Consider the following 66,675-nt stretch of genomic DNA (forward strand, 5'->3'; position numbering starts at 1 on the left):
TTTGAATGAGATCCTTGCTGGGTACAGTAATCTGGGCTGTAGGTTATTGTCTTTCATCACTTTAAGTATGTCTTGCCATTCCCTCCTGGCCTGAAGAGTTTCTATTGAAAGATCAGCTGTTATCCTTATGGGAATCCCCTTGTGTGTTATTTGTTGTTTTTCCCTTGCTGCTTTTAATATTTGTTCTTTGTGTTTGACCTTTGTTAATTTAATTAATATGTGTCTTGGGGTGTTTCGCCTTGGGTTTATCCTATTAGGAACTCTCTGTGTTTCTTGGACTTGGGTGATTATTTCCTTCCCCATTTTAGGGAAGTTTTCAACTATTATCTCCTCAAGGATTTTCTCATGATCTTTCTTTCTGTCTTCTTCTTCTGGGACTCCTATAATTCGAATGTTGGAGCGTTTCATATTGTCCTGGAGGTCTCTGAGATTGTCCTCGTTTCTTTTAATTCGTATTTCTTGTTTCCTCTCTGATTCATTTATTTCTACCATTCTATCTTCTATTTCACTAATCCTATCTTCTGCCTCCGTTATTCTACTATTTGTTGCCTCCAGAGTGTTTCTGATCTCATTTATTGCATTATTCATTATATTTTGACTCTTTTTTATTTCTTCTAGGTCCTTGTTAAACCTTTCTTGCATCTTCTCAATCCTTGTCTCTAGGCTATTTATCTGTGATTCCATTTTGATTTCAAGATTTTGGATCATTTTCACTATCAATATTCGGAATTCCTTCTCAGGTAGATTCCCTACTTCTTCCTCTTTCGTTTGGTTTGGTGGGCAACTCTCCTGTTCCTTTACCTGCTGAGTATTCCTCTGTCTCTTCATCTTGGTTATATTGCTGCGTTTGGGGTGGTCTTTTTATATTCTGGTGATTTGTGGAGTTCTCTTTATTATGGAGCTTCCTCACTGTGGGTGGGGTTCTATCAGTGGCTTGTCAAGGTTTCCTGGTTAGGGAGGCTTATCTTGGAGTTCCGGTGGGTGGAGCTGGGTTTCTTCTCTCTGGAGTGCAGTGGAGTGACCAGTGATGGGTTATGAGACATCAAAGGTTTTGGAATAATTTTGAGCTGCCTGTGTATTCAAGCTCAGGGGAGTGTTCCTGTGTTGCTGGAGAATTTGAGTGATATGTCTTGTTTTGGAACTTGTTGGCCCTTGGGTGGAGCTTGGTTTCAGTGTAAGTATGAAGGCATTTGATGAGCTCCTATTGCTTAATGTTCCCTGAATTCAAGAGTTCTCTAATGTTTTCAGGTTTTGTATTTAAGCCTGTATTTGAGTGATTATCTCTGGTATTTACAAAAATCAACACTTGTGTTGAATGACACTAGAAGGGCTAGCACAAATTAAAATACGAAACAAAAACAAAAAACAAAGCAATGTGAAGAATACTGACTAGGAGCCAAAAGCCATCAAGAAAAAAGACCTGGAGTGTGGGTAGCACCTGATCTCCTCCATACTCATGTTACAGCTCCTTGCCACCAGGCTCCACCTCTTGGTAGCCTGGCATCTCACTGACTGTTCTTAAGTCAGTGAGATGTTCTCCTTAGGGCTTCCCTTTCTTCTTAGGGCTTCCCTGAAAGCTCAATTGGTAAAGAATCCGCCTGCAATGCAGGAGACCCTGGTTTGATTCCTGGGTCGGGAAGATCCCCTGGAGAAGGGATAGGCTACCCACTCCAGTATTCTTGGGCTTCTCTTGTGGCTCAGCTGGTAAAGAATCCGCCTGCAATGCAGGAGACCTGGGTTCGATCCCTGGGTTGGGAAGATCCCCTGAAGAAGGGAAAAGCTATGCACTACAGTATTCTGGCCTGGAGAATTCCATGGACTGTATAGTCCCTGGGGTCGCAAAGAGTTGTACATGACTAAGTGGCTTTCACTTTCACATTTTCACTTTCACCCCTTTTCCTCTCCCAGAAGATAAGAGGGCAGGCAATTTGTCCATTTTCAGCTAAATAATTCTACCAGTGTGAGGCTGCTACAACTTCCCTGAACTCACTAAGACTTTCTTACTAAATCAAATTGCTTTATTCAGTCATAAGGCCTACTCCCAAATTGGAAACTTACAAGTTGAAAATTTCAAACTGGATTATATATGTTACCAAACTCAGGTTCTGCCACTCACCACTCAAAAGCCAATTATTTGAGAGTGTCAATAGAAAGGAAAGGTGCTGTAATCAGAAAACTTTGCAGTCTGGGAGGAAGGTAAACTAATGCCCAGAGACCAATCCTGAAGATTCTATTCTGCCATGACAGTTTTTAAAGGAGAAAAGTGGGGAAGAATCTCAATGACTCATTCATTGAGGCAGGAGTTTGGGTTCTACATCATTCTCCACTACATACAAGCTGGCTGACTCTCTTTTCATATGTTATCTTGCCTGCATGATGTACATGCAGAATTGCTGAGGGAGGTGTTGGAGGTCATTTTTTAACTACTTCATTCTTCCTTCTTTTTGTAAAGGAAAACAGGTTACTTAGGTTCTTTCAAGGTTAGAGGGGAACAAAAATGGGCAAACAGGAAAGAGGCAAGAAAGCTGTTTTCAATTTCCCGCTGTCAAACCTCATTCTGTTTCTATGGGATTAGGAGTTGAAGGTCCATCTTCTATAATGTCTTCACGCTGACATACTGTGTATATTCTCAGAGTGGAAGATGTCAACATGGGTCTGTAGCATATCTTTGCTGACAATTTTAGTTGCCCGCTTACATATATGGACAGAGCAAGCTGCAATTATTTTGATACCCAGAAAGTTATATCGATTATTATGAGCAGTAATGTTAATCCCATTCTCTTGAGGGCAGTCTTTAGAATTGTGTTAGCTATAGATTTAGCACTATTCAAGATGGAACAGCCTATGTCATGTACTCTGGTGGCAGTTATAGTATCTGTGAAACAACTCAGGAATGTGTATCAGACACTGAGTCTGTGACTCTACTGTCCTAATCATTAGTTGATCCGTTTTATACTGGGGGGAGGTGGACTGGAGGGTTCTGCTTGCTTCCAGGTATTCTCCCAAAAGTACTCCAATTAAAATTTAGAAACTATGAAATAATCTGGAAATAAAACATTTTGGTATTTCATTAATTTTGTTTTGTTGAAAAATGTCCTAAAATTATAAAATTGCGAGAGTTTCATTAAATATCTCCATGTTATAAATTCATTTAATGGCTACAAATGAAATGATTTAGGCAAAGAAATTAATATCTTTGAGCAGTTTAGGCTTAATAACATTTTCCCCACATCTTTAGGGTTCGTGAGTTTTTGCCAATCTCCCCTGTCTGTCACACATTCTAAATAATGTATTAATACTCTGACAAGTTTTACACAATGGAGAATTTTCAAGATAAAATTAACATCTTAATCAAACAGATTTGTATGTTTATACATCCCCATGTAAAGCAGGTTTGTTATTAAGATCATTGGTGCCTCTGAACCCCAAGCAAAAATTTTTTAGTTGTTTCTGTTCCATGATTCCATGTATGAAATCAATTTTAAATTATGTATTTTTTGTGCTTCAAAGTTCACCCCAGCTATCTTTTGTTTTATATTTTATAACTTACTGCCTTTCAGAAGTTCTGCTGCAACATTTGGTTAAAATCATCAGATTTTGCCTCCCAATTCCATGGTCAGTCTTAAACTAGAGTGTTTTAAGAAGGAAAAATTACCAATTTTTTTAAGTCATGCACTTAATTACCTTAAAAAAGTAAATCCTTAATATAGTCTATAGTGGAAAATCAATATTGATTATGGGACATTTATTCTTCCTTTCCCCTGTGCTGTGCTTTGTCACTCAGTCATGTCTGACTCTTTTCCACCCCACAGACTGTAGCCCGCCAGGCTCCTCTGTTCATGGAGATTCTCCAGGCAAGAATACTGGAGTGGGTGGCCATGCCCTCCTCCAGGGGATCTTCCCAACCCAGGGATCAAACCCAGGTCTCCCACATTATGGGCAGATTCTTTACAGTCTGAGCCACCAGGGAAGCCCAAGAATACTGGAGTGGGTAGCCTATCCCTTCTCCAGGGGATCTTCTCTACCCAAGAATCAAAGCGGGGTCGCCTGCATTGCAGGCAGATTCTTTACCAGCTGAGCTACCGGGGAAGCCCCACTTCTTTTATCCTAATACGTAGTTTTCATACTTTTTGTAATGTGTCTTTAATAACCAGGAAAAAAAAACTTCTAAAAAATGTGAAGTATGATTAAGTGATTCACAAAGTTAAAAACACTTATGGAATCTTAATTTATTCATATTTGACAAATCTTAATTTATTCATATTTGGGGAAATACTGGCATATCTTTTTCATTCATTTAAACTATGTAAATATTGGCCTCTTCATAGTATTTGAGTAAGAAGCAAAGAAATGCAACTTGAAAATATTGAACATTAGCACCAGTAGGTTTAAAAGGATTTTACTTGAACTTCCATAATACTCTGTTCTAACAGACTATGTAGAATTTTGAAATGTCTCAAAGTTATTCTAAAAGTCAATTATTATTGAATTTTTCTATAGATACAGGGCTTCCCTCATAGCTCAGTTGGTAAAGAATCTGCCTGCAATGCAGGAGACCCTGTTTTGATTGTTTTGATTCCTGGGTCAGGAAGATCCCTTAGAGAAGGAATAGGCTACCTATTCCAGTATTCCCTTGTGGCTCAGCTGGTAAAGAATACACCTGCAATGAGGGAGACCTGGGTTTGGTCCCTGGGTTGGGAAGATCCCCTGGAGAAGGGAAAGGCTACTCACTCCCGTATTCTGGCCTGGAGAATCCCATGGGCTGTGTAGTCCATGGGGTCACAAAGAGTTGGACACGACTGAGAGACTTTCACTTTAACTTTTTCACTTTCATAGATATAGAAAGTAAAAAAAAGAGAGAGATGAAGCTAAAACTGCAGGGCCCACATTAATTTATTTTTCCTATTCCATTGATTTATTTTTGTTCTTAGTTTAAACCCTAAGACTTTTGAAAACTATGAAAAAATATAATCAAATAAGAGAGTCTGTACACTATAGTAGTTGAACATATGTAGTTGATTGTTTTTGAAAAGAATAAAATTTTTCTAACTTTTCTAAAATTAAATATTTATTTACACTAAAAGTTGAATGTTTCTGATAAATATGGATAACAGGATAGAGATAATTCACATGTATACTGATAAATTTAGAGAAAGAGTAAAAAGGAGAGAAACAATATTCTGTCCCAAAGTATTCTGATTCGCTAATTTTATAATTTAATGGTTGTATTTTAAATGGTTATAGATATTTTAGATGTCTGGGAATATCTTTGGACTTGTTTTCAAGTATTTCTTTCAATGAGTATCTTTAAAACCCTTTTAAAATGAAATATGTATTTTATTTTTATTCTAATTTTTTTAATTGTTCACTTAAAAAATGCACAGCATGAGAGTTGCAAGCTAAGTTTTATTTGAGGCAAAATGAGGACTGCAGCCTGGGAGACAGCACCTCAGATAACTCTGAGGAACTGCTCCAAAGAGGCAGTGGGGGAGGTCGGTATATATGTGATTTACGTGCAGTCAAGCACACATTTTCCCAGACGGTTTCTGCTAGTCTGGTGGAGCTCTCTGCTAGTCATAAGAAACAGCTGTCACCATGAACAATTTTAGTGCTTGTCTAGATAGGAGGAGATACAAGAATTGGGCTTATAAAATCAACTCCTGAAAATATGTAACTGTCTGAAGAACAACCACCGAGTGCTTCATTTCTGCTCTCCACTCTGAACTCCTTTCAAGGGGTGTTGAAAATCAGCAGTGCAGCAGCACATGATTTAATCTTTGAAGGTATTACTAGATGGAGAGTGCCAATTGAAGCTGACAGAATGTTCGTAACAGCTTTATTTACAACAACCAAATCTAGAATATCCCAAATGTTCTTCAACATTTAAAAGGGTAAATTAGTTGTACAGTATACAATGGAATCCACAGAGCAATTTAAAAAAAGAATTACTGATACACTAATGAATGGATGAGTCTCACAGACATTATGCTAAGTGATAGATACCATACACAAGAGTATATTCTGCTTAATTCCATTTTTTATGAAGTTCAAGAACAAATAAAGTCAAATAATGGTGACAGAATTCAAAAAACAGTGGTTATCCTTGAAGGAATTATGGACTGAGAAGGACACTTCTAGAGTGCTGGAGTCTTCTATGTACATCTTGTCTGGGATGTGGTTACACAGATATGGTTTTTTGTTTGTTTAGTCGCTAAGTCATGTTTGACTCTTTGTGATCCCATGGACTGTAGCTCACCAGCCTCCTCTGTCCATGGGATTTCCCAGGCAAGAATACTGGAGTGAGTTGCCATTTTCTTCTCCACTGTGTCTTCCTGACCCAGGAATTGAATTCGTGTCTCCTGCATTGGTAGGCGGATTCTTTACCATTGAGCCACCAGAGAAGCCTCAAGTAAGTTGTTTCTGACTTTTATATCCCCATGGACTGTAGCCTGCCAAACGTATGTAAAAATTCAATGAGTTGTACAGCTAAGATTGAGCTAAAACTTGTATTTAATATCAGCAGTTGTATTATTTAATACAATTACTTTTGTTACCAAACTAATATTAATGCTATCACAATATTGTCTTCTTATTATTCAGAGTAATTTGAAATTTTCATTACTGGAAGGACTGTGCTAAAAATAGGTATCTTGGGACTTCCCTGGCAGTTCACTGGCTAAAACTCACTTCTACCAATGCAGGGGTTCAATCTCTGTTTTGGAACTAATTTCCCACATGCTGTGCAGTGCAGCCAAAAAAAATTGAAAGAAAAAAAATATTGCTTAAAAATAGATATATTTTACTTTCAAATTGTCTTTAAGTTAGATAAAGTACAAAAAAAGGTGCCTTGGGTATATAAGATAAATTGATTGTATGGGGAACATTAGAATAGTTTTCTCTTTAACAACATTTTAATAAAAATAAATTCATCCCTCTATTACAATTTTAAGTCTAAGAGGAAATTATTGATAGTTTTCTTTTTGCTCAGTGAACTTTCAGTACAGTCGCTCAGTCGTGTCTGACTCTTGGCGACGCCATGAATCACAGCATGCCAGGCCTCCCTGTCCATCAACAACTCCAGGAGTTCACCCAAACTCATGTCCATTGAGTCGGTGATGCCATCCAGCCATCTCATCTTCTGTCATCCCCTACTCCTCCAGCCCCCAATCCCTCTCAGCATCAGGGTCTTTTCCAATGAGCCAACTCTTCACATGAGGTGGCCAAAGTATTGGAGTTTCAGTCTCAGCATCAGTCCTTCCAATGAACACCCAGGACTGATCTCCTTTAGGATGGACTAGTTGGATCTCCTTGCAGTCCAAGGGACTTGCAAGAGTCTTCTCCAGCACCACGGTTCAAAAGCATCAATTCTTCAGTGTTCAGCTTTCTTCACAGTCCAACTCTCACATCCATACATGACCACTGGAAAAACCATAGCCTTGCCTAGACAGACCTTTGTTGGCAAAGTAATATCTCTGCTTTTGAATATGCTATCTAGGTTGGTCATAACTTTCCTTCCAATTTCATGGCTGCAGTCACCATCTGCAGTGATTTTGGAGCCCCCCAAAATAAAGTCTGACACTGTTTCCACTGTTTCCCCATCTATTTCTCATGAAGTGATGGAACCAGATACCATGATCTTTGTTTTCTGAATGTTGAGCTTTAAGCCAACTTTTTCACTCTCCTCTTTCACTTTCATCAAGAGGCTCTTTAGTTCCTCTTCACTTTCTGCCATAAGGGTGGTGTCATCTGCATTATCTGAGGTTACTGATATTTCTCCCGGCAATCTTGATTCCAGCTTGTGCTTCTTCCAGCCCAGCCTTTCTCATGATGTACTCTGCATATAAGTTAAACAAGCAGGGTGACAATATACAGCCTTGACGTACTCCTTTTCCTATTTGGAACCAGCCTGTTGTTCCATGTCCAGTTCTAACTGTTGCTTCTTGACCCGCATATAGGTTTCTCAAGAGGCAGGTCAGGTGGTCTGGTATTCTCATCACTTTCAGAATTTTCCACAGTTTCTTGTGATCCACACAGTCAAAGGCCTTGGCATAGTCAATAAAGCAGAAGTAGATGTTTTTCTTGAACTCTCTCGCTGTGTCCATGATTTAGCAGATGTTGGCAATTTGATCTCTGGTTCCTCTGCCTTTTCTAAAACCACTTTGAACATCTGGAAGTTTACGATTCAAGTACTGTTGAAGCCTGGCTTGGAGAATTTTGAGCATTACTTTAGTAGTGTGTGAGATGAATGCAGTAGTTTGAGCATTCTTTGGCATTGCCTTTCTTTGGGATTGGAATGAAAACTGACCTTTTCCAGTCCTGTGGCCACTGCTGAGTTTTCCAAATTTGCTGGCATATTAAGTGCGGCACATTTACAGAGTTTCTGGAATTATGTAGATGCTCAACAAAGGTTATTTCCAGGTTTCCCTCACTCTGATCTCTGTACCTTTCCTATTCCCTGTTGTTCAGTTGTCCAGTCATGTCCTACTCTTTGCAACCCCATGTCCTGTAGCACATCAGGGGTCCCTAACCTCACCATCTCCTGGAGTTTGCCCAAGTTCATGTCCATTGTATCAATGATTCCCTAGTCCCTGTTATTTATTAATATGAGTTTATTTATTTTAAATTAATCCAGCAATGCTCTAAGTGGGCCCTTTGAAATCTTCTCTGTTGATGCAACCTGACTGATACTGTGGCAGACTGAATTGTCACACTATTCTAGTTCTCAAACCACCTGAGATATTGAAGTGAATGAAAGTCACTCAGTCATGTTCAACTCTTTTCAACCCCGAGGACAATACATTCTGTGGAATTGTCCAGGCCAGAATACTGGAGTGGGTAGCCTTTCCCTTCTTGAGGGGATCTTCTCAACCCAGGAATTGAACCCAGGTCTCCCACATTACAGGCGGGAGCCACAAGGGAAGCCTTGAGATATTGAAGTCAGATGAAAATGAGCTGTAACCTTATTCAGAATTCCCAAACTGTTTTTCCCAAAACTCAGTGTCTCACAAAAAAGTACTTGGGGTGCCATAGACACAAAAAGGTCTGTTTTCATTCAGTTGCTCAGTCATATTGGACTCTTTGCGACCCCATAGACTGCAGCACTCCAGGCCTCCCTGCCCTTCACTATCTCCCAGAATTTGCTCAGATTCATGTCCATTTATTTGATAATGTCATCCAACTAGCTCATCCTCTGTCATCTCCTTCTCCTGCCCTCAGTCTTTCCCAGCATCAGGGTCTTTTCCAATGAGTCAGCTCTTCGCATCAAGGTGGCCAAGGCCCTGGAGCTTCAGTTTCAGCATCAGTCATTTCAATGAGTATTCAAGGTTGATTTCCTTTAGGATTGACTGGTTTTATCTCTTTATGCCCAAGGGACTCTCAAACTTCTCCGGCACCACAATTGGAAAGCATCAGTTCTTTGGTGCTCAGCCTTCTTAATGATCCAACTCTTACATCCTTAGGTGACTACTGAAAAAACCATAACTTTGACTATATGAAAAAAATAGGGGAAAGCAGTATATTGTCGTTATCAACCAGGTTTCTTAGACTCTAATCAATAGAAATTGATCAGAGAGCAGATGAGAAATTCAGTCAAGGCTTTATTGGGACTCATGCTAGAGCACAAGGGAACAACAACAAATCCTTGTTTTCTCCCTGAAGAGGGGCAAGCTCGTTTCTTAAGTGGTTAAGGGTAAGTTCAAGTGTCAGGCTGGAAGGGTGACTTAAGTGGTCTACCCACCCTCTAGGTGGTACCATGTACAGGGTGCATGTGCGATACCCTTCTTTTGCTCCCAACACCTCAGGAGCAGCAGTTGGGTTTTTGCTCCTTTTGTATCTTGCTCCTAATTTGCCCCACTTCTCATGTACACAGTTATTTTTAATCCTTTATCTTTTCTTTGTATTCTGTTGCTGGAGATGTTTGTTCGGGTGCAAGCACTTTGGCAAATGGTCCCGGTTCCCAGCCTGTCTCACTGTGGCCTCCTCTTACAGATTTGTAGTAAAAAGAAGCATACTTAAGCTTCAGATAAGTTCTGCAGTAGATATATGCCTTTAATCCAGAATGTCCCAATTTTATTTGATCACCAACCTAGATAGCATATTCAAAAGCAGAGACATTACTTTGCCGACTAAGGTCCATCTAGGCAAGGCTATGGTTTTTCCAGTGGTCATGTATGGATGTGAGAGTTGGACTGTGAAGAAAGCTAAGCACCAAAGAATTGATGCTTTTGAACTGTGGTGTTGGAGAAGACTCTTGTGAGTCCTTTGGACTGCAAGGAGATCCAACCAGTCCATCTTAAAGGAGATTAGTCCTGGGTGTTCATTGGAAGGACTGATGCTGAGACTGAAACTCCAATACTTTGGCCACCTCATGTGAAGAGTTGACTCATTGGAAAAGACTCTGATGCTGGGAGGGATTGGGGGCGGGACGAGAAAGGGATGACAGAGGATGGGATGGCTGGATGGCGTCACCGACTCGATGGACGTGAGTTTGGGTGAACTCCAGGAGTTGGTGATGGTCAGGGAGGCCTGGCGTGCTGCCATTCATGGGGTCACAAAGAGATGGACACAGCTGAGCAACTGAACTGAACTGAACCCCATAGGGACACCCATTAGTAGTTTTAGTGAGCCAGCTGTAAGGAGCAAAGCTGAGAATACTGTTGAATGGTTTTTTTGATGACTAGCCAAAAGCCAGAAAACTAATTTCAATAACGTATCCCTCCTTGTCATTGGAAGAGAGCCCATCCCAGCCAACTCTGATCAAGAGAGGAAGCCTAAAAGCTGTGTGTGTGTTTGGAAATGGTAGGTGGGGGTGAGAGGGAGAGGTTAAAAGTAAATTCTGAAATGAAAAGTTAGACTAGAGATTTAGAGTTGAAAATGTCATCGGGGTTATGACTACTTGTGCTTTTGATTTTTTTCTAATAATTTTAATATATTGCCTACAAACAGTATTTAGTACCTTACCCATCAAGACAACTTCTCTGTATGTAACAATTATAGAACTGAATTCACTCTTTATCATTTTGTAATCCAAAAAATGGGAAATAATGAAGATAGTATAAAAGAGAAGAAATAGGATCTAAAAAGAAATTGAATGTTTACACAAATCCTATGAAATATGAAGTGTGTTAAATTTGAATTTCAGGTAAACAATGAATATTTTTGTCAATATAAGCATTCCAGATATACTAAAAATATTCATTGTTTATTTAATATTCAAATTTAACTGAATATTCTCTACTTTCTTGTTTGTTAAATCTGTCTGGCAACCTAAATGTGCTAAATATCTAAATAGCATCAAACAAAGCACACAGAGACTACAAATGATGAAAAGCATTTTTTAGCTTTCAAATACTGACACACCACAATAAAAAAAGAGACAATTTCAATTTTTTGCAAACAGATAATACAGACTAGATCTGTCTAGGAATTCAGAATTGCTAGTTTGGCAAGTATTTAGGACAGCAGTATTTAAGGAGAATAAAATGGAAAAAAAGGAAATCTTAATTAAATTTTGCAGAAACTGCTTTGGGAAATAGAGATTGAAGGTATGAGAAACAGCCACAAAGACTATTTTAAAATGCAGATTTTTTAACTCACACACTTCAAAACAGCTTTTATTTGATAAATATAACATTCCTTCATCATAAAACTAAAGATAAGACAAATGAGAAATTCTTATGCAAAGAGGAAGCATGAACTTAATTATACTTAAGTCAACGTAGGAGAATTGTACTGTCAGAGAGCTGTTTCTAAAAATAAAGTAAGCTAAATGAATATCTGTATTATGAATTAATTCAATACAAACATACTAAATTTTTTCTTTCATATTTAAATATATGAAATAATCAGATTCTTTTGAAAACAATTATGTTAATTGCATTGATTGGCATCTTATTTCATTATATTCAATACTTCTCAGATTCATATCTCTGTAGTATGTAACTAATGAGGAAAAAAATAGAAAAAGAGAATACAAGTGACACTTTGCTTTGCTTTTACTTGGAACAAGCATTTAAAAATAATTAAAATTAGATTCTTCCAGATAGTTCTTAAACAAGTGCAGGTAAGTCCTCACTCCACCATCAAACCAAATATTCTCTCTTTAATACTTCAGTTTAACGTTGCATGCAATAAATAGTCACTTTAATAACACCAAAAACTATTTTGTGTTTTTACTTTCTTCACAAATTCCTGATAGATCAAAACATTATGTTATTTCGTACTTTTCAGTAATTTCCTCAAAGTTAGTTAAAACAGTGATTTTATACTCTGATTGAAACAATGATATTTTACTGAACTTTTTAACAAATAGGAAAAAATAGTAGTAAGACTACTACTGGCAAAGGTTGTAACATATTTAAACTTTCAAACCAAATAAATCTACCAAGTGTAAATTATTGGTCTTCTTATTCTTTGAAACATCCTTGTTTCCTGGATTTATTTTTCATACCTGATTATTCAATAGATAAGGCAAATTTGCAGGCTTCCTTGGTGGCTCAGACATTTAAAAAAAAGAAGAAAAAGAAGAAGAATCCACCACAGTTAAGAAAGTTTTAATTTGCTTCAAACATTTGGAATGTGTATAGAACTAACATGCAGTGACTCCTCAATAAATTTTGCACTCGGACAATAGTCAGAAAGTTATACTACATTTAGGGAAAAGTATCACATTATAAAAAAAGTTTCTGCTACAACTCTCTCTAGGAAAGCTTCTTATAATATATGAGAAGATTAGGTAGGAAGGAGGTTCTGGGTTGTCCTGATCTTCCAAATTACCTAAATGTGACGAACTTAAGAAACCCAGAGATGCGCTCACTAGATCTTATCTGTCCTTAAAATGAAGCCTACAGAGAAGAAAACAATGAGCCACCTGTTGTGTATCATACTCCACTGTGACACTACAACACTCTCACCTTTCACCCGTAAGGTGCAAACCTTGCAACTCCCTCTCTTGATATGTCTGCTGGCCTTAAAGTGTTAACCTGCAACATTGGTTCCTGTACAGAAAATCCGTAATTTTGTAGTTCAATTTTGTAACAATTTCTGGCTTGTGACTCCTCAAAATCCATTTTGTTGAAAGGTTTCAGGAGAAAGTATCTAAGCTTGCGTCTCAGGGCCAGAGATCTTCAGTTCTGTTCAGTCAGTCATGTTCAACTCTTTGTGACCCCCAAGAACTGCAGCGTGCCAGGCCTCCCTGTCCTTCACCAGCTCCCGGAGTTTGCTCAGATTCATGTCCATCGAGTCTGTGATGCCATCCAGCTATCTCATCTTCTGTCGTCCCCTTCCTCTCCTGCCTTCAATCTTTCCCAACATCAGTGTCTTTTCCCAGTGAGTTAGTTCTTCTCATCAGGTAGCCAGAGTATTGGAGCTTCAGCTTCAGAATCAGTCCTTCCAATGAATATTCAGGACTGATTTCCTTCAGGATTAACTGGTTTGATCTCCTTGCTGTCCAAGGGACTCTCAAGAGCTCACAGTTCAAAAGCATCAATTCTTCAGCACTCTGCTTTATGGTCCAGCTCTCACATTCATACATGACTACTGGAAAAACCATAGTTTTGACTAGATGAACCTTTGTCGGCAAAGTAATGTCTGCTTTTTAATATGCTGTCTAGGTTGGTCATAGCTTTTCTTCCAAGGAGCAAGTCTCTTTTAATTTCATAGCTGCAGTCAGTATCTCCAGTGATTTTGGAGCCCAAGAAAATAAAGTCTGTCACTGTTTCCATTGTTTCCTCATCTATTTACCATGAAGTGATGGGACTGGATGCCATGATCTTAGTTTTTAGAATGCTAAATTTTAAGTCAGCTTTTTCACTCTCCTCTTTCACTTTCATCAAGAGGCTCTTTTGTTCCTCTTTGCTTTCTGTAATAAGGGTGGTGTCATCTGCATATCTGAGGTTATTGATATTTCTCCTGGCAGCCTTGATTCCAGCTTGTGCTTCATCCAGCCCAGGGTTTCTCATGATGTGCTCTGTATATAAGTTAAATAAGCAGGGTGACAATATACGGTCTTGTCATACTCCTTTCCCAATTTGGAACCAATCCATTGTTCCATGCCTGGTTGCTTCTTGATCTGCATATAGATTCCTCAGGAGGCAGGTAAGGTGATGTGGTATTCCCATCTCTTTAAGCACTTTCCACAGTTTGCTGTGATCTTAACTCCATATAAACTCATGGTCTATCTTATCCAAACCTATCTAGCAATTATGTGTGCTGTTTTATTCCAGCTGAGTTGAAAACTCTTTGAAAGCAGTTCTTTTTCATAGACCAGAGCACTGGACTTCATACTTGATAGGAGCTCATGTATGGGCTTGGTATGGACTTCCCTAGTGGCTCAGATGGTAAAGAATCTGCCTGCAATGCAGGAGACCTGGGTTCAATCCCTGGATTGGGAAGATCCCCTGCAGAATGGAATGGCAACCTACTGCAGTATTCTTGCCTGGAGAATTCCATGGACAGAGGAGCCTGGCGGGCTACAGTCCATGGGGTCCCAAAGATAGGAACATGATTGACCAACTAACACTTTCACTTTCAGGAGCTCCTTAAACATCCAGAGATTAATACTAAGGAATTAAATGCATTTTTCTTCTGTTTAGTGACATGACCTTTCTCCAGTCCAGGCCAGTTTCTGGGCCTTCCTTTTCCTCTTTGCAGCAGGATCCAAAACTCGAACCAATTTCTTTCCCCCCAAAACCCACACAAGCCCTTTGATGTTCTTTTCCCCTAAAACGGACTGTACAGTAGAACTTCTACTAACTTATCCACTTCTACTTGAAGATTTATCAGTAGACTAATTTTTTTGAAAGAAGCAAGAGGAAGGGCAGGCAAAAAGCCAGGCACTATAAAAAAGCCATTTAATTAAAGTTATTTCCTCTGGAACTGCCTTGATACAGTCCTACAAATACAAGGTGACCTAGAAAGGAAGAATTAACTACATTTCAAAAATATTGGAGCAGCATCTGTACCACTTGCCAAAATACAGCCATCAGGTACACTCATCTAATCTAGTTTTCACCCTGCCTAGGAAGAATGCCCAGGGATTCAGTCTCTTTCAAGGGTCTTCTCATAACAAGTAGGAATTAATATGCTATAAAATTGTCCACAACTATTAGAGTATAAAGGGCTTCCCTGATAGCTCAGATGGTAAAGAATCTGCCTGCAATGTGGGAGAACCGGGTTGGATCCCTGGGTCAGAAAGACCCCTGGAGAAGCAAATGGCAACCCACTCCAGTATCCTGCCTGGAAAATTCCATGGAGAGAGGAGCCTGAGGGGCTACAGTTCATGGGGTCACAAAGAGTTGGACACGACCGTGTGACTAACAATTTTCACTTTCATGAGAGTATAAAAATGCAATATATTGATACCTCTTACCCATACACAATTCACTCATCTTCAACTGAGTATACCTCAGATCAAAGTAAGTCACTACTAAAGTTCTGATGTCATTTCTTTATCCTGACATAAACATATCAGCAAATATCATTAACGTGGAGTAATATATAATTCTTCAGGATTATTGACTATGATATATTGAACTCGGCTCAGCCCCTAGCCTTCTCCAAGGTCCGCCACCTCAGAAGAAAATGATGTTTTTCCTTTAGGGTTTCTGTAGCCAAATAACAAAATCAAAGCTGAGATCAGTGCAGCACAAGCTTTACTTACAGGCCAAAGAGTGTAGAAGCCGTAGCTTAGTTCACACATCAACTTCTGACCCATATAGCAAGAGGAATTTGATTTTAAAGAGTGAAGACAAAGGGAGGAGGAATAGGGCTAATAAAGGGGAGATAGGAGACATAGGCTTTAGTCTGCCGGGGAAGGGCCAAGGCTTTCCAAGGGAGTGGGGTGGCACTCTCTTGTTACCCGTTTTTGGTCCTTGACTTCCAGTCATAACTTCTGTGGGTGTGTCATTAAAGCACTAATGTGATAAAATCAGTGCATAATGAGACCCAGTGTCTCTTGGAGCTTATCAGTTCAGTTCAGTCGCTCAGTCATGTCCAACTCTGCGACCCCATGAATCGCAGCACGCCAGGCCTCCCTGTCATCACCAATCCAGGAGTTCACTCAGACTCGTGTCCATCGAGTTAGTGATGCCATCCAGCCATCTCATCCTCTGTCGTCCCCTTCTCCTCCTGCCCCCAATCCCTCCCAGCATCAGAGCCTTTTCCAATGAGTCAACTCTTTGCATGAGGTGGCCAAAGTACTGGAGTTTCAGCTTTAGCATCATTCCTTCCAAAGAACACCCAGGGCTGATTTCCTTCAGAATGGACTGGTTGGATCTCCATGCAGTCCAAGGGACTCTCAAGAGTCTTCTCCAACACCACAGTTCAAAAGCATCAATTCTTTGGCGCTCAGCTTTCTTCACAGTCCAACTCTCACATCCATACATGACCACTGGAAAAACCATAGCCTTGACTGCCAAGAGCCAGCGTGAGGAATCCCACCCATGACAAGGTCATGTGGAGAAGCCTGATGGGCAAGGGCGAGTCAGGCCTCAGGGTTTCCCCCTGGAATTTCCTGAGCATGAACCCCCAAAACCAAAATCTGCCTGCCTTATTGTACTGTGCTTTTCCACTTTTCTGACACACTCTGGAAAAAGTTAACTCAGGGTTTTAGTCTTCTGCATTTGAAAGGGATGTTTCAGTTCAAACCCCTTCTGATAACTCTCTAGCTTTCCTAACAGGTTCCCCCGGACTTTTTACAGCTTGTGAATTGCTTACAGCCCCCAACCGCGAGAGGCACAAAGCTTAAAGCATCTTAAAGATACAGAGCCTTTTCTAAAGAGCTAAAAATCATATTGGTGACAGGTTTCACTGTTGACTCAATGATTGCTGCCAGGCCTCCATATTCTTTATCTTTTAGGCACCTGGGAAGATATTAATCAATGTAATCGGAATATGGAAAAACGTATATAGTAGTTTTGATGTTAGCAACACTAGACTTTTGAGTTAATTACTTTTCTTTTGTTATAAATCACTGTACTCCTTTTACTTGTTATAAATTGCTGTATCTCTGCTATGTAAGAATGTAACTTTATTTGGTGTTTTCTGAGAGTGGCACCAGACTTTGAGAAGATCAACACAAATAAGTCTTCTGGTTGACAAACCCTTATCATAAAAAAGGCTGTAAAATGTTAATTGGCCCTTTTGGCCGGAAGATGATATAAATCACCTAAGACTTGTGTATACAACTAGGTATGCAGAGAGAAAAGCCTGGTTTTGATAAGAGTCTGGGCTGCTAACACTGCATAATTTTGTATTAGCCATTGATCTCTATGTGCAATCAAAAAGGTATAAAAGGCCTTTCTAGACAATAGAGGCCAGGCCAGTCATTGGAAGGACTGGTTTCCCCCATGTCTTTTCCTTACTCTCTTTTCTGGCTGAATTCCCATCTGGGGTGTGGAGGCTCACCATGTATACTTACTTGCCCCAGTTTTTAAGTTCCAAGCAAGAGGGAGTCCAAGGCGGGGCACCCTCCAATATTCAAGAGAATGCCAGTGGTCTAATGTAGATGGTGCAAACTTCTTGTCCTGAAGTTTTATTAGTTCTCCACGTAAACCAAGTTATTCAGCTTCTTTTCTCCACTTAATTTTGCTACTACACTATTTCTTCCTAATCTAATCTTATATTTCTAAATAAATAAATAAATAAATAAAATTTTCCTCGCCTACGCCATCCCCACTTCGAATTACCCTGGATCCACCGGGGCTGGACCCCGGCATTGAACTAGACGGAACTTTGTTGGCAAAGTAATGTCTCTGCTTTTGAATATGCTATCTAGGTTGGTCATAAGTTTTCTTCCAAGGAGTAAGCTTGTATTTCTTACCAGTTTAGTTCCATCTAGTTCTCTCTGGCTTTAATTTTTCTCTTTCTCTATCTTCCCTTCTTATCTCTGGACTTTGGGACTAGATAAAGATTTATGTTAATTCCTAATAGAGAGCTTCCCTGGTGGCTCAGCCAGTAAAGAATCCACTTGCAAAGTGGGAGACATGGGTTCGGTCCCTGAGTTGGGAAGATCCACTGGAGAAGTGAATGGCTGCCCACTCCAGTATTCTGGCCAGGAGCATTCCATACACTGTAGTCCATGGCTAATTCAGACTTAAATTGAAGAAAGGAAGGAAAACCACTAGACCATTCAGGTATGACCTAAATCAAATCCCTTACGATTATACAGTGGAAGTGAGAAATAGATTTAAGGGAGTAGATCTGATAGACAGAGTGCCTGATGAACTATGGACGGAGGTTCATGACTTTGTACAAGAGACAGGGGTCAAGACCATCCCCAAGAAAAAGAAATGCAAAAAAGCAAAATGGCTGTCTGAGAAGCCTTTACAAATAGCTGTGAAAAGAAGAGAAGTGAAAAGCAAAGGAGAAAAGGAAAGATACACCCATTTGAATGCAGAGTTCCAAAGAATAGTAAGGAGAGATAAGAAAGCCTTCCTCAGTGATCAATGCAAAGAAATAGAGGAAAACAATAGTGTGGGATAGACTAGAGATCTCTTCAAGAAAATCAGAGATACCAAGGGAATATTTCATGCAAAGATGGGCTCGATAAAGGACCAAAATAGTCTGGACCTAACAGAAGCAGAAGATATTAAGAAGAGGTGGCAAGAATACACAGAAGCACTGTACAAAAAAAATCTTCATGACCCAGATAATCACGATGGTGTGATCATTCATCTAGAGCCAGACATCCTGGACTATAAAGTCAAGTGGGCCTTAGGAAGCATCACTACAAACAAAGCTAGTGGAGGTGATGGAATTCCAGTTAAATTATTTCAAATCCTGAAAGATGATGCTGTGAAAGTGCTGCACTCAATATGCCAGCAAATTTGGAAAACTCAGCAGTGGCCACAGGACTGGAAAATGTCAGTTTTCATTCCAATCCCAAAGAAAGACAATGCCAAAGAATGCTCAAACTACTGCACAATTGCACTCACCTCACATGCTAGTAAAGTAATGCTCAAAATTCTCCAAGGCAGGCTTCAGCAATACGTGAACCATGAACTTCCAGATGTTCAAGCTGGTTTTAGAAAAGGCAGAGGAATCAGAGATCAAATTGCCAACATCTGCTGGATCATCAAAAAAGCAAGAGCATTCCAGAAAAACATCTATTTCTGCTTTATTGACTGTGTCAAAGCCTTTGACTGTGTGGATCACAATAAACTGTGGAAAATTCTTCAAGAGATGGGAATACCAAACCGTCTGACATAATTCTTGAGAAATGTATGCAGATCAAGAAGCAACAGTAACAACTGGACGTTGAACAACAGACTGGTTCCAAATAGGAAAAGGAGTACAGCAAGGCTGTATATTGTCACCCTGCTTATTTAACTTATATGCAGAGTACATCATGAGAAATGCTGAAGCATAAGCTGGAATCAAGATTGCCGGGAGAAATACAATCAACTTATATATGCAGATGACACCACCCTTATAGCAGAAAGTGAAGAAGAACTAAAGAGCCTCTTGATGAAAGTGAAAGAGGAGAGTGAAAAAGTTGGCTTAAAGCTCAACATTCAGAAAACGAAGATCATGGCATCTGGTCCCATCACTTCATGGCAAATAGATGGGGAAACAGTAAAAACAGTGGCTGACTTTATTTTGGGGGGTTCCATAATCACTGCAGATGGTGATTGCAGCCATGAAATTAAAAGACACTTACTCCTTGGAAGGATAGTTATGATCCACCTAGACAGCATATTCAAAAGCAGAGATATTACTTTGCCAACAAAGGTCCGTCTAGTCAAGGCTATGGTTTTTTCAGTAGTCACGTATAGACTATAAAGTTGAAGTATAAAGAAAGCTGAGCGCCAAAGAATTGATGCTTTTGAACTGTGGTGCTGGAGAAGACTCTTGAGAGTCCCTTGGACTGCAAGGAGATCCAACCAGTCTATCCTAAAGGAGATCAGTCCTGAGTGTTCATTGGAAGGACTGATGTTGAAGCTGCAACTCCAATACTTTGGCCACCTGATGGGAAGACCTGACTCAGTTGAAAAGACCCTGATCCTGGGAAAGATTGAAGGCGGGAGGAGAAGGGGAGGACAGAGGATGAGATGGTTAGATGGTATCAATGACTCAATGGAGATGAGATTGAGTAGAGGCTGGGAGGTAGTGATGGACAACGAGGCCTGGCGTGCTGTGGTCCATGTGGTCTCGAAGAGTCGGACACGACTGAGCGAGTGAACTGAACTGAACTGATAGTCCATGGAGTCACAAAGAGTCAGACACAACTGAGTGACGTTCATTTTCACTTTCAGTAGAGGTGAGGATTAGTGGATTTTCAGCAAGGATCTGGTGCCAGTTCTGACAACTTAGTCACCCAAACACCTTGCTCTGAAATTGATTCAAACTCTTCAGTATTTATCAATAGGGCAGGGAGATACTGAGTCCATCACCTGCTGGGTGAAGCAAGACTTGAATGAAAAGGTTATCCAGCACTCTAGCCAGGATCTCATGTTGGTTGACATGCAAGCAGAGACAGGACAGAGCAAAGAAAAATGCCGATGAGACAGACTATTTAAATCTGGAAAAAAAGTAAGAGAATCTCCTTTCCATATCCCTCTCCATTCCCCTGAGTAGCCCTCGTGTGGTATAAAGTCACTTGTACTAATGGTCCCCTTTCATTAAGCTGGCTTATTTCTATTTCTTTCTTCCTTTTTTTTTTAATAAATGGACATATCCTTCATAAATTGAGATTACTCCAGTTAACACGAAATTGCATGAACTCTTTGAATTAGTGGCATCGTTTCTATGCAAATAATATGCTACATTATATGATCTTTAAAAACATGTTCCAAAAGCTGTTTAATAGACATTTCCTATTATTTTTGGAACTGTTCACTTATTTGTTCATATGTATATATATATATATAATGAACTTCAGCCCAAAGGGATAATGTCAAATCATTACATAGGAAAGTGAAAATGGTAAGATTGAACAGGATCTTATAAAACCAAGGGAAGACTTAGGAGAGGCTGCCATTTCATTCTGGACCTTCCGTATAAGATAAAAACACATTTTGATCATGTGCTGCCTTCTTAAAAGTAAAGTCAATAGACAGATTCTAAGGATACCAGGTAAAAATGCTATCTGTAGGAGAATAAGTGGCAACATTCCCTATGAGTAATATAAGAAAAGCAAGCATTTTGAGGAAATGACAAGCACAGAATTAACACAAATGTCAAGGACTATACTGACAAAACACTTATTTTAGATGACGTGCAATAGAAAATTAGCCAGGAGAGATCAAAGCAATGAATATCCACGTGTCCATGAGTTGTGAATTTCCATGTGTCCATGAGTTGTTATTAAAGTTAGTGCCAAAAGGTTAATGACTTAAGTCTTTCCCTACCCAGGTTAAAGCCATGTTAGTTCTTCTGCATCTCAGATGACCTTATACCTTCTTTACTAAAATACCTTTTAGGGAATTCATATTATGTCTTTCCGTTTCCTAAACAGAGTAGAACACCAAGATAAGTATCAGAACTGTTGCATAATTAACTCCTAAATCAGTCTTTCTTCCACTTTTGTGAGCTCTTTGCTTCCAAAGGAGAAAATTGATTGCTAAATATGGTGTTTGATTTTTACTGCATGTTCAACTTAAGCTTTGATAGAAAAATAATGGTCTGTCACATGGACATCTTTTGCAATGTAATTTTATCATTGTATTGACAAGTGACGTCTGACAAAAAGTGGTGAATGCCTTAATTTTAAGTTGATGACTCAACTGACTCAACCCAAATGGTCAGAAAACAATTTCATTAGTTACTAAGAATAAAATAAATAGTTATTGATTAATTAGACTGTGTTAGTGCTTTTTAAAACTCATAAAATGATTACTCTGATTTGACAGGGCTTAGGAAATCTTTCAAATACAATAACTCCTATACATTTTATTATTTTGTGAAGTTTGCATTCAGAATTATCTACATAATTTACTGATGTTGAAAACTCCTATAAACAGTACAAGTAATGAAGTTTGGGATTGATATATACAAACTACTATATAAAAAATAGGTAAACAAGGACCTACTGTATAGTCCATAGAAGCTCTTACACTTTGCTCTTATATAATGCTTACAGCTATGAAAATTTTGCTCTTTTTCTTGTTTTTCATACTCTAAAAGTTTCTTAAGGGCAGAGACTAAATTTTTTATTAAAATTGTGCTACCGATATACAGCCTGGCACCTGGGAAGCATGCAATAAAATGTCAAAGTATTTATTGAAAACTTAACATGTTAGATATTGTTCCTGGAGCTGAAGTTACCACATTGAGTCAAAAAGTCTAGGTCCTGACTTTAGGAACCTTAAATTCTAGTGGGGGAAGCAGTTCACATACAAGCAAGAAATATAAGAATTTCCACTAATGATAAATACTATGAAGAAAAATAGTATGATAGAGTCTGAAACTTCAATGAAAACAAGAGCAAGTTCTCTAGGAGAGAATCTTCCAAGAGGGATCAGCCAGTGCAAAGGCCGTAATTTAGAAGGGAGTTTGAATTTAAGAAGTAGCAAAACTAAGAAGGCCTGTGTTGCTGCAAGAATAGTGAGTATAGGACAGCAATGCCGTAGAAGACTGAAAAGATTGACAAGGACCAGTTCTTGAAAGGTCTTGAAGGGTATGGTTAAAGAAATAGAATTTATTCTGCTGCTGCTGCTAAGTCGCTTCAGTCGTGTCTGACTCTGTGCGACCCCATAGACGGCAGCCCACCAGGCTCCCCCGTCCCCGGGATTCTCCAGGCAAGAACACTGCAGTGGGTTGCCATTTCCTTCTCCAATGCATGAAAGTGAAAAGTGAAAGGGAAGTCCCTCAGTCGTGTCTGACTCTTAGCGACCCCATAGACTGCAGCCCACCAGGATCCTCCGTCCATGGGATTTTCCAGGCAAGAGTACTGGAGTGGGGTGCCTTTGCCTTCTCCGAGAATTTATTGTTAAGTATGATGAAAAGTCATTGAATTCTGAAGAGCAGAATAAAATTATCTAGTCCTGCTTTTAAATGCTCACTGTGTCTCAACATAAAGAACTATAAAAGCCAAGCAGGAAGACCATGTAACATGTAATAGAAAGTAAACATTCTGATTTCTATGACAAATCTAGCCAGCATATTAAAAAGCAGAGACATCACTTTGGCAACAAAGGTCCATGTAGTGAAAGCTATGGTTTTTCCAGTAATCATGTATGAATGTGAGAGTTGGACCATAAGAAGACTAAGTGCTGAAGAAATGATGCTTTCAAATTGTGGTGCTGGAGAAAACTCTTAAGAGTCTCTTGTATAGCAAGAAGATCAAACCAGTCAATCCTAAAGGAAATCAACCCTGAATATTCATTGAAAGGATGCATGCTGAAATTCATGCTACAATACTTTGGCCACCTTATGTGAAGAGCTGACACGCTGGAAAAGACCCTGATGCTTGGAAAGCTTGAGGGCAGGAGAAGGGAACGAAAGAGGATGAGATGGTTGGATAGCATCATAAACTCAATGGACATGAGTTTGAGCAAGCTCTGGAAGATGATGAAGGACAGGGAAGCCTGGTGTGCAGGCTAACAGAGTTTTGCCAATAGAATGCACTGATCATAGCAAACAACCCTCTTCCAGCAACACGAGAGACAACTCTACACATGAACATCACCAGATGGTCAATACTGAAATAAGAGTAATTATATTCTTTGCCACCAAAGAAAGAGAAGCTCTATACAGTCAGCAAAAACAAGACCAGGAGCTGACTGTGGCTCAGATCATGAACTGCTTATTGCAAAATTCAGACTTAAATTGAAGAAAGTAGGGAAAACCACAGGGCATTCAGGTTTGACCTAAATCAAATCCCTTACGATTATGCAGTTGAAGTGACAAATACATTCAAGGGATTAGATCTGACAGACAGAACTGAAGAACTATGGACAGAGGTTCACAACATTGTACAGAAGGCAGTGATCAAAGCCATCCCAAGAAAAAGAAATTTAAAAAGCCTAAATGGTCGTCTGAGGGGGCTTTACAATAGCTGAGAAAGGAAGTGAAAGGCAAAGGAGAAAAGGAAAGATATATCCATCTGAATGCAGAGTTCCAAAGACTAGCAAGGAGAGATAAGAAAGCCTTCCTCAGTGATCAGTGCAAAGAAATAGAGGAAAACAATAGAGTAGGAAAGATTAGAGATCTCTTCAAGAAAATTAGAGATACCAAAGGACCATTTCAGGCAAAGATGGGCTCAATAAAGGACAAAAATGGTATGGACCTAACAGAAGCAGAAGATATTAAGAAGAGGTGGCAAAAACACACGGAAGACTATTCAAAAAAGATCTTCATGACCCAGATGGCCACGATGGTGTGATCACTCACCTGGAGCCAGACATCCTGTAATATAAAGTCAAATGTGCCTTAGAAAGCATCACTACAAACAAAGCTAGTGGAGGTAATGGAATTCCAGCTGAGCTATTTCAAATCCTAAAAGATGATGGTGTGAAAGTGTTGCACTCAATATGCCAGCAAATTTGGAAACTCCACAGTGGCCACAGGACTGGAAAAGGTCAGTTTTCATTCCAATCCCAAAGAAAGGCAATGCCAAAGAATGTTCAAACTATCGCACAGTTGCACTCATCTCACATGGTAGCAAAGCAGTGCTCAAAATTCTCCAAGCTAGGCTTCAACTGTACATACACCAACAACTTCCAGGTGTTCCAGCTGGATTTAGAAAAGGCAAGGGAACCAGAGACCAAATTGCCAACATCCATGGGATCATAGAAATAGCAGGAGAATTCCAGAAAATCATCTACTCTTGTTTTATTGACTATGCCAAAGCCTTTGACTGTGTGGATCACAAAAACATTCTTAAAGAGATGGGAATATCAGACCACCTTGCTTGCCTCCTGAGAAACCTGTATGCAGGTCAAGAAGCAACGGTTAGAACTGGACATGGAACAACAGACTGGTTCCAAATTGGGAAAGGAGTACATCAAGGCTGTATATTGTCTCCCTGCTCATTTAACTTATATCCGGACTACATCATGTGAAATGCCAGGATGGATGAAGCACAGGCTGGAATCAAGTTTACTGGGAGAAATATCACTAACCGCAGATATACAGATGACCACACCCTTATGGTAGAAAGCAAAGAGGAACTAAAGAGCGTCTTGATGTGAAAGACGAGAGTGAAAAAGTTGGCTTAATACTCAACATTCAGAAAGCTAAGATCATGGCATCTGTTCCCATCACTTCATGACAGATAGATGGGGAAATAATGGAAACAGTGACAGACTTTATTTTTATCAGTTCAAAAATCATTGCAGATGGTGACTGCAGCCATGAAATTAAAAGACGCTTCCTCTTTGGAAGAAAAGCTATGACAAACCTAGACAGCATATTAAAAAGCAGAGATATTAGTTTGCCGATAAAGGTCTGTCTAATCAAAGCTATGGTTTTTCCAGTAGTCATGTATGGAGAGCTGGACCATAAATAAAGTAGAGTTCCTCAGATTTGATGCTTTTGAACTGTTGTGTTGGAGAAGACTCTTGAGAGTCCTTGGACTGCAAGGAGTTCAGACCATTCCATCCTAAAGGAAATCAGTCCTGAATATTCATTGGAAGGACTGATGCTGAAGCTGAAGCTCCAATACTTTGGCCACCTGATGCAAAGAGCTGACTCATTGGAAAAAGACCCTGATATTGGGAAAGATTGAAGGCAGGAGAGGAAGGGGATGACAGAGGATGAGATGGTTGGATGGCATCACCAACTTGATGGACATGAGTTTGAGCAACGTCCAGGAGTTGGTAATGGACAGGGAAGGGGAAACCTGGCATGCTGCAGTCCCTGGGGTTGCAAAGATGAGGACATGCCTGAACGCCTGAACTAAACTGAGCTATTAGACATCAGGCATTTGTTCTGGGAACTTGGAATATATCAATGAACAAAACAAAGATGCCCACACTCAATTACATCCTTGTGGGTAGAGATAGACAAAAACTTTCATAACAAGTATATAATATTGAAGATTATAATAGATAAGGAACAAAAGAAAAATTACAGCAGGTTAGGAAGATGGGGGCGGGGGGGTGTACCATAAAGAGGAAGAGAGGTAAAGTGGGTTGAAATATTAAGTAGAGTAGTAGGAATTTTGCGCAGACTTGAAGGAAGAGATAGAATTATTAAATTTAACCAAGTGCTTGTCTCAGGCTAAAGCAGCTGGGCTTACTTGAACCTGTACCAGCATCCTCCGGAGGTTTGTTATCACCAGAATTCTCTCCGGGGTTTATTAATGCACAAATCCTTGGGCTCTACTCACAAAGTTTTTGATTCAGTGTCAGGGAAGGAACAAAAATTTGCATTTCAAAAGGTTCCCAGCTGCTGCTGCTGCTGCTGCTGCTGCTGCTGCTGGACTGGAGTGGCACTGGAGAATCCGTGAGCTGGAGGAAAAGCTGGAGATGTGCAGGGTGTTTGCAGCTATTTCCCCGAGTGGGTGAGGGCCCCTCAGAGCTAGCTGGAGCCTTTCTGAAAAAATTTCACTATGCAAGCCTACCTTCTGGGACTGTGTGCTGAGCAATAAAAGCCATAGGCTATGGGAGAATTGAAGTTCCATTTTGGTGTCTTCATTTAGCATTTGATTTTAGTTATTTTTCTCCTAAGGGCTACCCCGGGAGTTCAGCGGTAAAGAACCCACTTGCAATGCAGAAGACCCCGGTTTGATTCCTGGTTTGGGAACATCCTCTGGGGAAGGAAATGGCAACCACTGTAGTATTCTTGCCTGGGAAATCCCATGGACAGAGGAGCCTGCTGGCTTCAGTCCTTGGAGTCTCCAAGAGTGGGACACAACTGAAGCAACTAAACAAGAACTTTTCTACCTAGTATTCCCAACTCCCTGCTCCCTTGCTACTTTATCATTCTCTCACAACAAGATATATAATTTAACAGTGTTCATTTCCCACTCTTATACCAGAGCCACTGAGCATTTCTGAAGAAAAATAGCACTGCAATAAAGATTGATGCCTATGCAACTTTAAACAATACACAAAATTCTTTTATCTGCCTTTGATCACTTCCGTTCCTATTCTCTATAGCTACTATGCCAAATGTTCATCTTAGTCTTCATGATCCCTGCCTCCTCCCACTCAACAGATGACAGTCTCTTATTCAAAGAAAAAACAGAGTCTGTAACACATGAAAACCTCCAAGTCTCTGCCATTTCCGCCCCCTCCCCCAATACATACAAGCTCACATGTTCACTAGCTACAGACTTTCACTTTCGTTTATTGCCTTCCTCCTGGTCTCAAATAGCACCACACAGACAATGTACTTAGGAAAGTGTGTGACACAAGCTAATGTGCTCAATAAATTTGTTTTTAGTTTTAGATTGTTTATTTTTTTTATCATATTCTTTTATAAAACAGGTAATAAATATTTAAGGATAAATAAAAATTTTAGAATCTCTTTCCAAACCCTGTTTCACTAGACACACATTTGTATTCCCTGAAGACAACCACAGTTGTCACTATCGGTTTTTGTATTTCCTTCAAAAATATTGGAGCAAAGACATTTTCGATAGTGTACAGATTATGTAAGTATTCGAATAAGAAAGATAGCACATGTGTTCTGAGGGATGTCTCTACATAGTGCCAATACCCAAGTACTTGGTAACAAACAAAGTAACAGACTAAAGGATAAATTCTCTCTTGCTTTCTTCTAAGCTGTTGGGAGTGTCACTGATCACAAAGGAATTTGTGGATGACCACTGTTGGGGGCTATCAACAACTGTAGTTTCCATTTCAATCTGCAGCAATAGTTAAGGGAGAAATACTTCTGTTTTCATTACAGCAGTTACCAGTTGCTTGTGTATCCTTCCAGAGTTATTCTATGTACAAATAAGCAAGTGTATTCATAAATGTTCTTTATGTCACAGAAATAGTAATATACTATACTTACTTTTCTACACTCTGGTTTGTGACTTTAAAATATGTTTTGGAAATCTTTTCATATCAGAATATAAAGAGCTTCTGTGTTCCCTGAAGGATGTACATAATTTATCTGTATTGATGTACATATTTACTTCTCACAGATGGAAAAGTCTTAGATTGACTCAACCAATGAGATTATTTTAGAATGTATATTAGATTTACTGCTTAGTATAGTTTTAATATTTCATTTACTGACTGGTAGAGAAACATTTCAATATTTTTTATTATATATTAGCCAATAATTATGGCTGTTAACAGCCTTACTATTATAGAAAGAAAAGGTTTGGAAATTTTTTTTTAGTGACTACTGTAATGTACTGTCATAGTACACTGATTCATATAACCTGAGAGTGAACGTTTTGAGAAAATGTTTTATGACATTTTCATTTTTATATCTAAAGTGCCAACTATAGTGCTGAAACTAAATAAACATTTGCTGAATAGGTGTATGTCTCTTTTCTCTGGGCGGACTTGCTAAGTCGCTTCAGTCATGTCCAACTCTTTGTGACTGCATGGACTATAACCCATCAGGCTCCTGTGTCCATGTGATTCTCAATATACTTCTCGATGGCATGAATTACGTCTTTTATGAATATGTATCACCTTTAGAACTTAACACATGCTGTGTTGCTTGATAAATATTTATTGATTCATGTTCAGAACTTAGGAAACAAGTCAGGAAGCTCAACCATTGAGTTCTCTGATATTTTGTTATTTCATTTGGTTGACACTTTAGATTTGTTCTATGCTAACTCACAATGTGGGTACTAGTCCCTAAGCTGTGTTCAGCTCTTTGCAATCCTATGGACTGTAGCCTGCCAGGCTCCTCTGTCCATGGAGTTCTCCAGGCAAGATTACTGGAGTGGGTTGCCATGCCCTCTGCCAGGGGATCTTCCTGATCCAGGGATTGGACCCACAACTCAATGCAGGGTCTCCTGCACTGCAGGCAGATTGTTTACCATCTGAGCTATACGGAAGTCCCAAATCACAATAGGTAACATAAATCATCATCATTTAACCATGTCATTTTAAAAATATCAAAACATTGTTTATAATTTTTTAATAGTTTTCTTTAAAAAACATGACTTTATTAGTATCAGTCCCATATATATATATGTATATGTATATATATACAGCTCAGTTCAGTAGCTCAGTCATGTCCAAATCTTTGTGACCCCATGAACTGCAGCACACAAGGCTTCCCTCTCCATCACCAACTCCCAGAGTTGACTCAAACTCATGTCCATCACATCGGTGATGCCATCCAACAATCTCATCCTCTATCGCCCCCTTTTCCTCCCACCTTCAATCTTTCCCAGCATCAGGGTCTTTTCAAATGAGTCAGTCCTTCGCATCAGGTGGCCAAAGTACTGGAGTTTCAGCTTCACCATCAGTCCTTCCAATGAATATTCAGAACTGATTTCCTTTAGGATGGACTGGTTGAATCTCCTCTTGCAGTCCATGAACTCTCAAGAGTCTTCTCCAACACCACAGTTCAAAAGCATCAATTCTTTGGCTTTCAGCCTTTTTTTATAGTCCAACTCTCACATCCATACATGACCACTGGAAAAACCGTAGCTTTGACTAGATGGAACTTTGTTGGCAAAGTAACGTCTCTGCTTTTTAATATTCTGTCCTAATTGGTCATAACTTTTCTTCCAAGGACCAAACATCTTTTAATTTCATGGCTGCAGTCACCACCTGCAGAGATTTTGGAGCCCCCCAAAATAAAAGTCTGACACTGTTTCCACTGTTTCCCCATCTATTTGCCATGAAGTGATGAGACCAGATGCCATGATCTTCGTTTTCTGAATGTTGAGCTTTAAGCCAACTTTTTCCCTCTCCTCTTTCACTTTCATCAAGAGGCTCTTTAGATCTTCACTTTCTGCCATAAGGGTGATGTCATCTGCATATCAGAGTTTATTGATATTTCTCCCAGCAATCTTGATTCCATCTTGTACTTCACCAGTCCAGCATTTCTCATGATGTATTCTGCATATAAGTTAAATAAGCAGGGTGACAATATACAGCCTTGATGTACTCCTTTCCTGATTTGGAACCAGTCTGTTGTCCCATGTCCAGTTTCAACTGTTGCTTCTTGACTTGCATACAGATTTTTCAGGAGGTAGGTGAGGTCATCTGGTATTCCAAACAGACACATATATTAAAATACTTTAAATCTAGAGATTATAATAGCTACTAATACAGTAGTCACTAAGATTTTAAAAGGGTAGAAGTAATTGAAACTACTGAATGAAAACTTGTTTTTTAAATTATAAAAATCTAGCTTAAAAATCTTGAAGAGGGATTTCCCTGGCAGTGACTGTGTGCTTCCCAGTACAGGGGATGCAGGTTGGATCTCTGATTAGGGGACTGAGATTCCAAATGCCCCGAGGCAGAGTCAGAAAAAAAAAAAAAAGTCTATTTTAAATCTTGAAGAAGAGAAAAGTTATTTGATAGTAGATTTCCAGTATCTCAGAAGGAAAAACATGTTAAGCCAAAGTACATGAGTAGTTCTTTCTTGTCATTCAATGTAGACAGATTTCCCACAATTATCCTGGAGATGAATTTCTGTCTAAACCTTACTGTGCTTCAGTTTGTACCTTGGCAGTCTAAGATGATTTACTGTGCAAAAGAGTGGGAAAAAAAGATATTATATTCTACAGCATTAAGTAAATCCCACTAAATTTAAAAATACAAAAAGTTACCCTTCTTATTTAAAACTGCGACTACTTTGTCCTTTGTATTTAAATAAAACCAGTGAATATTTAGGCTAAATATGTCTTAATCACCACCTGTCTTATCCAAATTTTAAAGTTAAGGTTTTTTTTTTTATATTTTAATTGGTATTGATAGCTTTGTTTAACCAGCAGACTGGAAGACCAGATTGCCTTTGAGCAGAACTCCAGATCATGGGTATATAACATCTGCCTTGTGTTTCAATGCTGAACATTCTCTAATATCACTAATTAAATATGACAAATTTACTATCTAATATCAGCTGACAGCAATTAAGCACTCACACAATGTTACAAGATTTCTGCTTCATGTACCTATCCTACCAAGCCAATGGTGCCCAATAAATGTCAATAATAATTATTTGTTTTATTTATGAGATTCAGTTAATTAGCTGGTACTTATTAAACTTAGCAGATATAAAGTAGTACTTTATAAACCTTAAGTGAAGGAGCGCAAAGAGAAAACATGGATTAAAGATGAAAGAAGAGGAAGATAAATACTTCCAGGTTAACATATTTACAAAAGGCAAATAAAATGGCAAGCTCATATATTATGATCAAGTGAAAAAAATGTTTTTAGTTCCATTAGTTATATTTGCATAAAGTATAAGTAACAGTCTGATGCTTTTTAAAAGCTGGTTAAGACAACAACAAAAAGTAAAAAAAAAAAAAGCACACGAGAGATTGTTGTGCTTGAAATTGCTTAAATCTTGCCAACTTAGCTTGATCAACTGGTTATTATTCATCAATAAAAATGAACATTGCTAAATCAAATATTATTACTAAAATTAGATCTCCTTTAACCTTATAATAATAGCTTCCTTGAGTTTTAACACATCCTAAGCATGTGATTTTTTTTCCAAATAATTTATCATTACATTTTTATTTGTTTAGATACACTTAGATATTGTTGTCCCAAATTTTGAAATAGAATTTGTCCAATCCAATATTTTATTCTAGACCAAGATTTAAAAATCTAGATTAAAATATTTGCCAAGTTGTTAATAATTAACTGGCCGGGGAGTGTGTAATTTCCTTGGTTCTGTCTTGTCACAACAAAAATTTGAAGCAACAGACCGGCATTACAGTCCTCAGACGGGCCAGTGTTACAGCTCTCAGACAGACCATTGTCACAGCTTTTGGATGGACCAGTGTTACAGCTGTGTGTTACAGCTCAGTTTTATTTAGAAAATAAAAGAAAATACATCCTTGACGCGTGAGGGCATGCCGACCCAAAAGACGTGAAGAGAAGAGAGAGAGAGACCTCCGGACCTTTGGTCCTCTTTTTATATGTCTTTCTCCTCCCCCCGGGCCGGCCCTGTGTGAACCGGGCCAGCCAGGAGTGCTGTTTGCTCTGCCTGACGTCCTCACTCCGGTCCTCAGACCTTCCTTTGTTCTATTTTCACGGGCTTTTCCCTTCCTTGTCTTTTAGCCACTGCCATCCTGGTCTCCTTTTCCTATTCTAACTACCTAATATAACTAAGAGTTGACTCATTGGAAAAGACCCTGATGCTGGGAGGGATTGGGGGCAGGAGGAGAAGGGCATGACAGAGGATGAGATGGCTGGATGGCATCACTGACTCGATGGACGTGAGTCTGAGTGAACTCCGGGAGTTGGTGATGGACAGGGAGGCCTTGGGTGCTGTGATTCATGGGGTCGCAAAGAGTCGGACACGACTGAGAGACTGAACTGAGCTGAACTGACTGAACATAATTAACTTGAGAAAAAATTTTAAAAAGATATTCTTCACATCTAGCTTATAGCTAAAACTCAATTTTTCAGTAACTCTCTAGTAAGGGTACAGAATTTTCATATTCTTTATTTAGTTCCTGGTGACAACCACTTACATAAGATATTATTATATCCATTGTCACTTTAGAGTGAACTTTTCACCTTATACTGAGTACTCAAGGAGAGGAACTGCTAGGTCAGAGGAGAGAAAGATTGTGAACATGCTCTTTCAAAAACTTCTTCTCCAACCTGCTAACATGTTACTCTTTTTTTAAATTTTAACTCAAATATTGAGACAGTGCATCATTCCTCATTCATGGTGATTGTACATTATTTCCTTCCCACACCACCTTTCTTTAGTGAAATTAGAAAACTTCATATTAGACACTATAAGACGTAGACTGAGGTAAAAATAAAAATAATACTTTTTACCCTGTTAGATCATTTCATGATTTCTCTAATCATCCTAAATGTAGAAGTTTCTAGACCCCCACTACAGCTGACAAATATAAACACTGAGTTTATTAGGTGCCAGGCATTTAAAGGATTTCTACTTAATCTTCAAAAACACTTTGTAAGGTTTCACTTTTATTATCTTCATTTTGCAGGTATTAAAACTGAGTTTTTGAAAGTTGAAACAGTTCTCCTAAGCTCACACTAATAAATTAGTAGGAAAGACAGTCTTTAAGTGATATTCTGTTTAACTCTAGAACTTGTGGGATTTATTCACAATACCGACTTCAATAAACTGACGTGTCAGTCTCAGGAATAAACATGAGTTCTTACTGCTTTCACAACCCGAATCTTCCTGTATGCCCCCACCTCTCCTTCACTCCCACACATACTCAGCTTCCTTCCTCTTTAGGTTTCAGCGACAAAGGAAGCAGTACAGCATACTGAGTTTGTGCACATCTTTGCTTCCTCTTCTACAGCAGGTGCCTCTAAGCTAGTTTCAGTGTCCATTGAATATGCTGCAGGATTTTCATTGTCGGAATTTTAATTTAACTATTTCCCCAATTGTAGCAGACTGACAAGCAGGTGTCTTATGAAAACAATAGCCTGAATCATTCTAACCATGAAATGTGTAAATTTAATTTAATATTAGAATTCCTCTCTTCTTTCTAAATATTTTTAAGATTTGGTTAAATTTTCTTTCATTAATGGTTTTAATGAAAATATTCTTAATATTTTTAAAGATTTGGTTAAAGCTGCTTTAGTTATTAGTTTTCAATAACCACTTAGCAAAATAAGTGCTTGCATCAGTCTAGAACTGATCAGGGAAATAGAGTCACTCAAAATATTCCTGAAACAAAGGAATTTAATGAAGATATTGGGGTTTACATTAATGTTGGGAAAGCTAAGGGGAAAAGGTCAAGGAAGTCAAATCTTAATTCAATACAATTAAAGAAGCAGACAATGAAGCACCTTAGCCTAAAGCTGCAAAGTAGGTAGTTCTAAAAGTGTTCATTGGAAACTTGTTAGATCTCAAAAATATCAGAAAATTCCCAATGACTATTTCCAAGAGCACACAGAAGCTTCTGTCAGTGTGTGCACGTTCATCTGGATGCAGCCACCTTCAGAGAATCATGAACTCCCCTCTTCTTCGGCCTCCCAAACCTTGCAGGAATTCCTCTTGTTACCAACTCCAAAATCAGACTCCTTAGAGAAGGGGCTTCTGGGAAATGTAGTTCCCTATTTCTTTACATTTCAGGGATTGGGAGCTCATAGTGATACAAGATTGACAACAATCCAGGCCATTTCATTCTTATGAACTCTGCATTGATACACATGACACTGGCTTTGGGATCAGCTGACAGGCAGAGATTGAAAAAAGGGTGAGGAGACTGTTAGCAAACAAACTTTTAGTGAAGGCTAGAAAGGAGGTGATGAAACTGTTTTAGAGACTAGAAAGAGGGCAACAAGCAAAACAATTTGTAGATGTGTAGTCTCTCCAGGAAAGATAAAATGTGATTCACGAACTTGTCCATCTGCCCAAGAGGATTTCCAGGCAGAATGTTCAAAGTGGCAATTGACAGTTTCTTATCTGTGTATAATATAGTGTAGCAAAAAAGAGAGAAATTAAAGTTTGCAAGCAAAATTAGAAGAAATATGTAAGAGCCAAGGCTTGCAGATAAGAAAACAAAGCTATTTCCTATCACTGACATCTCTGGGTAGCAAATGATTCTCAAAGTAAAAGTGGCCTAAGGGTAAAGCAGAGCAAGAATCTGACTATAAAGTCCTTTAATAAGGCTCTGAAAGGTTTAAGAGAGATTTCCATAGTAGCACTAGACAGAAAGACCTCAAGAATCTTAAGTGTCATCCACAACACTCACACTCTGTGCAAGGTACAGAGAAGAATGTCTTGAAAAATTATTATGTGGCATGTTGGGGCTTGTAGTGACTTCTGGGCAGATTCATAGGGAAACACGAAGTTTAATAGTAACTTGGATCAAAGAGAAAAGAGATAGAAATGAGAAGATTTTCTGCGGGCAGAAAGCAAGCCGAGAAGTCTATTTAACTGTAAATCCAGCCTGTTTCTCATAGAAAAGAAAGGACTTTTCCAAGAATAGAGTTAAGGGCTCAGAGAGGAGATTTAAAATCCACAGAGTACAGTGGATTAGGGAATTGAATTAGAGAGCCCAAGTGGGCCCTAATGAAGGTGCATTTCTAACCCTCAATGTAGAGTACTTTGACTTCTCCAGGTGAATTTCAAATCAATGGCCACTGTGAGCCACAAGTTTCCTCATCTTTTTGAAAAGGAATGTCTGTTGCCATCATCCTGTCCCTGACTTACCATTATATTGGGGATTGGGGAACAGATAACTTCATCTTTTTAGTTCACAGGTCTCTGAATCAAGAGGCATTGTGGCTTCAAGGAGCCTCATCTGCTTCTTGACCTTATGCACACCATGAGACTGGTGCCATGACTGAGTTTGGGGAGACCAGGAAAGAAGGTGAATGTATTTTGAATATGAGAGAAACAGGAGTAATTGGATCCAGCAGACAAACAAAGAAAAGGTCATGTACCGACTAAGAGTCAGAGTAGGCCAGACATCTGGAAATTTGCAGGTACATCACCCAAGTGGAATATGGGCAGATTTGAGTTGAAGCAAGATGTGGTGGGGAAGGAGTGAGTATTCATGCCAAGAAGGAAGCTGAGCTGACAAATCTGAGCAGAGTACATCAGGAGCCAAAATTCAAGAGACTTAGAGATCAAATCCAGCAGGCAGTGATAAAAAAATAAAGAACAGAAAATTTATACACATAAATGTGAGTAATGTTTCACTGACTTTAGAAGTGCTGTAAAGCTTTTGTGAAAATCAGATCCACAGGGCTCTGTGTAAGCAAATCTTTACTGGTCTGAAGGAGTTAGAGCAGGTCTTACTATTTCCATATCCTAGCCTTGGAATCACTTCTTACGTTTGAAACTGTACCAGTCCATTCTGAAGGAGATCAGCCGTGGGATTTCTTTGGAAGGAATGATGCTAAAGCTGAAACTCCAGCACTTTGGCCACCTCATGTGAAGAGTTGACTCATTGGAAAAGACTCTGATGCTGGGAGGGATTGGGGACAGGAGGAGAAGGGAACGACAGAGGATGAGATGGCTGGATGGCATCACTGACTCAATGGACGTGAGTCTGAGTGAACTCCGGGAGTTGGTGATGGACAGGGAGGCCTGGTGCGCTGCAGTTCATGGGGTCACAAAGAGTCAGACATGACTGAGCGACTGAACTGAACTGAACTGAACTGAACTGAGTCTCAGGCTTTGAAAGTAACTGCAATCTCTCCTTTTCTTTCATCCTTGCACATTACCTGAGCCTGCATTAAACCTATTCTTTAAATTCATTAAGACCCTGATCTGTTTCTGTGCAGAATTGCCCTCTGTGGTCTTGTCTTTTCTGAAACTAGCATTGATCTAGCATTGTCACTAACATCTTCCCTTGGCCTTTGACCAGAGTTTGCATCCCAATTCCTGATCCAAATGCTAAGTAAATTTATTTTTTCTCTGAGATACATAATCCATCACTGAAGAGCACTGTTGGAGGATAACCAAACCTAGGACAATTTTATGCCAATGACCTTATAAAGGTCCTAATTTCAGCTACCATACATTCTTAAGAGTGTTCTGTAATCTTTTTTTTAGGCTCTCAACTCTTTTTTTAATTTTTTGCCTTAAAAAATTTTTTTTATTATGAAAATATGATGACACATTTACAGGAGACTTGGAAAATTATAGAACAAACTTACATATAGTTTTGCTGTACATTATTTTTTAAGTAGATAAATTAAGATTTTTTACTTGGAGGTTCAATATCAAACTCTCAAAATTAATAGAAGGAATATACAGAGAAGTAGAAGTATATAGTAGACCTGAAAAGCACTATGAACCAATTAGACTATAAACTAGGAGACAATGGAACATATCCAAGGACATAAGACCAGGTGTAAAAATTTGATGGTCTAAAGTTATTGAAATCATACAGAGTCTGTGTTCTTACATCTGTGGATTTATGTTAGAAATCAATATCAAAAGATATTTGAAGATAACCCACATATTTTCAAGTCGAATGTGACATTTACTGAGAGATCTTTGACTTAGAAATTGAAAGCCTCAAAAAAGTTAGAAGAGCACTCTGTAATCTTGATTATGCCTCCTCCCTAGAGCAGGTGCTCCACTCTCCTCAAGCCCTATCACCCTACCTGTGCACCTCACTCTGCCAAAGCAGATCGTCTCCTGTCACTTACCTTCTTAAACATTTTGAAGTATTCTGATTGCATATAAAATAAAATCCAGTGTCCTTATCATATCTTGCAAGCCCTTTTATTGTCTTCCTCAGTTGACTATCATCTCTAACGTCCAGCCTCGGTTCTAACATACCCTTGCAGTATCCACAATCAACTAATTCACATGTCTGAATACATCCTGCATTTATTTTGCTCATACTTTTTCCTCAGCCTGGGGAGATTCCCACTTTTTCACCATGGTATGACTAGTTCCTCCTCACCAGTATTTTTAGGACACTTTATACATACCTCTATAATGCTCTCATCACAGTAATCCAAGTCTATGCCCCAACCACTAATGCCTAAAAAGCTGAAGTTGAAGAGTTCTATGAAGACCTACAAAACCTTCTAGAACTAACACAAAAAAAAAAAAAAAGAAGAAGAAGAAGTCCTTTTCATCATAGGGGATTGGAATGCAAAAGTCAGAAGTCAAGAGATACCTGGAGTAACAGGCTAGTTTGGCCTTGGAGTACAAAATGATGCAGGGCAAAGGCTAGCAGAGTTTTGCCAAGAGAACACACTGGTCATAGAAAGCACCCTCTTCCAACAACACAAGAAATGGCTCTACACATTGACATCACCAGATGGTCAATACTGAAGTCAGATTGATTATATTCTTAGCAGCCAAAGATGGAGAAACTCTATACAGTCAGCAAAAACAAGACTGGGAGCTGACTGTGGCTCACATCATGAACTGCTCATTAAAAAATTCAGACTGAAATTGAAGAAAGTAGGGAAAACCACTAGACCATTCAGGTATCACCTAAATCAAACCCCTTATGATTATACAGTGGAAGTGACAAATAGATTCAAGGGATTAGATCTAATAGACAAGGGGCCTGAAGAACTATGGACAAAGGTTCGTTTGTATAGGAGGCATTGACCAAAACCATCCCCAAGAAAAAAAAAATTCAAAGAGGCCAAATGGTTGTCTGAGGAGGCCTTGCAGATAGCTGAGAGAAGAAGAGAAGTAAGTGAAAGGCAAGGGAGAAAAGGAAAGATATACCCATCTAAATACAGAGTTCCAGATAATAACAAGGAGAGATAAGAAAGCCTTCCTCAGTGATCAGTGCAAAGAAATAGAGGAAAGCAATAGAATGGGAAAAACTAGAGACCTCTTCAAGAAAATTAGAGATAGCAAGGGAGAATTTCATGCAAAGATGGGCACAATAAAGGACAGAAATGCTACGGACTTAACAGAAGCAGAAGATATTAGGAAGAGGTGGCAAGAATACACAGAGGAACTATACAAAAAAGATCTTCATGACCCAGATAACCATGATGGTGTGATCCCTCACCTAGAGGCAGACATCCTGGAATGCAAAGTTAAGTGGGCCCTAGGAAGCATCACTACAAACAAAGTTAGTGGAGATGTTGGAATTCCAGCTGAGCTATTTCAAATCCTAAAAGATGATGCTGTGGAAGTGCTGCACTCAATATGCCAGCAAAATTAGAAAACTCAGCAGTGGTCACAGGACTGGTAGCCATTTAGCATAGTCTCTACAGAAGTAAATACTCAGAAAATATAAATATTACTGTTATTATTATTCTAATTGGAGCAGCTAATTTGTAGGTTCGAGGTTTTGATAGAATTAAATTTTGCTTTCTTGCCTCTATACAATCTTATTAATAAAATTATTTGTGTATAGTCCCACCATTTGTTTACAATATAAAGTAAATTAAGCAACACCCTAATGAGCTTATAGTTTAACCTGAATGAGAACAGTATGGTTGGACATCAGGATCAAGCAGACCTTAATATAAATCAACGTTAGATTTAAAAAACTATGTGTAAACAGAGAAGCAGCCATGAAATTAAAAGACGCTTACTCCTTGGAAGGAAAGTTATGACCAACCTAGATAGCATATTCAAAAGCAGAGACATTACTTTGCCAACAAAAGTCCATCTAGTCAAGGCTATGGTTTTTCAAGTAGTCATGTATGGATGTAAGTGTTGGACTATAAAGAAAGCTGAGCACAGAAGAACGATGGTTTTGAACTGTGGTGTTGGAGAAGACTCTTGAGAGTCCGTTGGGCTGCAAGGAGATCCAACCAGTCCATTCTGAAGGAGATCAGTCCTGGGTGTTCATTGGAAGGACTGACGTTGAAGCTGAAACTCCAATACTTTGGCCACCTCATGTGAAGAGCTGACTCATTTGAAAAGACCCTGATGTTGGGAAGGATTAGGGGCAGGAGGAGAAGGGGACGACAGAGGATGAGATGGCTGGATGGCATCACTGACTCAATGGATTTGGGTTTGGGTGAACTCCAGGTGTTGGTGATGGACAGGGATGCCTGGCATGCTGTGGTTCATGGGGTCGCAAAGAGTCAGACAGGACTGAGGGACTGAACTGAGCTGAACTGAAAAAGAAAAGTAAAATGTATCATATGGCTGAATCAATACATCAGCAGATATTCATTCAGAGTAAAGCCTGGGGAAGTTTTCCTTTGTTATTATGAAGAAGGCTACACATAAATGGTGAGACTACAGGCTCTACTTATAATCCTATTTCCCAATGAACACATTCAAAATACAGAATATACTTTGAGAGTAAATGTGTGATATAGTCTCGGTGCAGTAACCCAGAGGTGGTTCCTAGTAGCACAAGGATTCACAGCAGGAACTTAAAATGTTAAGGGAGGAATAAGAAATAATCTGATCAGATGTTGTAACTTAATTAATGAAGGTAGATGGGTTCAGTTCAGTTCAGTTCAGTTCAGTTGCTCAGTCATGTACAACTCTTTGCGACCCCATGAATCGCAGCACGCCAGGCCTCCCTGTCCATCACCAACTCCTGGAGTTCACTCAAACTCACGTCCATCGAGTCAGTGATGCCATCCAGCCATCTCATCCTCTGTTGTCCCCTTCTCCTCCTGTCCCCAATCCCTCCCAGCATCAGAGTCTTTTCCAATGAGTCAACTCTTCTCATGAGGTGGCCAAAGTCCTGGAGTTTCAGCTTCAGCATCATTCCCTCCAAAGAAATCCCAGGTGGTTTACTGAAATTCTAATTGTAAGTGGCAAAGAAAATAAGACAAAAAGAAACCCAATTGTGATTGACTGCATTTGTTTTCCTCTTTTCTGTATTTTCTACAAAAACAATTATCATAAGATTAATTAACTTTCTAAATTTAATAATGGAAAATATGCTTATATAATCAGTAGAATTTATGTGACATATTTTAGCATTAAAATATCCGTAGCATTAAGTACCATTTTATTGAGCCTATTTAAATGCTACTGTGTGATGCTTAGAGAAATCAGGTGAATTATCACATAATTCACCTTCTAATTTGAAGCTTATCCATTTTCCTACAGAATTAATTTTTATTATGAAAACACACATAACTATTTCCAAACAGTTTTTCTTTTTAATACTCTATTCAAAATGTAATTTCAGGATTATCTCCTGAAGAGGCTCTTTTGCCAAAACTGTTTATCAGGAGAATTAAAGTGAAAAGTTATTTTTACCTATAATGTGGAAAAATGTCAGCACTTTTAAATCAATTCTCATAACACGAAATAACACTTTTGGAAAGGAATTAACCAATTAAGAAAATATTTAGGTTTTTATTGACTATACAGTGCAGATTTTATGATGAATGGGGAGATTGGAAAAAGTGTAAAAATTAATTAACCTACCATGTTTTGTTTTTTTAAAATTATTATTAGTTTTGGCTGCACCACACAGCATGTGGGAATTTAGTTCCCTGACCAAGGATGAAACTGGCACCTCTTGCATTAAAAACATAGTTTTAACAACTGGACCGCCAGGGGAGTCCCCTAATCTACCATGTTTTTAATGTCTAGTTGGGTTTGGAGTAAGCAATTCACTTGTGACCACTGACCCCTTAAAGATGTTTCCAGGGAAAAAACTAAAGACTGTGAGGTCCACTGATAATTGAAAGCACACATCGAGGATTTTCTTGGACATCCTGATGGTGTAAATTAGCACATCATTACTTATCAGGTCCTGTAGTGCAAAACTGATATAGAACATATGATTATATGGTGTAACTCTCATAAGAGGGTGAAAAGAGTAGGAATGATGTCGGAGAAGGGGAGTTAACAGGTCTAGGGCTGAGGGTCCAAGAGCTGCAGAAAGTCAGGATTCAAAATAGTCAAAAGAAAAGCTAGAGTAAGATCATTTATTTGAGAAACTCTAAGAAATAAATTAAGAATGTAAGAAAGATGCTAAGAAAGTTATACAGCAGAAATGTCAGAGCTGCTCTCAGCAGAAAGAAACTCATAGAGGTGAAAGGATCAGACAAAGCACTGAGGAACAAGTGTGTGAATTATCCCCCAGAACCCTGACTCCTTGGACCAATAGCATCTGCATCCTGTGAGATCTTGTTAAGGCAGGTTTCAGGGGCCTGCCCCAGACTTCAGTTCAGTTCAATTCAGTTCAGTTACTCAGTCATGTCCAACTGTTTGCAACCTCATGGACTGCAGCACACCACGCTTCCCTGTCTGTCACCAACTCCTGGAGCTTGCTCAAACTCAAGTCTATTTAGTCGGTGATGCCATCAAACAATTTCATCCTCTTGTCCCCTTCTCCTCCTGCCTTCAATCTTTCCCAGCATCAGGGTCTTTTCTAATTAGTCGGTTCTTCACATCAGGTGGCCAAAGTATTGGAATTTCAGCTTCAACATCAGTCCTTCCAATGCATATTCAGGACTGATTTCCTTTAAGATGTACTGGTTGTATCTCCTTCCAGGCCAAGGGACTCTCAAGAACCTTCTCCAACACCACAGTTCAAAACCATCAATTCTTCTGCACTCAGCTTTCTTTATAGTCCAACTCTCACATCCATACATGACTACTGGAAAACCATAACCTTGACTAGACGGAACTTGTTGGTAAAGTAATGTCTCTGCTTTTTAATATGTTGGTCATAGCTTTTCTTCTAAGGAGCAGGCGTCTTTAAATTTCATGGCTGCAGTCACCAGACTTACTGAGTCTCAAACTCAGAGGGAAGGACCCAACAACTCCTGTTTGAAAAGCCCTCAGGATGACTCTGAGGCAAACTAAATTCCAGAACCACTGGTTTAGCATTTCTAAGGAGGTTGTAGCCTCCCTTTTTTATCTGGAGTTGTCTTAGTTGCCCTTTAGAAATGGTTAAGTGTTGATATAAGTAATTTAGATATGCATACAACTCTTTTTCAGTTACCTACTGACAACTATTAATATTTATTTTATGAGTAGTAGGTATTCAGATTTCTTCTGCCATTCAATTTGCTTGGGAGCAAGCCACCAGCACCTACCTTCAATGAATATGAGAAAAGGGAAATTAAATTTAGTACTGATAACTCAAACACAAGTAGGAAATTAAAATATGATGCACTCCAAGTTTTTATAGTATGTATATATACATACACACACTCCATAAGAAGCATTTGATATAAAAATATCAAGTATTTTGATTGTTCTATCAGTTCCAATAAGTGAAACATAACCATTTTAAAGTAAAAAGAAGGAAGATGGAGGTACAATAATAGTTATAACTACAAGAATAAAGTTTCAGGTTTCCATCTTTTCTTTGTCTTTTCCAAAGATGTGGTTTGTTACTAAAGAATTGTTAAAGGAAGAGAGAAGGGCTGATGCAAAAAAAAAAAAAAAAAAAGATTAATCTTATTTCATTACACTCTAATTGCTCTTATTTGACTTGCAATTACATAACAGCTTGGAGAAGGCAATGGCAACCCACTCCAGAGAAGCCTGGTAGGCTTCATGCAGTCCATGGGGTCGCTGGGAGTCAGACACGACTGAGCGACTTCACTTTTCACTTTCATGCATTGGAGAAGGAAACGGCAACCCACTCCAGTGTTCTTGCCTGGAGAATCCCAGGGATGGGGGAGCCTGGTGGGCTGCCGTCTGTGGAGTCGCACAGAGTCGGACACGACTGACGCGACTTAGCAGCAGCAGCAACAGCATAAACTGAAATAAAAATTATAAGCTGAGTTTGGAGGCTTCCTTTTCAAAAATAAGATTACAAGTAAGGTCTTGTAAAGAATAATTTCCATTTCAGAGTGCGTGCCATTATGAGTTTTTCTCATTGGCAAGTTCACCTTGTTCAGTGTTTTCTTTAGGTCATATATGTCCTTGTAATAATGGGCAGTGTTGTGTGGTTATTTGGTTCCAACCGGTTTTATTTTGTCCCTTTAAATCAAATTAACTGCTTATATCCACAAAGTCTACTAAACACTGTGACATTTTCCTAATTTCATCAAATGATCATGGAATGCCAGAAATACACTAAAAATATTTTATTCTTGCTTATTTTACTTTTTTATAACCTTTATATCCTGACATAAAATACACTGAAGCTTCCTTTAGTCTCCACAAGCCCAATGATAATGTTCTCAACATAACTTTGAGCTAAGTACAAAGTTGCTTATGATTTTGAATACTGCTTTTAAAATGATATTTTCTTGTATTACATTATATAGTACACAAATATATACTAATGAAATGTGCTTTTAAAGTTTTTCTGTAGACAGAGAGAAACGGCAACCCACATAGCTAATATTAATAAAGATTTTTTAAAATTTTTTAATTGAAGGATAATTGCTTTACAGAATTTTGTTGTTTTTTGTCAAACCTCAACATGAATCAGCCATAAGTATACACATATCCCCTCCGTTTCGAACCTCCCTCCCATCTCCCTCCCCATCTCACCCCTCTAGGTTGACACACCCATACAACAAATTCTCATTGGCTATCTATTTTATATATGGTAATGTAATTGTCCATGTTACTCTTTCCATACATCTCACCCTCTCCTCCCCTAAGATTAGTAAAGATTTTAAACACAATTTTATAATACAGATTTTACTAATAGATTAATTGACTCATAAAAATTGTTTTATTTGAGCCCTATTCTAAGAAACATTTTTAAAGTTATTGTTTGTTACTGTTGCCTTTGGATTTCCTAAATTAAATGAAAAGAAAAAGAAAATTGCAAGCTCAACTCCATTTTTTAAATCGATAGAGTATTCTGAGAAAGTGTACATGTATATTTAAAAACAAACAAGCAGTATTCAGCAAGGAAGAGAAAAATCTTTGAAACCTTCTCTGAACTGAACTGTTTTCCCCTCTTCTGTTACAGGTATCAACAGCTTTATTAATCTTCTAAAACAACAAAAAATGGATTTCTTGAATTCATCTGATCAAAACTTGACCTCAGAAGAACTGTTAAACAGAATGCCATCCAAAATTCTGGTGTCCTTCATTCTCTCTGGACTGGCACTGATGACAACCACCATTAACTCACTTGTGATTGCTGCAATTATTGTTACCCGAAAGCTGCACCACCCAGCCAACTACTTAATTTGCTCCCTTGCAGTCACAGATTTCCTTGTAGCCGTTCTGGTGATGCCTTTCAGCATTGTGTATATTGTGAGAGAGAGCTGGATTATGGGACAAGTGGTCTGTGACATCTGGCTGAGTGTTGACATTACATGCTGTACATGTTCCATCTTGCATCTCTCTGCTATAGCTTTGGATCGGTACCGGGCAATCACTGATGCTGTTGAGTATGCCAGGAAAAGGACTCCCAAGCATGCTGGCATTATGATTACCATAGTTTGGATTATATCTATTTTTATCTCTATGCCTCCTCTATTCTGGAGGCACCAAGGAACTAGTCAAGAGGATGAGTGCATCATCAAACACGACCACATCGTTTCCACTATTTACTCAACATTTGGAGCTTTCTACATCCCATTAACATTGATTTTGATCCTCTATTACAAAATATATAAGGCAGCAAAGATGTTATATCACAAGAGGCAAGCAAGTAGGATTGCCAAGGAGGAAATGAATGGCCAAGTCCTTTTGGAGAGTGGTGAAAAAAGCTCTAGACTGGTCTCCACACCGTACATGCTAGAAAAGTCTTTATCTGATCCATCAACGGACTTTGATAAAATTCATAGCACAGTGAAAAGTCCCAGGTCTGAATTCAAGCATGAGAGATCTTGGAGAAGGCAAAAGATCTCAGGCACAAGAGAACGCAAAGCAGCCACTACCCTGGGATTAATTTTGGGTGCATTTGTAATATGTTGGCTTCCTTTCTTTGTAAAAGAATTGGTTGTTAATGTCTGTGAAAAGTGTAAGATTTCTGAAGAAATGTCAAATTTTTTGACATGGCTTGGATATCTCAATTCCCTTATAAACCCACTGATTTATACAATCTTTAATGAAGACTTCAAGAAAGCATTCCAAAAACTTGTGCGATGTCGATGTTAGTTCAAAGAAGTTTATTATGAAAAGGTTGGGATTCTATTGAGGTGAAGTAACTAAATGAATGTTAAATAAAACATTTAAAATTTTAGAAGGAATTAAAGCTGCTAAGATGATATTAATATATATTTTAATAGCAACATGCATATACAATGTACTGATTTAAAGACATTTTTGACCATCATTCTAGAGTATGTGAAATTAGAAAATAATTTTGTTTGTAAACAATATTTTGCCTATGCAAAGTCCCTAACAAGCTAACTGGAAAAATATATATTATTAATAAATGATTTTTCAGGTTTATGTCTTATAACAATTATAGAAGAATTTTCTATTAACAACATACTTCCATCCATAATTTCTATATAATCCTATTGCTTTATTATATGATCTTATTTTTTTATAGGAAAGATTAAATTCACCACAAAGCACACATTTCTCCTACCGAACCCTTGTCCCCTCTCCATCTTACCCTGGGCAAAAGAGGTAGGGGAGAGCTAAAAAAGACTTAGTGTGACAGGAGGAGATGTGAAAGTCAGAGGGTGATACTGTCTTTGTATTTAGATAGTAAAGAGTAATCATAAAATGAGTTAGGTACTGCAGAATAATTCTAGATATTGAACTGTGAATATTTAACATATTCTTTTTGTTTAATATGAACTCCTAGAAGAATACTTTCTTAATCATGCATTATCAACATTTGAAATCAAAGCCTTACCTTTAGTAGAAATAACTCAGGGAGGGTCAAGGGGGAGACGTTCTAAGTTTGTCATGTTTAGGAATCAAATTGAAGGCACTTAGTACCCTACGTTACTTGTCATAGATATTATATGCCTGTCTTTTTAAAAATGTGACCTATTTCATTTCTGTCACTGTTAATAAGCTCAGCTGCCAACTAAAACGTCTATGGTACTTTGCACTTTAGCAGATATTTCCTTTTTGTTAGAGAGAATGTGATAGAAATTCTTAGAACTTTCCACTGACTTCAAAAAAATCTCTATAGTTTTCCAGTTGATAGAAATGAACAAGCAAAGATTCACATTATATTAATTATATATTAAATGTATACATCTCCTAATTAGTCCACTTCACAAGTTCAGTGAGCCAAAACAATTTCGTAAGTTTATCTACCATATTTATACAGGGATTTGAAAACAAAAGAACCATGCTTCTGAGAAGATTTCATTTCATTTGAACCAGCAAGGTTATATGCTACCTTTTAATCTACCATCAAGCAAAATAACTTGAAAACAATAATACATTCCCTTTTGTTCTAAGGTGCACCTTTATGTATATTGTTAATATTCTTTCCCCGTCATGTGATTCAGAGTACCTAATTTTTTTGTGTATCAATGACATGTTCCTCTCAGTCTAAGTATTTACAGAATTTTAATTTTGTATAAGGCATTGAGATGTACTATATAGAAAATACAAGAAATAATACACCATTTCTTGCTTTAAAATGTTTACAATCTAAAAAGTGAGAAAAGAAAAAACAAAGATTGGCATGGAAGTTGTTTATATTCTTATGATAATTCAAAGGAAAAACTGCATCTGGTTGAGAAAAATCAAGAAAGTTTTATAAAGAATTTATCCAAAATGAATATCAAAGAAACCACATTGAGCACAAGATATGGAAGAGCATACTTCAAGTGGTGGCAAGACAAAGATTTCAGACTGCATCCTGGAAATATTTAGAGGGACATGCTCATAAAATAACAATGAGTTTGGCAGCTATTTAGAATGCAGAAGAAGAGATTAAAAGAGAAATTGGTCATTATTGTGACTGATTTTGAATGTTAGAAAAAGAAATCTACAGTCAGTTTGGTTGCTGTCTGTCAGTGAGTGGTCATGGATGCTTTTTAGCAGAAATATTACAAGTTTAAGGCAATTTAAAAAAATCTGAATGATTTAAGCAGAGAGAGTACATAATAACTTTTTGTTAGAAAGCAATCATTAATGTGAACAAGAGGTGATAACGTCCTGAACTTGATTCTGACATTGGGGAACATAAAGGAAGAAACAGAAGAGAGATATGGAGGCAGAATATGTTAACAACAAATATGGACAGACAGACAGACATGAGTCACTGAGATAACTTGTTCTCAACAGAAATGAGGAACTCACGAGAAGGGGCCTATTAGTGCAGTGATGACTTCTCTTTTGGGTACAACCAGCACACAAGGACTCTTGCCTGGAAAATCCCATGGATGGAGGAGCCTGATAGGCTGCAGTCCATGGGGTTGTCAAGAGTCAGACATGACTGAGCGACTCCACTTTCACTTTTCACTTTCATGCACTGGAGAAGGAAATGGCAACCCACTCCAGTGTTCTTGCCTGGAGATTCCCAGGGACAGTGGAGCCTGGTGGGCTGCCATCTATGGGGTCGCACAGAGTCAGAAATGACTGAAGCGACTTAGCAGCAGCAAGCACACAGAGACGTGTGAAAGCCTACAGGTGCCTTCTGAGCAGTCTGGTCCAGGGAAAACTAACAAGCAGATGAGATTCATTTCTTTATTTCCCAGTGTGTTGTGTTGACAGTCAAAGCCTGCTTGAGACCCTGTCATCCCCTGGTTATTTCTTTTTCTCCTTCTCACCAAACTTTGATTCTATTATTTATTTATTCAAAGACCTTGCTAAAGCTAAAATAATCTGTTAATTTCTTTACATCCACCTCAGAAATTTATATATTAATATTAGAGAATTCTGCCATAAGGGTGGTATCATCTGCATATCTGAGGTTATTGATATTTCTCCTGGCAATCTTGATTCCAGCTTGTACTTCTTCCATCCCAGCCTTTCTCATGATGTCTCTGCATATAAGTTAAATAAGCAGGGTGACAATGTACAGCCTTGACGTACTCCTTTTCCTATTTGGAACCAGTCTGTTGTTCCATGTCCAGTTCTAACTGTTGCTTCTGACCAGCATACAGGTGTCTCAAGAGGCAGGTCAGGTGGTGTGGTATTCCCATCTCTTTCAGAATTTTCCACAGTTTATTGTGACCCACACAGTCAAAAGCTTTGGCCTTGTCAATACAGCAGAAATAGATGGTTTTCTGGAACTCTCTTGCTTTTTCGATGATCCAGCAGATGCTGGCAATTTGATCTCTGGTTCCTCTGCCTTTTTTAAAACCAGCTTGGACATCTGGAAGTTCACAGTTCACGTATTGCTGAAGCCTGACTTGGAGAATTTTGAGTATTACTTTACTAGCATGTGAGATAGTGTAATTGTGTGGTAGTTTGATCATTCTTTGGCATTGCCTTTCTTTTGGATTGGAATGAAAACTGACCTTTTCCAGTCCTGTGGCCACTGCTGAGTTTTCCAAATTTGCTGGCATATTGTGTGCAGCACTTTCTTGGTATCATCTTTCAGGATTTGAAATAGCTCAACGGGAATTCCATCACCTCCACTAGCTTTGTTCATAGTGATGCTTTCTAAGGCCCACGTGACTTCACATTCTAGGATGTCTGGCTCTAGGTGAGTGATCACACCATCGTGATTATCTTGATCATGAAGATCTTTTTTGTACAGTTCTGCGTATTCTTGCCACCTCTTCTTAATATTTTCTTCTTCTGTTAAGTCCATACCATTTCTGTCCTTTATGGAGCCCATCTTTGCATGAAATATTCCCTTGGTATCCCTGATTTTCTTGAAGAGATCTCTAGTCTTTCCCATTGTATTTTCTCTATTTCTTTTCATTGATCGCTGAGGAAGGCTTTCTTTTCTCTCCTTCCTATTCTTTGGAACTCTGCATTCAGATGCTTATATCTTTACTTTTCTCCTTTGCTTTTTGCTTCTCTTCTTTTCAAAGCTATTTGTAAGGCCTCCCCAGACAGCCATTTTGCTTTTTTGCATTTCTTTTCCATGGGGATGGTCTTGATCCCTGTCTCCTGTACAATGTCACGAACTTCCATCCATAGTTCATCAGGCACTCTATCAGATCTAGTTCCTTAAATCTATTTCTCACTTCCACTGTATAATCATAGGGATTTGATTTAGGTCATACCTAATAGTATAGTGGTTTTCCCTACTTTCTTCAATTTAAGTCCGAATTTGATGAAAGTGAAAGAGGAGAGTGAAAAAGTTGGCTTAAAGCTCAACATTTAGGAAACTAAGATCATGGCCTCCAGTCCCATCACTTCATGGGAAATAGATGGGGAAACAGTGTCAGACTTTATATTTTTGGACTCCAAAATCACTGCAGATGGTGACTGCAGCCATCAAATTAAAAGATGCTTACACCTTGGAAGGAAAGTTATGACCCACTTAGATAGCATATTCAAAAGCAGAGACATTACTTTGCCAACAAATGTCCTAGTCAAGGCTATGGTTTTTCCAGTGGTTGTGTATGGATGTGAGAGTTGGACTATGAAGAAAGCTGAGCACCGAAGAATTGACGCTTTTGAACTGTGGTGTTGGAGAAGACTCTTGAGAGTCCCTTGGACTGCAAGGAGATCCAACCAGTCCATTTTAAAGATCAGTCCTGGGTGTTCTTTGGAAGGACTGATGCTAAAGCTGAAACTCCAATACTTTGCCCACCTCATGCAAAGAACTGACTCATTGGAAAAGACCCTGATGCTAGGAGGGATTAGGGGCTGGAGGAGAAGGGGACAACAGAGGATAAGATGGCTGGATGGCATCACTGACTCAATGGACATGAGTTTGGGTGAACTCCGGGAGCTGGTGATGGACAGGGAGGCCTGGTTACTGCAGCTCATGGGGTTGCAAAGAGTCGACATGACTGAGCAACTGAACTGAACTGAATTAGGGAATTCTAAGAGAGAAAGCCCATCCACCCAAAGGACAAATTTTCAAGCAGGGTGAGGCTCACCCATATTCACGTACTACCTTCTCTGAGTTGGACTAAAGCTCAAATCTAAGAAAATAGTATTCAAAATAACAGGGAATTAGAAGTTTATTTCTATGTGTTTGAAACATTTTTTTTTATTCCAAGCAGATCACAACATGTTACAGTAATTATTATTCCATCTACGTGTTTCCCCCACATGAAGATGTAGATCATACCATTCCTCATAAACTAATATGAGTGATTCTTTAATGTCTTTAAACAGTAGGTATGTAGGGGCTAATAATCTGTAATTTGCCCTTTAAAAAATTGTATGAAGAACAGATTGCATATAACATAATATGCTTCTCTGAATACCTAGGATTTATTCTCTCAATGAAAATTTTCCAAGATACTAAAAGCTGATGATTTCTCCTGAAGAAAATTAAGTTTCACACCCATAACAAATGTAATGATATAATAATGCATATATTTAACTATAAGGTAGAAGAAAATAATATCAACCCAGGGATTGAACCCACATCTTTTATGTTTCCTGCCTTGACAGGTGGGTTCTTTACCACTAGTGCACCTGGGAAGCCCAATAAATATCACAGAAAATGGTTAAATATGATCTAATGAAGGTTAAGTTCCTGCTACAATTTTAAATATATCAGCACCAGAAAAGTAAGAGGAAGATTTGTTTTTGTTCTAATATTTCTAAATATTTAACATTTCCAGATATCTAATATCTTCTAAATATTTGCAAATGAAGGATGTGTAAATGGCAAGGTCAAAACACCAAAGAAAGATAGGAAGCCCAGCTACAGAGTACTAAATCAACCGAAACATTTGGCATCAGTTCAGTTCAGTTCAGTCACTCAGTCATGTCCGACTCTTTGCGACCCCATGAATCGCAGCACGCCAGGCCTCCTTGTCCATCACCAACTCCCGGAGTTCACCCAGATTCATGTCCATTGAGTCAGTGATGCATAGCCATATACAAATCATGTTTGAAAATTCACTTCTGTTTATGAAACATGGTCTGTTTTAGAGGGTTGGTATGAGAATATATGTCCCTCCTCCTTAATTGTTTATTTGTTTCACAATAGATGCCCCCACCCCCCACCACCACTCAGAGTCAAATCCATAGCATAAACAGTTTATCCAGGTACTGGCAGTTGATGGGTCAGCCCCTGTATAGGATGCATTTCCATTCTGAATCTCTAAAAACAATCTTCATTTTTCTGGTGAACTCAGTTCACCTCCACTCCTACTTCAGACCCCTCCCTGTACTCTAGGTTATGCTAGTTTCCTGTTTCCAAGTGAAGAAAAGCTTCTTTTGGACTCACTTCCAAATTCTTCTAGCCTTTCCAAATTTTAAAGTTCCTTTGTAAAGCATAATCCCCATATTCACAGGCTCAATCTTTTTTAAAAAAATTTTATTATTTATTTTTTACTTTACAATATTGTATTGGTTTTGCCATACATCAGCATGAACCTGCCATGGATACTAACGCATATATATGGAATTTAGAAAGATGGAAACGATAACCCTGTATGCAAGACAGCAAAAGAGACACAGATGTATAGAATAGTCTTTTGGACTCTGTGGGAGAGGGAGAGGGTGGGATGATTTGGGAGAATGGCATTGAAACATGTATAATATCATATAAGAAATGAATCGCCAGCCTAGGTTCGATGCAGGATACAGGATGCTTGGCGGTGGTGCCATGTACAGGCTCAATCTTAATCTTAAGAGTTTAACTCTTTAACTCTGTATCAAGAGTTTAATGTCAAAAAGAAATACAGAAAAACTGGAAACCAGTTACTAGGACATTTGCTGCAGCAAATACCATGAATGTGGGAGTGGTTATTTGCTTCCTACTGACATGCTTTCCTCTATCTCATGGAGTGAACAGCTTCTTCATGAATTTACACAAGACCTTTTTTGACTTGTCGTCAGAAAATCAAGTTTACTGTATTGCAGTAGAAAGGAAACTTGAAGGATTTTTCCTTAATATATTTTAAAGTCCTTCAGAAATAATCCTGCTCAATTGAAAATGTGTCCACATGAAACTGTTTCAGAAAATGTGTTTCTAATACCCTCCAAATATCTAGAGTGATTATTTTAGACCTTTATTTTGCCAGAAAGTAGTTCCAAAGGCAAGTTAATATTTCTGTCATGAAAAAAGTAATATTTTCTTATGACACTGTGATAATTTCATGGTATTGTGAATCAATATGCTTTCCTCTATCATTTAAATGAGAAACTTGTTGAGAGAAATATTTTCCAACATCATCATAAATCTGCACAAAACATGATACTGCTCGAAATCTGCCTATGAAAGATAAAATTTTTTCAAAGAATTTGCACTCCCTGATTAGTCCAGAAATGATAAATCCTGAGGAAAAAATGTATCATATTATTTTTTTTTTAATTTTTCTTTTAATTTTAAAATCTTTAATTCTAAAAATAAATTTTGTCAAACTAGCTTTGCAGTAAAGTTCAAGTTTAGTCATAGTTCCAATTTCTATCATGGAGTGTTTCTAGGTCTGCAAGGACAGTAAGATGATCTTACTGGTTTATGAAGATACAGCAAAACTTGTTATGTCTTTTTTCTTATGCTGTCCAATAAACATTTCATTATATCCTGTTAATGATCCTAAATCATATGTAATCAACATTCATTCTTAAAATTATAATTACTATATCATTATATTTTATTTCATATGTTGCATCATTAATTGTTATATAATTATAATTGTATTATATTGCTAGGTCTTGCTGCCTTTGAGTTTACCCTGTCCCAACTCTTATTAATAAAATAAAATTTACTCATCCACATCCCTCCATACACACACACTGAAAATTTCTTCTTTGTGTTAGTTGGCCTGGCTAGGATTTGAGTGGATCTGGGACCCTAGTAGTGTGTGTGTGTGATTTTGCAGATGTTAAGAAGGACTGAGGGCTTCCCCTGTGGCTCTGTTGGTAAAGAATCTAGCCGCAATGCAGAAGACCTGGATTCGATCCCTGGGTTGGAAAGACCACCTGGAGAAGGGAAAGGCTCCCCGCTCCAGGATTCTGGCCTGGAGAATTCCATGGACTGTATAGTCCATGGGGTCACAAAGAGTCGGACACGACTGAGCAACTTTCACTTCACTTCACTTCACTTCTTCAAAAAGGACTAAACTGGAAAAAAATGATAATTTTCTTAACACAGCACACTACTGAACTTAGAGAAAGGAGGGTCGAGTTTCAGCAGAAAGAAAGAGGAATCCTTAAATTTGAGATTTTAAAAACCAGTGTGCAGAAGAATCTCCTGAGATGCTGGCTACAAAGGCAGATTCCAAAGACTCTCAGTTGGTGAGTTCTGAGTGGAGACCCAGAATCTGAGTTTTAGCAGGGTTTTCCAGCTATTCTAATGAAGATGGAGCTAGGAGCTTTTTCAGAGACCATTGCTTGAAAGCTCCCAGCTAGCTAGTTAAGTATTTTATAGGATATAGTTGGTGGCACTAGTGGGAAAGAACCCACCTGTCAATACAGGAGACATAAGAGATGTGGGTTCAGTCTCTGGGTCAGGAAGATCCCTTGGAGGAGGGCATGGTAACCCACTACAGTATTCTTGCCTGAAGAATCCCATGGACAGAGGAGCCTGGCAGGCTACAGTCCACAGGGTCACAAAGAGTTGGAAATGACTGAGCACACACACATATACACAGTTACAGTGACTGGGGGCTTCCCAGGTGGCACAGTGGTAAAGAACGCATCTGTCAGTGGAGGAGACAAGAGAGGCAGGCTTGATCCCTGGGTCAGGAAGATTACCCTGGAGGAGGAAATGGCATCCCACTCTAGTATTCTTGCCTAGAAAATTCCACGGACAGAGGAGTCTGGCAGGCTGCAGTCCATGGGGTCACGAAGAGTCAGGCATGACTGAGTGCACACATGTGCGTGCACACACACACACACACACACACACACACACACACACACACGCACACATATTTATAACTGAAAATGAAATTTTGCCACCATTTTTTAGGTCCAGTCAGAATTGGTACTATATGAAAAGTGCCTTATGCAAAACTGAACAGAATTAAAAACCAGCATTGCTAAGTGGATTCTAAAGCACTCAATTAAACAAATTATTAAATTATTTATCAATATATTATTTAAATTTTCTATGACAAAGAATGGAAGCTTTTCATCACATAGGAAATAACAATTTAAAGGCATCAAATAGTCTAGATTTCCCAGCAAGAATACTGGAGTGGGTGCCATTTCCTCCTCCAGGGTATCTTCCTGACCCAGAGATCGAACCTGTGTCTCCTGGGTCTCCTGCACTGCAGGTGGATTCTTTACCGCTGACCACCCAGATTTGAAACCAGAAAAATCTAAAAGGGAGTCCTGATTCTGCTAATCATTGACTTGATGTTGAGCAAGTTTTGGTGGCTCAGAGGTTAAAGCGTCTGCCTCCAATGCAGGAGACCCAGGTTCGTTCCTGGGTTGGGGAGATCCCCGGGAGAGGGAAGTGGAACCTCACTCCAGTACTCTTGCCTGGAGAATCCCATGGACGGAGGAGCCTGGTAGACTGCAGTCCGCGGGGTCGCAAAGAGTATGACACGACTGAGTGACTTCACTTCAAGTTTTATCTATCCTGCTTGCCTCAAATTTTTTTTTATTTTTTTATTTTTTTATTAAATTTTAAAATCTTTAATTCTTACATGTGTTCCCAAACATGAAACCCCCTCCCACCTCCCTCCCCATAACATCTCTGTGGGTGATCCCCATGCACCAGCCCCAAGCATGCTGTATCCTGCGTCAGACATAGACTGGCGATTCAATTCTTACATGATAGTATACATGATAGAATGCCATTCTCCCAAATCATCCCGCCCTCTCCCTCTCTCTCTGAGTCCAAAAGTCCGTTATACACAGCTGTGTCTTTTTTCCTGTCTTGCATACAGGGTCGTCATTGCCATCTTTCTAAATTCCATATATATGTGTTAGTATACTGTATTGGTGTTTTTCTTTCTGGCTTACTTCACTCTGTATAATCGGCTCCAGTTTCATCCATCTCATTAGAACTGATTCAAATGAATTCTTTTTAACGGCTGAGTAATACTCCATTGTGTACATGTACCAAAGCTTTCTTATCCATTCATCTGCTGATGGACATCTAGGTTGCTTCCATGTCCTGGCTATTATAAACAGTGCTGCGATGAACATTGGGGTACATGTGTCTCTTTCAATTCTGGTTTCCTCGGTGTGTATACCCAGCAGTGGGATTGCTGGGTCATAAGGTAGTTCTATTTGCAATTTTTTAAGGAATCTCCACACTGTTCTCCATAGTGGCTGTACTAGTTTGCATTCCCACCAACAGTGTAGGAGGGTTGCCTTTTCTCCACACCCTCTCCAGCATTTATTGCTTGCAGATTTTTGGATCGCAGCCATTCTGACTGGTGTGAAGTGGTACCTCATTGTGGTTTTGATTTGCATTTCTCTGATAATGAGTGATGTTGAGCATCTTTTCATGTGTTTGTTAGCCATCCGTATGTCTTCTTTGGAGAAATGTCTATTTAGTTCTTTGGCCCATTTTTTGATTGGGTCGTTTATTTTTCTGGAATTGAGCTGCATAAGTTGCTTGTATATTTTTGAGATTAGTTGTTTGTCAGTTGCTTCATTTGCTATTATTTTCTCCCATTCAGAAGGCTGTCTTTTCACCTTGCGTATATTTTCCTTTGTTGTGCAGAAGCTTTTAATTTTAATTAGATCCCATTTGTTTATTTTTGCTTTTATTTCCAGAATTCTGGGAGGTGGATCATAGAGGATCCTGCTGTGATGTATGTCTGAGAGTGTTTTGCCTATATTCTCCTCTAGGAGTTTTATAGTTTCTGGTCTTACATTTAGATCTTTAATCCATTTTGAGTTTATTTTTGTGTGCGGTGTTAGAAAGTGATCTAGTTTCATTCTTTTACAAGTGGTTGACCAGTTTTCCCAGCACCACTTGTTAAAGAGATTGTCTTTACTCCATTGTATATTCTTGCCTCCTTTGTCAAAGATAAGGTGTCCATATGTGTGTGGATTTATCTCTGGGCTTTCTATTTTGTTCCATTGATCTATATGTCTGTCTTTGTGCCAGTACCATACTGTTTTGATGACTGTGGCTTTGTAGTAGAGCCTGAAGTCAGGCAAGTTGCTTCCTCCAGTTCCATTCTTCTTTCTCAAGATTGCTTTGGCTATTTGAGGTTTTTTGTATTTCCATACAAATCTTGAAATTATTTGTTCTAGTTCTGTGAAAAATATGGCTGGTAGCTTGATAGGGATTGCGTTGAATTTGTAAATTGCTTTGGGTAGTATACTCATTTTCACTATATTGATTCTTCCAATCCATGAACATGGTATATTTCTCCATCTATTAGTGTCCTCTTTGATTTCTTTCATCAGTGTTTTATAGTTTTCTATATATAGGTCTTTAGTTTCTTCGGGTAGATATATTCCTAAGTATTTTATTCTTTTTGTTGCAATGGTGAATGGAATTGTTTCCTTAATTTCTTTTTCTACTTTCTCATTATTAGTGTATAGGAATGCAAGGGATTTCTGTGTGTTGATTTTATATCCTGCAACTTTACTATATTCATTGATGAGCTCTAGTAATTTTCTGGTGGAGTCTTTAGGGTTTTCCATGTAGAGGATCATGTCATCTGCAAACAGTGAGAGTTTTACTTCTTCTTTTCCAATTTGGATTCCTTTTATTTCTTTTTCTGCTCTGATTGCTGTGGCCAAAACTTCCAGAACTATGTTGAATAGTAGCGGTGAAAGTGGACACCCTTGTCTTGTTCCTGACTTTAGGGGAAATGCTTTCAATTTTTCACCATTAAGGATAATGTTTGCTGTGGGTTTGTCATATATAGCTTTTATTATGTTGAGGTATGTTCCTTCTATTCCTGCTTTCTGGAGAGTTTTTTATCATAAATGGATGTTGAATTTTGTCAAAGGCCTTCTCTGCATCTATTGAGATAATCATATGGTTTTTATTTTTCAATTTGTTAATGTGGTGAATTACATTGATTGATTTGCGGATATTGAAGAATCCTTGCATCCCTGGGATAAAGCCCACTCGGTCATGGTGTATGATCTTTTTAATACGTTGTTGGATTCTGATTGCTAGAATTTTGTTGAGGATTTTTGCATCTATGTTCATCAGTGATATTGGCCTGTAGTTTTCTTTTTTTGTGACATCTTTGTCAGGTTTTGGTATTAGGGTGATGGTGGCCTCGTAGAATGAGTTTGGAAGTTTACCTTCCTCTGCAATTTTCTGGAAGAGTTTGAGTAGGATAGGTGTTAGCTCTTCTCGAAATTTTTGGTAGAATTCTGCTGTGAAGCCGTCTGGACCTGGGCTTTTGTTTGCTGGAAGATTTCTGATTACAGTTTCAATTTCCGTGCTGGTGATGGGTCTGTTAAGATTTTCTATTTCTTCCTGGTTCAGTTTTGGAAAATTGTACTTTTCTAAGAATTTGTCCATTTCTTCCACATTGTCCATTTTATTGGCATACAACTGCTGATAGTAGTCTCTTATGATCTTTTGTATTTCTGTGTTGTCTGTTGTGATCTCTCCATTTTCATTTCTAATTTTATTGATTTGATTTTTCTCTCTTTGCTTCTTGATGAGTCTGGCTAGTGGTTTGTCAATTTTATTTATCCTTTCAAAGAACCAGCTTTTGGCCTTGTTGATTTTTGCTATGGTCTCTTTTGTTTCTTTAGCATTTTTTTCTGCCCTAATTTTTAAGATTTCTTTCCTTCTACTAACTCTGGGGTTCTCCAATTCTTCCTCAAATTTGAGTTGAAAGACTAAGGAAGTAGAGTGAGATAAAGCAAACACCCTTGAGAAACACTAATGGACCACAAAATGTAAATTAGCATTATCATTATTCTCTGTGGTAGGTCTGGAATGAGTCAGAGCACACCACAGGGAACCTGGTGTCCTGGATTATGCACTGCTTCATCTGTATCTGGAGAGAAGTGAGTAACTGATGGCCTCCCTCCTGCTTCTCACTCTCCCTGGGCACTCTGTCCTTAGTAGAGCAATAACTCTCAACAACCACATCTGCAGCCACAGGAAAGCCACCCTGCTGTGCACTGAGCAGTCTCTTCCTTGCTGTATCCTGCCATCCCTACTACTAAAGCCTGGCACTATGGAATCCTGGTTAGCTTTCTTGAAGGATACAATATAATCCTTCTATGCTATTAAAATCAGAACTGCAATTATTCCAGCCTGGATTTCTTCTATTGATATAGTCAAGGTGATTTCCCATATGTTTCAGGATTAGGGGTTTAGTTTAATCCTTTAACTACTAAAGGGTTTTTGTATTTGAAGACAGCATTTGACATGAGAACTCTTCTGAAATGACAACTTTTAAGTTGATGAAAATAAGACTGGAGGCTTAATTTTTTTTTGACTGAGTAAGAAAAAACACTACTAATTTATATAAAAATATTAAATTTAAAGCAACTATTCAATAATGTCTCCCTATTGTTTATTACATTGCATTAGACTCTCTGGCTTGGTCCTAGTACTAGGGCCTTAATATTACTAACAAAAGATAACCACTCTCTAGAGGACCTTATTCCTCACTATCTTGTCTCATCCCAACATGTGCTGTCTTCTCCACCTGGTCCTTCTCTTCACTGTGCCCTCAGTGTGTCTTGCTCATTCTCTCAATTGCTCTCAGTATTTTTTCCTTTCCATGTGAAGTGCCTCCACTTCCCCCGCTGATGCAATTTATATTTCAGAGCACAGATTAAATTCCACTTCCTCTGTGAAACTAAATTTGTACTCCTTTTCAATACTGTAAGCACACAATATGGTCTTCAATAATTCCTTATTTGTTTTTCATATCATTAATTTCTTCACTAGTGTTTGGTATTTATACTAACTAGAAAGAGTAATGCAAGTTACTTAAGGGACATATGTTTATTTCTTTATATTCCTTCCATACTTATCACAAATATTTTTGAATACTGATCTCCTTCTCTAAGTGGGCCTGGTACATTCCACTGTGTCCTAGTAACTAGAAATTTTCACAGTTGATTTATCTTTATTCCTAAATTTACTAAAAAGGAATACCAGTCACTTATTATCAAAAAAGAAACTGAGAAGTAATGTGTGTTTTGCTAGAAACAGAAAGCTAATTCTTGTTTTTCAATGATTAGAGAGTATCTTACTGATCATGAAAGACATGAAATTCATAGAACATTAAATTTTGGCAATATCCATGCATTATGAAAAACTTGCTGTTTGGTAATTATACATTGTAAACCATATATGCACTATATAAAACTGCTTTAAACTGTCTATTCTAAAGACAGTATTTTAACTGCTATTCTAAAACAGATATAAATACTTAGTCATATTAAAACTCAGCTATTGGTTTCCTGCCCACCTGACATGAATATCTCTTCTTCCTACTCCTTGCCCAGCCTCAGTCCCCTTCTGCTCTAAAATGTGTACGTGAATGAAAAGAGGATGGCATTTTAGAGTAGGAAATATCTCTGCAGTGAAGTAGAAGATACAATATGTTCTCCGGTTCAAAGGAATAGTTCTTACTTCCTGGGGAATTCTGGAAATGACTGTATATTTTTAAAAGCCAGAGAAACATTTCTTAACAGTTTCACTTATCCCAAGCATCTTAAAAGAGATAATAAGTAATTGGGGCCTGTATGCACCTCACTTTGGCCACCTCATGTGAAGAGTTAACTCATTGGAAAAGACTCTGATGCTGGGAGGGATTGGGGGCAGAAGGAGAAGGGGATGACAGAGGATGAGATGGCTGGATGGCATCACTGACTCAACGGACATGCGTTTGGGTGAACTCCGGGAGTTGGTGATGGACAGGGAGGCCTGGAGTGCTGCAATTCATGGGGTCGCAAAGGGTCGGACACGACTGAGCAACTGAACTGAACTGAATGCACCTCACTATCCCATATTATTATGGTACAGGCACTTTTAGGCTGACTAGACACAGAAATGTCAACTCTTTAAAACTGCCCAGCTCTTACAAGTCCTTGAGAATCAACTCCAATGGAGGGGAACACAGTGTGTTAACTCTGGATGCCCTAGTGAACTTCCCTTTTTCTCCAAGGGTCCATCTTCATCCACAAACTCAGGTTCTATTTACATACTCCTAAAGAAGGGAATAAAAGGGGAATTGTGAGTTCATATTTTTGTCTATTTTCATTTATGGTGATCTTTCAAAGTATAGAACCCCAACCCAGCAATAACTTTAAACTTGATTTTCTTTTCTGTTATCTTCCTATTAATCTTAAAGTTTAAATACAATCTATTCTACTTGCCATACTTACACAAAAATAACTCCAATTATAAATGCACGCATGCTTTAGGAATCTTCTGTCCTTTTCCCTGTTCTTATAGTATGTCATAAGCAAAACATCTAGTGGCTCAAGTTGGATAATTGACTTCTTATGTTTGTATTTTCCAGAGTAATAATCAATGAACTAGAATTGTATATGTATACTGTTAAATCTGAGCCAAAGCTTTAAATGTGTTTTTCTCAAATCTTCCCATGATGAAAAATAATATATAGTGGTTACTATCTTTAGTTAAAAAAAAAAAGAAAACCACTTACATTTAACAGTTTTAATAGCAATTGCCCAAACTATAGAAAATGTTCAAACATGAATTCTGAAGTCTATGAAATATGAGTCTGCTCATTTTGTTGCTATCAAAAGGGTAATAAAAAGACACATATTCTGGAATTTGATGTTGCTTAGCCTCCAAACATAGTAAAATGTGAAATAAACCATATTGTTCAAATAATGTGTTGACTTTCACTTTATCATTTCAGAACATCCTATAGCATTCTATTTAAAAACGACGGAAGTGACTTAGCAGCAGCAATAGCAGACTTACGGAATTAGGAGTGAGGAGTAAAAAAGGACAGTCAAGCTGTATTTTATTAAAAAAAAAACAATTATCAGTTAAATTATTTGCACATTGGTATTTGACAACTATTGCTTTAAAGACTTTAAACTTTATCCCTAATTAAATCAAATGAAAACAAATGTTCATACCTGCACCCTAGCACTTTAGATTCCCAAAGAAATGGTGGATTAGAACCAAGATTTAGTATTAACTCTATCAAAAATTGTCCCATATCTTTTATGAAAGTGTTACTAAAGACACTGTCAATGTAATACAGCTGATCACTTATGTTTAACATATTTGAATAAAGTTTTATGACAAAAAATAAAAATAAAAACTACAAAGAAAGAGTAAAAATATGAAGCAGACATGGATTTTAAGTGTTCAAATGTTTTCCCACAGTGCTTATGGAAGATTGAGCTATAAAATGAGTCTCCTTTATTTGACAATATAACCTACAATAACTTCACTTCTGGTCCTTCGGTTAGCTCAAAGAAGTCACATTATCATTTGTAAAATTCTGTTTAGTGTGAAGACAATTCCTTTTATTTTCTTAAAAAAAAATCAGTAAAAAGTAGTTACTGATATGTTGTTACTAAACAACATTCAAGAGCAAATGAAAAAGGACAGGAATTTTCTTCATTCCTACAATGAGTTCTAATTTTTGAGTTCCTAAGAAGAGTTGTGACTGTAATCACGTTGTATGTATGTGTTAGATTTTTGAGATACAGCTTGTTTCACCTTTTCCCTCTCAAAATAAATCTTAATAGAGACGAAGTGAAAACAACGTTGGCACTTATGAGGACAGGAAGAAAAGGTTACAGTGCTGATTAAATAAAACCTGTTTGCTCATATTCCATACAGAAAGGTATATATTCACTAGTTATTAAAACTATATTAGAAGGAAATAATAAGGAAAAAACAAACAGACATCTGCACCTATTCTCAAATATTTGTACTTAGGTAACTGTACTTCCTGGAGAGATGTGAGTTGTTTGATTACACTTGGTTCTTCGTTCCTCCCTCTCTTCCGCATTCTCCATCCTTCTCCTTCTTTAGATTACACCATCAACTTAGTATACTCAGCTGCGATTTATACGGTGGAACTTTCGGGAGTCTCGGAGCCTCGCTTGCTGCAGTGTTAATCGAAACCTGCAGCCAGCACTGGAGACAAGCCCACAGCCACACCTGCCCCCTTGTGTTCGCCGGAGGCCTCGTTCTCATTCCGGAAGTTCGAGGGCTTGGAGTTTGGAGCATGCGCAGTCACAGGAGCCCGCGAGTTCGTGAGTACCGAGACGTCTGCGCTCCGTGTCAGCTACTGGGTTCGTGCAGAGCTAACTTGACTGTAAAAGATTGGCGAGTTTACTTCAGACTACTCAGCTTGCTGGTAATGATTTTTTGCCACAGCGGTGGATCTCCTTGATGAGTCTTTAGAGCAGACTTTGTCTCGTACTTTGTCAGCCTGAATCAGCTGAATTTAACTTTGTGGAGACAGCGCAATCGGAATACCACGTTTGCCTGTTTAAAGATACAGATGCTCATATGACATCTTGACACTGGTCTTAAAAGATCTTGCGGGTGTCAACTGAAATAAAATCGAACCGTTCAAATAAAGTAGAACCGTTCCAACTGACCAGCAAAAAGCCTGGATTTCTCTATATACTTTTCCAAGTATTTATGGAAAGAATAAGACAAACTGTTTCTTAGAGATAAGGTAGAGAATAAGATTTGGATAAATTTCCTCCTCTGAAAAAAAAAACAAACCTGCCATATAACTTTAAAGATGTTTTTCCATCATCTTTTCTTTTTTCTTTAAACGTGAAAGTCGCTCAGTCGTGTCCGACTCTTTTCCACCCCAAGGACTGTAGCCAGCCAGGCTCCTTTGTCCACGGGATTCCCCAGGCAAGAGTGCTGGAGTGGGTAGCCATTCCCTTCTCCATGGGATCTTTCCAACCCAGGGATCGAACCCAAGCCTTCCGCATTGCAGGTGGATTCTTTACCATCTGAGCTACCAGGGAAGCCCTTTTTTCTTTAAGGAATCTACAATTTAACTGTAGTGGATCTTAAATTCGGATTTAAGTTGACCTCTTTGCGGTTCATTGGAGTTCCTGCTTCTAATACTTGTTTTCTTTCACCAATTGTGAAAAGTTCTCAGTCAGTATCTTGAAATATAGTCCCTACCTCATGCTCACTCCTCCCCGCCTCCTCTTCATTCTCTTCCTTGTGGAATTCCAGTTAGATATCTATTAGGCCATCTTATTCTGTCCTTCGTGTCTCTTTCATATTTTTCTACTTCTTTGTATCTCTGGACTTCAGTTACAGACAATTTGCTGTAAACCATCCATGGAATTTTAAATTTCTATTAATTTTTCATTTCTAGAAGTCTTGGGTTTTTAAATATGTACTCTTTACGCATGACTTTCATGCCTTTTATATTTTGGACATTTTAAACAAATTGATTTTTGTCTTTCCTGACAATTCCTGTATCTGAAGATTCTTGAGCCTTAATATTTATGGTGCCTTGTTTCCATGTGTGTTCACTGACATTTTTTCTTTTTACCTCAAGCTCTCATTTTTATTTGAACTTGATCTGTGAAAATTCTTTGAAGCTTGGGACGCAGGTGGATTCCTCCATGGGAGGATTAGCGTTTGTGTCCATGAGACATCTGTGGGCATTACAGTGCTTTATCAATTTAAACTAAACTACCTGTTGACTGAAGGAGTTTTGTGTGTGTGTGTGTGTGTGTGTGTGTATTTCATAATAACATGTGATCTGTGTTCAGAATACATATTAAATGGAAGTCAGATTGTGGTTATGAATTTTCAGAAGTCCTTTTTTCACCTCCAGTCAGTATTAAGATGTTCATGTTTCAAGATGGCCAATTTTCTTTTTTTTTTCCCCCAAGTTCCAGATTGGTATCAGTTTATAGTTCTAGTTCATTTTTAAACTGAGAGTATAACACTTCGGGGGTCTAGTGTCATTTAAAAGGGAGACTCCTAATATAATCCCTAATTTGAGTGGAGTGTGAGCTTTGTCTCTTATCCCTGAAACCTTAAAAATTAATGCCTCAAATCATCTGAGCTCAGCAGTGCCATTAAGGCAAAAAGCAATCTCAGTGCTTTACTTACCTTTTGGAGTTCCTGCCTTTAACTCATTTTTAGCCTTAGTGTTAACTTTCTTGGTTAATACTTGCATACATTTAAGATTTTTAAAGATAGTTTTGCTCAGCATTTAGGGCCAGCCTGATACTTAGTATATTGTGTTTCTGGTATTATGACTTATTGGTAACATCTACAATTATACATCAGTGTTCAGATTGTTTTATCTCTGAATGTCTTTTTAACCTTTTAATTTCATCTTAATTTTGGCTGTTCTTTTATTGGATTATTTCTTGATATTATGTTATTGCATAGCATAAAGCATTGGGCACTCTGTAGTTTTCGATATGCTTACTTCCAGACTTTTGCTTTTTATGAACTATGTCTCTCTTCCTTTTTTCCTCCCTTTCTTCTATTTTCCCCTCCAGCCCTCCGTTCCATTTTTTCTCTTCTTTTTTGCTCTATCATAGTTCTGTAGTTGGCATGTGATTTATCTTGGCCACATTTATCATCAGATACCACTACCCAGCTGAACATAGTGTAGATTTTCCTTGAATCACTTCGCGTCTTTCCTGTACCCAGTTGGTCTTTCTTTCAAGCTTATACGGATGCAGAGATGGCAGAGGTGCAGGCCATGTGTGTGGGGACAGCAGGAGTGGAGCCCTGCTGTGGATGAGTGTTACCCTTGCTGTAGACCTGGCATCTGAGATCTTTTCAGAGATTCTGTTGTGAGAGAATTCTTGGGGTGGCTGTCATTCCAACATCGTACAGTTCCGTTCAAGATATTCAGCTTATCAACTCTTCTTACCACTAACGAATGTTCGACTTAGGTTTTATTTTTATGCGTCTCTCCTTTATTTTTCTCAGGGATGCCTACTTAACTCCTCTGTGTATGTATTTCTAAATTAAATGACATTAATGAGAACTTGAAAAATACTCTAAACTCATTTTTCATGGTAATTCTTCTGGGAGATGAAGGGAAGGTTAAGAGGTGTAATACAACATGGCAGCATTTTCTTTGTCTTTCTTTGACCCCATTTCTTTATGGCATTAGATTGTGATTCTTTGTCTTGTTGCTGCTGTTAAGTTTTATCCTCCCCTCTTTTGTAGGTTTTGTTGTTGTTATTTATTTGATTATTGATTTAGATATTGAGGAATCTTGCTTCATTCCACGGTCCTTAGCCAAGTAAACCTTACTTTAAAAATTGTTGTTCAGTTGCTAAGTTTGTGTCCAACTGTTTGCAACCTCATGGACTATCTCTCTCAGCATAAAGGTCTTTTCCAATGAGTTGGGTCTTCGCTTCAGGTGGCCAAAGCATTGGAGCTTCAGCTTCAGCCTCAGTCCTTCCAATGAATATTCAGCATTGATTTCAGTGACTGATTTGATCTTGCTGTTCAAGGGACTGTCAGTAGTCTTCTCCAGCACCACAGTTCAAAAGCATCAGTTATTTAGTGCTCAGACTTCCTTATGGTCCAACTCTCACATCTCTGCATGACTACTGAAAAAAACCATAGCTTTGACTATACAGACCTTTGTCAGCAATGTGATATCTCTGCTTTTTAATACCCTGTCTAGGTTTGTTGTAGCTTTCCTTCCAAGGAGCAAACATCTTTTAATTTTATGGCTGCAGTCACTGTCCGTAGTGATTTTGGAGCCCTGCAATACAAATCATTCTTTTTATTAATGGCTTTATTTTAGATACTTAGGTTTTAATAATATATGTCTGTTAAAGATATTGTGCATTCTAGATAAATTATCGCTACCCATAGAAGAAGCCACAAGCAGAGATACAAGAAAATTATTTTTGTTGGAGGGGGTGTAATTCTGGGTGCCTGGCATATGTGATGTTCTACAGGGAGAGCCAAGGTACAGTAAGTCCTGGTTGTCTGCAAGAAAGATCTAGAAGTACCAGAGGAATAAGTGCAAAACATAGATTTGACTGCTTCTTTTTTTACTAACAAGCAATGAAGCACTTATTTTTACTTAAACAAAAAAGCCACAAAAACTCCCTTACATAAATGAAATCGTTTGGTGTTGACTTCAAACAACGTGAACTAGCCCTCAGGCTTTGTTGCTAATCAACTTCTCCTGCAAGCGTATTTGCTGCCCTCTGCAGGCTGACTTAAAACTTACAGGTAACATTGGAATTCTGGAAAAAGCAACCCCGCCCCCCCACCCCCATATTCCAGTACAGATGTATATTCCTGAACTTGAACCACGAATGCTCATGAAATCTTACAAAGTATTTCTATTTCTGCTGCCTAGATGCCATGTGACTTGGAACTATTACTTGTTAGATGACTGAGAAATGGAGACCTCTTTTGAGTTTAGTATTAAAAAACAGAGAAATATGCTTAAGGTAGAAATTAAATGTTGATTTGGGTTTGATTCTTAAATCACAGTGTAGTTCAACCTA

The 66,675-nt window shown here is 38.4% G+C and overlaps 1 protein-coding gene across 1 annotated transcript; it reads left to right on the forward strand.

Annotated features, from left to right (window-relative positions):
* The first annotated feature begins 44,334 nt into the window (after positions 1 to 44,334).
* Positions 44,335 to 45,435, forward strand: HTR1F (5-hydroxytryptamine receptor 1F). Its single transcript, XM_068981579.1, has one exon. It carries the CDS (start codon positions 44,335 to 44,337, stop codon positions 45,433 to 45,435), a length of 1,101 nt encoding a protein of 366 aa, XP_068837680.1.
* The last annotated feature ends 21,240 nt before the right edge of the window (positions 45,436 to 66,675 follow it).

The sequence above is a fragment of the Capricornis sumatraensis genome, chromosome 1, assembly GCF_032405125.1.
Source record: "Capricornis sumatraensis isolate serow.1 chromosome 1, serow.2, whole genome shotgun sequence".
NCBI lineage: Eukaryota > Metazoa > Chordata > Mammalia > Artiodactyla > Bovidae > Capricornis > Capricornis sumatraensis.

What these genes read in the sequence shown, in the direction of transcription:
- HTR1F (XM_068981579.1), top strand. Translation starts at nt 44,335, where the DNA reads ATGGATTTCTTGAATTCATCTGATCAAAACTTGACCTCAGAAGAACTG.